Source organism: Pectinophora gossypiella, chromosome Z (genome assembly GCF_024362695.1).
Source record: "Pectinophora gossypiella chromosome Z, ilPecGoss1.1, whole genome shotgun sequence".
NCBI lineage: Eukaryota > Metazoa > Arthropoda > Insecta > Lepidoptera > Gelechiidae > Pectinophora > Pectinophora gossypiella.
Window position 1 is genome coordinate 23,772,795 of NC_065433.1, and position 58,422 is coordinate 23,831,216.

Here is a 58,422-nt window from a genome sequence, read left to right on the forward strand (position 1 = left end):
TCCACTCTCTTTTAAGTAGGTAAGTGATTTAATTATCATGTTGTATTTCTACAAAAAAGTACTTCATTTTCCTGCCGACTGCCGAGTTATTCAGTATACTTTTTCAGCTTCCCTTTTCAATAATTATAATTAATTTTAATCATTATAAGTAATATTCCTGTCCAAAGGCTTCACAATTGCGAAGGCTTTTACATGATTTTGACGGTTTTTATTATTAATAAATATTATTGGCTTTCATAAAATTAATATAGTCACTGTAATAATCGTTGTCGCAATTTTTTTTTAGTCATTGTGGTGTTGTGGTACGCCGGTTGTTCATCAACCCCAATACCGGATTTGCACAAATGAGTTATTGATTTATCTTTTAAGTGCAGTTTTCACTAACACAGTTGGCTCGACCATTATTCTCCTAATTTTGATTTTCATTTCTCCTATCTAATTTAATATTGATTTTGTTTTTCTTTTTTGATTATGATTTTAATTTTAATTTTGATTGTGACGTTAATTTTAATCTTGAATTTTAATTTCTAGTTTATAATTTTTATGTATTTGTACTTTTTATTTTTTATCAATTTTTGTACTTATTTATTGTTTATTATTATTTATTTTTTTCAATGGACGTTATTATGGTCTGAAAATATATTATTTGAATTTGAATTATTATGTTACTTTCATTTTTTTTAAGAACGTCTGTGCCGGTTTAACTTGCAGCTTCTTTTCCACGGCTATTAAAATTGTGAGACGCTGCAGTAGTTTTAGGCGGATGAAACGATCGTTATAATAAAAACTGACGATTCAAAGTGTAACTATGTTACCTACTAATAAAGGTATTTTTTAAATTTGAAATTGAATTGATGACGATATGGCTTAACACTTATCACGTTGGTATAACAGATAGCTTAGTGAAGTGTGGGTACTTATATTTTTTTTTTACCATGACTTATTGTAGATTTACCGCAAATGGCATTATCACTACTTGGCCGGAAGTGGGTAGGTACTTAGTTCATCTTGCAATCGACGTCTGACTACACCTCAATTGGGTATTTTCGTATGTCATGAAATTCTGATTATTAAATAAAGACAGATCTAAAGCTGACAAAAAACGTTATCTTTTTCTATTCAACTTATTTATTTTAATAACGAAAACTATAATATAAAGTGCGACATTTTGTCACCTTGCTTTTTTCGTACAAATTCCATAGTAATTTCGTGTTTTGACGTTTAGTAAAAAGTAACTGATTTGACTAGTAGGAACCCTAGTCAAGCTTGTGTTATTTGGTATGTTGTTACGTTATGAAATTAATTCAAAGATAAATTTTACCTTCATTATACTCGTAAAGGCAAAGGAAACTATCTTTCTATAAAACTAGTGAAGATACTGCGAAGATCGGTAATGTGAAACTGCTACTTAAGGTGGAATGCTTTTCATACAAATTTTGTTTTCGCTTTTTTAAATAAAACACATAAACTTAACATCACGCCTGTAACCTCCAAGGGATAGACAGAGGTGTGTTAGCGCCGAACGCTAGCAACACTGCTTCCTTCCTTTGTATAAAATAAATATCATCATCATCATCAGCCCATTATCGTCCCCACTGCTGGGGCGCGGGCCTTCCCTATGGATGGATAGGGAGATCGGGCCATTAACAGTCACGCGGCGCGGCCCCAGTGCGGAATGATGGTTATTAACGACTGCTAATGCAGCTGGGACCAACGGCTTAACGTGCCTTCCGAAGCACGGAGAAGCTTGAGATGAAAACTTTTTTTTTGTGGTCACCCATCCTATGACCGGCCTTTGTGAAAGTTGCTTAACTTCAACAATCGCAGACCGAGCGCGTTAACCACTGCACCACCGCACCGAGCTCCTCGTAAATAAATATACGTAACAAGTAATAGTCATTAAATACATTAGTCAGTAATTTACTTAATATTCTATAATAAAATTTACGTCATGTTGGAGATATCAATTTAATGGTAACACAGTGGTAACACTTACGTCATCAAAGGGTTGAGCATACCTGGTTTTCTTATACCATGGTTGTTACTATAATTAATTACAATCTATGCTTTACGTAGTTCACGAAAATATTAGACCTATAATCTATTTTTAAATAAAATTCCTCTTTAAGTTTTAATTGAAAATAAATTTAAAAAGAAATTGAAAATGTGCATAAAAAAATTGTATAAAAAGCGATTCGCCTTAATAATGTGAAAATTAGCGCATTTTTGCGGAGTAGTGTGGCCATACGAGGGTGCGGCGAGTAGTTTGGCGGAAGAAAAGAGCATTTTCCTGTACCGCGACAGTAAAGAGAGATTTTTACGGTTTCAGAGGGGTCTGCGGGGCGGGGGGAGGGGGCGATCGTATATCCTTATTTGTGTTGGTACGTGACCGCGCTTTGCATCTGCTAAAAGGATTCGCAGCGTGAAATTACTCTAAATTAATAGTGCCACTGATATTTAAATGAGGTAGCGTTTACAATACAATACAAATACACTTTATTGCATCAAAATAAAAATACAAAAAGAAAACAAAATTACAAAAAGACTCTTAACTAAGTACATGGCAAATGGCGGCCTTATCGCTTAGAGCGATTTCTCCCAGACAACCATAAGGTGAGGAATAATGTAAAAATAAAACATTCCGCGTTTAGTGACAGACTCATTAATTTATTACTGTGTTTACCAGCGTATTGGAACCGTTGTGGTAGACCTGTTGTTACACCTCGAGTGCAGTGTTTGATGCTCAGTGTGATAAAAAAAAACTAATATTTTATTAAAAGGTAGATTGCATTATTTGAAAAGTAAAAGCTCGCTAATATGAATAAATCACTACAATTAGTTAGATTATCAAATTCCAATTACTAAATAAAACAGATCTAAAGGTGACAAAAAAAATCTTTTTTGTATTTAAATTAATTATGATTTTTTATTAATGAAAAATGTAATAATAGATGCGACATTTTGTCACGTGTTTCTATGACGTCACAGGTTGCTTTTTCATACAAATTCCATAGTAATTTGTGTTTGGACGTTTAGTAAAATGTAACTGATCTGACTAGCTGGAAACTAATGGAGGGTAGCCTCAAGGTGACGTATACGTACAGAGTGTTAATTACACATATTATTATTATGGAAGTTTCCATCCCAAAAGTATGAAATTCAAAATAACACAAAAAATCACTTGCTATTCAGAATCATGAGTAGAGTCGTCCCCCTCAGTATTCGGTACGGTGTCACAACCAAACATTCTGTATACAGTGCGTGTGTGTGTGTGTATTGTACGTCGATGTCGGGAAATCCTATAACCTCACCTGCAGAAGCTGGAATCGTACACTCTACTGCACTGAGAAATCAAATTACGATTTACGCCAATTAGCTGCGACTTCATAGTGATAAAGTATCACATCCCAGTGTTATACGCTTTCATTCGACCAGGGCTTTTTGGCGGGAAACGGGAACGGGACAGTTGCTTTCTTCATTGAATAATCTAAATAATTAATACGAAGTGGTGTTTTGTGGTTAATGATCGCATTAAGTTAGTCGGAAGACATTCGCGAGTGTTATTATATAGGAGTATTCAATAAACAAATTGTATCTGCCTATTTTCGCTTCGTGCCAGGAAGCCGCTTCATAACTCGAAAGTTTATGCGGACTTTTGAGTTAATTCGTTTGGGGTTCGGAGTAGGAGTCTACTCCGAGGGTGGGGGCTTAGGTTTCATCATCATCATCATTTCATCAATCATCAAGAAAAAAAATATGTAAGACATGGCTGTATGGGCATAGTTCCCTTTGCCTTACCCTTCGGGGAAAACCAAAACAAAAAAAAAATCATTCGACCAGATGATTACGACGTATATACACACGTTTTGACGTGTCTCTTTCAATACAAATCTGCTTATTTATTATCAAACAAGTTTCTAATTTCGGTACAGTGATTGTGATATATCAAGAAAGTGCTTTTTTTGAAGTGATTTATTGTAGATTATAACTACTGGCTCTCACTCGGTACAACATTTAAGACAACAGGCCTGAGGGTGTCCAGATGGGTGCGAACCTCGGCTCAGGGCGTCGTGTGAGAGGATAATCTTTGAAAGAATTAATCGACACTAGTGGGTCGAGATAGTGCGACGGTAACCGATAATGGGTAACCACTCCAAAAGCAGCAATAACTACTCCAAAGAATAGGATCTACAAAATCTCGTTGAGTTCTTCTTCTATCTGAGCTGAGTTGAGCAACCGTGTCATTGCCCGCAAATCTCCGTACTCAATCATCTGAAGGCCAAATTCAGTTTCACAAAATTTTCGTATACCTTTAATAGTGTTAAACCTGACAGACATGACGGGAGGTGCTGACGTTAGCGATTTCGGCAACAAGGATCCTTGTGTTACCTGCAAGATAACTCTACCACGAAACATTGAAAAAGCTGAATTGAAATGTACTTCCTGTAAACTGAGTTACCATTTATTCTGTTTAAAAAATATGACGGTTTTCGCAATTGCGGGATGCAGATTACATTGGGAGTGCACATCATGCTTAAGAAACTGTGGCCACCGCAAAGAACCACACAAGATGCCCCTCGAAATAAAAGCAGTACAGAACAGCCCGGCACCTGCACCAAGTACATCTATTGCAGGGCAACCACTAAATTCCCGTACCCTTGCTAAACATGTCACCGTGTCTTCATGAAACGACTCCAAAAGCATGAAATCTTTCGTGAAAACCGGCATTCAGCACGTCGAAAAAAAAATCCAGAGACCGAACTCATACAAAATAAATTAGCTGAAACTGAAAGACGAGTCACATTACTCCAACACCACAATGTGGTGTTGCAAAGAAAACTTAGTTTACTACGAGGTATTATCGGCAGCATCGACACTACGCAGAACTGGCAGATAACGGCTGAGATCCTGGGAGTTCCGGAAAGAAGCGATGAAAATCTCACCTCAATTATAAGAAGCTTGTATGCTACCGTAGGCGTGCCTATTACGGATGCAGAAATCAAAGTGTGCACCAGGCTATGTAAGGGCATGGGTACCTCGAAGGATGTACCAAGAGTCATCATGATATCTTTTCCCACGATGGAGCACCTTAATTGCCTGCTAACATCCGTTCAGCAGTACAACAAGACTTATTCGGATGAGCCCCTGAACTCTGAAAATTTGGGAGTTCCTGGCAGCAAAGTGAGAGTGAACGTGATACAGCACACTTGCGCGCGTATCGAAGATCTTCTCGCCGCTACGTGCATTGCCGCTCGAGACAAAAATTACAAATACGTATGGGCTACGGGATATTAGGGATTACGGGCGTGAGTTTATGTTTATGTATGTATGTATGTACGTATGGGCTAACACCTGCAACGTATATGTGAAAAAAAAATAAGAAATCACCCCCGATTCATATTAAAAGCAAAGCCTGTCTAGCTAAGATAACTTAAATACTTAGCACCTACTTTATTGTTCTCGACTGTCAAGTAATATTTTAAAAACATGTTTTATTGATTGTTTTATATTAGCATCAAAAGTACGGGACCAAACATAAACTGGTGGTCCCGCCATTACGACGATTTGGTCATTAGCAAAAATTGCGTCGACTGATGTAATTATTCCCAATTCACCTAATGTTGTCGTAATGAATCACAAATGTTTGCTTTACATTTGTAGCAATAAAAAAACTCGCTTTAAAAGTATGAAACAAGAAAATAGGTAATTCTTTGAAATTCTTCCGAATAGTGAACCACCGGACCTTCAAGACAGTTCTAGTTACACCTCATGTATAAATTCTGATAGGTGGTTTAGAAGTTAGTTTGGAACAAACGTGCGTACACCCATACATAACCTTCCTTTTTGCTTCGCCGCAGTCAGATGAAATATATGTCGGATATGGTAGTTTACCATTTAACAATAATTATGCAATAGCGTTTTTATTAAGATCATTTTTAAATATTTTATTTTACAGAATAAGAATGCAAGTTGATGAATGACGTCTAAGAGGTATAAAATAGGCGTATTTTTTTTTATCCGAAAATTGTCAAGAGCCAATTATTTCATATCGAAATTTTTAATACACTATTTACTACTACTTTGTACTTTTTATTCACATTTGTTGCTGTGGTTTTTTATAATAAGTACTTAATATGTATTCTCTTTCTTTTTTTAATAATCATTATTTTATTGCACTTGCACGGTTTTTTCAAAGGCTTTAGATAAGGTTTCCTACTAATGCTGTTATTTTAGTATACTTACTTACAAAGTTCAAGAATGTTTCTGAAATAGCTAAAATCTCTCCTGACTAATGAATGACTAATCAAATCATATAATGTATCTACGTGTTTCCCAAGGCCCCATTTTAGATCACTGTACTTTTCTCATTAAACAATTTTTTTAGCGTAAGACTCAAAATGTGACGTAAATGTAATACTATAACGTACATTGTTATCTAACTGGCACGATAGGATTTTTGTTCTACCCCGATCACGCATGGTCACATTGTGACCAGATAATGCATATGTAGATATACATTTTAATTACTTACAGATTATTCTGCAGAAATAAACATGTGGTTTGAAAATAAAACTGAAGCGCAATTTTATGGTTTTATTAAATAAAACTCAACAATTATTTCACAAATAACATAGAGGAAACAAAATAATGTTATAAGTAATGCAAATACGGACGATGTTTTCATAGACAAGGAACTTTAAACACACTAGACTTGACTTCAATATTAAATAGCAATAAGGTTGCGACTTGCTCACATGTCGCTGTAGTTTATCTCCTATAATAAATATTATAAGCAACAATAGTGTAAAACGAATTAACATAAACAAGTAATAAGTACACACTATCTACATTATGGCACATCGGCAAATATATGTCAAAATAATAATAGAAAAGTTAATCGTATCAATACCAAATTAGTTTGAGATTGAAGCAGAAATGCATTGGTTTAAAGATAGATTATAATTAAAGACACTACGACTAGCGACAGTAAAGTCTCCAATGACTAGGTTAGACACATTCAGATTATAAATATCACATAGCGTAACAGTGCTGTTTGAAATTTAAAACATTATAGATGAAGTGACACGATTGCACAATCCCTTAACAGACTACTTTAGTACGTATAGCAAGGACCGCAATGGCTAAATAAATATTATTGAAAACAGAAAATTAATTAGATTTGAAGATAAAGGTAAAAACTAACAGAGGCTAACTTAATCTAAATTTACATTATTATGTTCAATCGATCTCTTCGTTTAATTTAATCTCGAATTACACAACCTTATAAATAAATTCATGCAGCAATATTCTAGTAGATGTTACTCGTAATGCTTTATCTCTTTGAATTCGGTTTAAGAATTCTAGGATTATTTATTACGATGCGTGGTGACCGGTTATACTTGTTCTCACAAGTTCACCCCGGTGCGCTACAAGTGCCGAATCCATTTCGCGTGTAAATTGACACTGTAAATAAATTAAATTAAACGTAGCTACTAGGGATGTAAAGCATTTCGCTTTCGCATATTTTGCGGAAGCGAGTCAGTAATTGCATCGCAAGAATATTTTTATATTAACTTGGAATCGACTGTATCGACGATACATGAAATACACATCACCAATTTTATCGACATTTGAAAATTTCAAACATGGAATAATATTCGCTTTCGCACAAAATTTCGCAATGGCATAGTATGTCGCAGAAGTGTTTGTTAACTTGCAATTTTATCAACTTATGCTTTATAACCCTAGTATTCACATGAAAATGGACTCGGCTCTTCATCTACCGATGCTGCTCTCACTAATTTCTATGTTACATAAATTAAGCCTTAAATGTAAGTTTACGCGTGATGCCGCTTATTCTTCAGTACCGGTGATCCACTGGAGGTACTTGAAGGATCTCGACTGGATCGGAGTGGTGCGGGAATCCCCCCAATTACGCGCCGTTGGTATTGGCACGTGCTCTCTGCAAAAGTTTAAATATTAACACTAATTAAATCAGTTTACAAGCCAAGTTTACGTATGTGCCACGAGATTTTAAAATCTACAAAGAAATGTAATTAAGGGTAAGCGCGCAGTAAATGCGTGGACATTTATTTCCTTACCTAGGTTCAGCTGAGGCACGAGCGTGGTAACCAGGGACGTTCGGGTTGTGATAACCCCTATGGGGAGTCGGATCCAGAGTATGCGACTGCACAGGGCCGTGCTCAGAGTCGTACGGGATCGTCACGGGCGACTGGTATTTGTTGGGGTTGTATCTATCAACGGAGACTCCCCTCGGCCGTTCAGGAGTAGTCGCTTCCACGTTGGTATTACCATAAGTACTTAACGGGCGACTACGGCCTAATGTGTTCGTCTTTGACCACTCGTTTGATCCCACATATTCCGATTCAAAACTCCTTTCACGCCACGACTGCGGTCGTAGCGTCTGACTCCAAGACGGAGTTGGCGTGTACGTCGCAGACGGAACCTTCGCATATTTAGGATCCTCCTCCCATGGAGGATTTACCGACGCCTGTTCCGGTTGGTACTGCGGTTGATAATGCTGAGGTTGTTGATATTGAGGTTGAATTTGTGGTTGTGTCACGGTCTGGGTCTGCGTCTGAGTTTGTGTCTTCTCAGTAAACTCTCTAAGCTCCTTACGCCATTGGTGTTCAACTGCCTCGGAAGGCTCGTTGTTGTCATAGTAATATTGTGGCGATGGGTCAGGCTGAGGCTGGAACTTTGCGTCCGTTGGAATATATGTAGACTCAGGCACGGTGATGTAGCGGCGCTCATACTCGCTGTAGTAGGTCTTGCTGCCCGCGCGCCTCGATTGTTCGGATCCAGTGACGGGTTTTACAAATGACTGATTCGGCGCAGGCGGGATGTATGATTTTGGAGCAGGCTTGGTGAACTTGCCGGCTGGAGGCGTAGGTTTCCAACCAGTCTGACTCGGCGCAGAACTAGGACTGAAAGTATTAGTCGAAGGAGGTGCCTGATAGTAATGCTGAGGCGGAAGTTCAGGCGCAACATAGTTGGGGTCTTGTTCCCACGGAGGTGGTACATATGACGAAGAATAATTCTGCGATGTATTTTGATAGTTTTCTGAAGATTTGTTTAAGAAAGAATATTGATTAGATTGTGTGTTCACGTTAGGCAAGGTAGTACCAACGTTATTGCTTCCCCAGTTGCTGGGTGCTGGAGTATAGCTGGGAGCAGGGGTATAGCTAGGGTAACTTGTCTGTTGATAAGTGTTTGTAGTTATCTTAGAACTGTCATGCAAAGTATTTTCAGAATAAGATGGTTGATATTGTGGCTGAATTTGTGGTTGTGGCTGCGGCTGGCTCCACTGCTGACTGGGAACTGCGGGAGTAGAAGGCGCAGTATTATTATAAATAACATTTTCCTTCCTGCTCTGCTGATACCATTGCTGGTTTGTTATGGAACTAGGCTTGATATTGCTATCATTAACCACTTCTGATTGTGGTTCTTGTGACCACTGTCTTTGTTGTTCATAACTTTGATTGCTATGTTGTTGTTGGTAGCTCTTTTGGTATATATCAGAGGGCATCTGCCTCTCCGTGCTCAATCTTTCTAAAAGCAAACTATGGCGTCTCTCTTGCTGGGGTTGTGGTGGCGTATATATTGGAGTGTAGGGTTTTGAAGTCTGTGGAGATGTAGAAACCCTTTCCCTACCCGGTGGAAAGTACGTTTTAACAGTAGGTATACCTTGCTGAGTAATTTGTTCGTAAGAATGATCTAATGTCTTTGTAGTCCGATTGACCGTGACAATGTTCTCGATCCGGTTGAACTCGGTTTGCGTGCTAAGTGTACCTGAGGGCTTATCACCACTGCTAATAATTTCAGTCCTCTCTGTATGAGTTTTAGAAAATGTTTCACCGATGGGCTTAATTTCCACATCTTCCACTTTCTCAAGTGGAATTGACGGTTCCCTTAAAGGAATTTTTGGCTCAACTTGAGGTTGTTCTTTAGGTTCTTCTTTCTTTTCTTCTTGTGGAGGTTCTGTATTACCTTCTGGTTCCGCTTTAGGCGTTTCTGGCTCTGGTTTAGAAGCAGGGGTCTTTGGTGCGGGAGTCTCTTCTTTTTCAGATTCTATTTCTTCCTCAGTATATTCTGATTCTTCATCTTCTTCTTTCTCATTTTTAGTTTCTTTTGCGGGCTCAGCCGGTTTCGGTTCTGGTTTTGGTACCGTTTTTTCTTCAGATTCCACAGCTTCTTCATATTCCTCCTCCTCTTCTACTTCTTCCTCCTCCTCCTCTGGTTCCGGTTCTGCTTTCTTAGGAGGTTCTGCCTTAACTTCAGTCTTTTCTACCTTGACTTCCTCTTCTTCTTCCTCTTCTTCTTCTTCCTCTTCCTCGTCCACTTCCTCCTGTTTAACCTCTGCTTTTTGCTCCACTTTCTCTATTTGTTTCTTTTCTTCGACTTCTACCTTTTCTTGTTTAGGCTCTATTTTCTGAATCTGTGGCTCAGGATTTTTAATTACAACTGTCGCTGTTTCTGCCTCAGTTTCCTCTTCTTCCTCTACTTCCTCTTCTTCTTCTTCTGGTTCCTCATTCTGTACAACTACAACTTTCTTTGTAGTAGTAGTTTCAGTTCTTTCTTCTTTCTTCACAACAGATTCCTTTGCTACCGGAGCTTCTTGTGTTTTTTTCACAACGACAGTAGTAGTTGGTGCTTCTACCTGTTTCTCTCCATTTTCTTCAACTTCTTGAACCACAGCTTCAGTAGATTCTTCTTCTTCTTCCTCCTCTTCTTCTTCTACTTCCTCTTCATCATTTTTCGGTATTATTTTTGTCTCAGTTTTAGTTCTGATTTCAGTTTTACCATCAATTGTAGTTTTGGTTATTGTTTTTTTTATTTCCTCTACCGATCCATCAGGTAATTGTTTACTAGTTACCTCTACTTTAGTCTCAGTTTTTGCCGCCGATTTCTTACTCGGCAGTTTCACAGTCATTTCTGCTTCAGCATCTCCATTATGATCTCCATTTTGATTGTGAATTTCACTCTCAACTTTCTGTTCCTTTTTAACTTGTTTCTTTACCACTTTGACTTGACTCTGAAAAATAAAGAAAAAAGATATTTAATACAAGCTCTAAGCTGGACTCGCGTATGTATTTCATAAATATATTAATAATATATGAATAATGTATAAAAATTAAATTCAAAAATGGATAAATATTATAATATATAAACTCACAATAGTCTAGGTTTCGTTATAAATCTTTAATGTTGTATAGTAAATACGTGTAACATATAATGTAAACAAACATATAAATGTAAATATAATAAGTATACAGTAATTTTAGATCCACCTGATCATCTTCATCATTAGTCCCCTCTAGGTCTTCTACAGGTTTAATTACAGTTGCTGGGACAGACATTGTTTCTGATATTGGTTTTACTACAAAATCTGAAGTATTGGACATTGTGTTCCCTTTCTCTAATAGGTTTATATTGTTCGGTGGAATATCAAGTCGCGTACTTTCTGTACTATTACTAAGTCTAGGAACTACTTGGCAATACTCAGCATCATAACAGATCTCTGGCATTATTGGCGCCGTATATGCATCACTTCCGTAATTGGTTCTAGCTACACTAGTCGTACTGGGTGGTGAATTGTATTCGTACATTGAAGTCGGCCTGTTATTATTATATTCGTAAGCCGGTAGTGGCCTAGAAATATTATTGTAGTTGTTATTATTGACTGGCGCAAACGACGGAGTATTGTTGGTAATAGTTTCACGCAACTGGTCCATGCCACTCGGTTTAAAACTGTTTGTGTTTTGTGTCGGCGGCGGCGCTTTAGGCGTCAGGGGCTCCCTGGGTTTGTCAGGTGTACTTCGAGTTCTGAGCAAAGATTTAGGATTCGCTGGCAGATTGAGAGTAGGGAACACTTGCACTGGCAGACAATTGAAATTGGGCACAGCTATCGGCGTGGTGGGCGTGGTGGGCGACTGCACGGGCTGCGGTAGCTCGGGCACGCCCTGGTTCATGGCGTTCCTCATCAACCGCTTGGCCATGCGCTCCGACTTGATCTCCGAGAGGTCCAGCCCGCCCGGCGTGTACGTGAATGGCTTGCGCTCCCGCCCCATCGCCCCCTGTATCGCTGACGGAGGATTCATTCTCCTGAAATAAGTCCAAGCGCATTATTTTATCAAACGATCTCGTTACGCCGCATAGTTTATGGGGAAACATAAAAATATTTTTTATGGAACGCCAGAAGCATTGAACGCGTTTTGGCAATTTGACAAAAGAGTAGAAAATAGATATGAGATACTCACGAGGGTCGATGTTAACCGCAAATTATATTTACTTCCTGTGTAGCAATGAATTAAATATATTATCCAGTGTTTATTTATCCCGTCGTTTAACTGACACTGAGGAGAACGGCACTCGTGGTCCAGTTTTCACATCACTCGTCGACTGCGGAGACGGATCACTTATTTTTGTGACGGAACATGCAGATATTAATCTGGTCGCAGCGGTTAAATATAGCGCGGTAGTAAATGAGCCGGTAGGTTTGAATCCGGGAGTGGTGCGCAAGCGGCGTGCGCCCGCGCCGCCTGCCGCCTACTGCCGGCCGCGCCGCCCCGCCGCCCCGCCGCCCTGCGCCCGCCGCCCGACGCCATGTATTTTGGTCGCGACCTCAATATCGGCGCCTCGTCTACAATTTGTCTTGGGCGAATCGTCAAAACAACACCAATCACACTTCCGACAGATCCGCGATTATTATTATTTATAGCAATATCGCGTCACCATTCATCCGCGCATCCTGTTCGGCTCGCCACTACATAACCAGCTCAAACCCGAAAATATTGCACTGTTTTAAAAAAATATTTTTAAATACAAATAAGTGTTTTACCAATCAGATTTATAACAATTTCGCTCAGCATGTTTACTAAATTTTGAAAATAAAATACAAAATAATAACAATTTTATTTCCAAATTAACAAAGCACAAATTTCAAAATAAAATGTCAGATTTCGCAAAAGCAAACAAAATCGCTAATTGCATAAAATCTGTTATTGTTCGCATTATTTATTGTTTCAACAAAAATAAGTAAAACATTGTATTGTTATAAATCAAATTGTTTTCATTTCGAAATATGATATCATGCAGCGTTCCATCGCATTACTGACGTAAAAGTCGAAAAACAATCAAATAATGACATGGGAAATATTCTGTATTTAAAAATTAATAACTGAAAAGCATTCACAAACTGTTTAAATGAATTAAGTAATATACCTTCTAGACTTCTGGGCAGTTCAAAAGGCCACATTGAAGCAATTTATCTAAAAAGCAATATTGTTATTTGACATTTTTTAACATTGCTCACTTTCCGTATATATGCACAGACGTCAATTGCAAATATTGCAATATCGTTTTCTAAATGAATTACTTCGATGAGGCCTTTTTAGCCTCTCTGGTACTGCTTAATTTCAAATTCCGAACCCGATTTATGCCGGGTGAGCTAAATTAAAGTTAGAAAGAGACAAAAACTAGTAAGATTTTTAAGTGGAGATAGTTAACATTGTCGAAATCACTTTATGTGGCTGTCCTGTAGCCTTGTCCTTGGCAAGAACATTGCAGGCTTGAATCACTTGAATGTCCGAAAAAGTAAGACGAGAAGCTGTTGGTCAAACACCGCAGTGGAGCAGCGTGGTGGAGTATGCTCTATGCCACTTCCGGCTGATTAAGGGGTTCCTATGCCCAGCAGTGGGACATCTATTATAGGCTGTTTACGTTATGTTATGGTAAAGAAATAGTCTGAAAGCCAGTGAAGACCATAGGGTAGTTACTTCTTTTCTTTCCTTCTTTCTAGTTTTAATCCAAGAAGGTTAGCGCGAAACAAACACTGTAAACTAAAGGTAAAAGCTGGATTTTGTATCAAACCGCAAAACCCGCTTTTCACTCTCCCGGCTCTGTATGCATAGAGCTTGAACTTCCACCCCCATTTTAGGGAAGGGGTGGGGGGGGGGTTAGAAAGAGACAAAAACTAGTAAGATTTTTAAGTGGAGATAGTTAAATGTCGCTCTCCGTCCCTTAAACTATCTCCACTTAAAAATCACTTCAATTCGGACTGGGACCAACAGCTTAACGTGCCTTCCGAGGCATGGATCATTTTACTTTCTGACAATCAGGTGATCAGCCTGTAATGTCCTAACTAAACTAAGGACCACAGTCCTTAAGCTGTTGGTCCCAGTCCGAATTGAAGTGATTTTTAAGTGGAGATAGTTTAAGGCTGACTGTGGTCCTTAGTTTAGTTAGGACATTACAGGCTGATCACCTGATTGTCAGAAAGTAAAATGATCCATGCCTCGGAAGGCACGTTAAGCTGTTGGTCCCAGTCCGAATTGAAGTGATTTTTAAGTGATATGTCCCCACCGGGATTCGAACCCGGGGCCTCCGGATCGCGAGCCCAACGCTCAACCACTGGACCACTAAGGTCGTTACTTCATAGTGTGACGGCCATTTAATGCCGAGGCAAAGTTGTCAAGGTTTTGCGATATTGCTCAGATTGCATCGCGCTGGTGGAACATAACTATGCTATTTGAATATTCTATAGGTTCAATATCGCACGAGTCGCGTCGCGTCGCGCTTGAAGAGTACTTACAGCAGATGTTTTATTAATCTAGGAGGTTTAATTAGGTATTTAAAACGAGCTTTAAACACAGATTTACTCTGCAGAATTATTAATGTTGGCGGCGCACCAACACTCGGATCGCTTTCACTATCAACACCACGTGATACGAATCGCATAATACTTTTTCATACTTGCCGAATCGCAGTTCGTTGCCCTGCCAAAGTAATTTCGGTTTCGATTTTCGTAAACAAATTCCTTTTTTTTAATGTGACTTATTGTAAATTTGCCCCACTACTTGGCGCGCGAACATCTTTCTAAAAGTGATAACCTTCATTTGAAATCTAATGTCTCTAATCACACAAGCATTGCTGCGTTACCAAATATATATTATGACAACCGAAAGTTACTTAACACGTACCGGGGCAGTAGCAGTTATGAACTTCAAAAAATACAGTACGGCATATTACACCGCATTCAACTATTTCAGTTTGCACTGCTGTTACAACTACGGAAGCTAAACAGGCCACATTGAAGCAATGAAGAAAAGCAATATTGCTATTTGACATCTATTGACATAGCGCACTTGGTTTTATACGGGCTGGGGGGATAAAGGGCCACATCGAAGCAATTCATCTAAAAAAGCAATATTGCAATTTTATATTGGCAGATATAAAAGTAACTGCGCAATGCAAACAAATGTCAAATAGCAATATTGCATTTTTAGATGAATTGCTTCGATGTGGCCTTTTTAACCCCGCTGATGTCAAATTTCAGTGTTGCTTTTTAGATGAATTGCTTCATATTCTATTTTATAAGTATAAATAACCTACAATACACAAATTGCCTTGAAACGATAATTTCGAAATGACATTTACTGTTATCTAAGCAGACATATTACATTCGCAACTAATATAATAACATCATTATTTTATTTACGATTGTTTTGAATTAGTAAACAAAGCCACTTATAACAGCAGATGGTGCCAATAAAGATAGTGTTGACAATGGCCCCGATTCCTGTAAACACCCCCTAAATTTATTTTAAGTTATACCCGTTAACTTCTTATCCGCCGAAAACGAAAGTGACGGATGATTGTCAACACGTTAATTTTAAAACGAATAATTAACCCGGGCGAATAAAATAGGCATCTCGCTGGTAAGCAATCCGTTTGAAGTGCTGTCTACTTAAATCTGTCGGGTTATTGGCCGATATAAAATTTTTAGACGGTTGTTTTAGATTTCTGCTTAAAATTGACGTGTGTTCCGTAACTTTTATGCCTGTCGATTTCCCGTCATTTGTCTTTTGAATTAGCACCATTATACATTATAAATATAATTATGTAGGTACCGAATGAATGTAACTAAGAAACGCGTTTTAAAATCCAAAAGACATTCTTTAACTATTGTGTGTGGAAACCCAGGCCTTGTAAGGTAGGTCAAATATAGAATAATAAAGAATAATACGGTAACTCCCCGCCACTCAGCAATTCGTATCGGGCGCCGGGTTAGATTTACTTCACCCCCTCTGGGTCTGACTTTGGCGCACCAATCCACCATTAGTAACTACCATTTAAGGCTTAAGATCCAGAGGGGGGTAAGGTCGGCGCCCGATACAAATTAGTGGGGGCGGAGAGTTACCGTTCTATAAGTAGTATTCTTTACAGCCGACATTACTTGTCCGGAGTACTAACTGTATCAAAATTACGCGAATGTCAAAGAGAGGAAACGACACATGTTTGGCAGCGGTCGAAATGTCACATTACTTGTCAGTTTGACATGCATTTGGCTAGGTCACCTAGGTTAGCCTGGTCATCGAAAAATGTCGTCGCTATAAAGTAAAACGCCTGTTGAATACGCCAAACATCGTAATTTATAAGAGTCCAAATAGAAAACGGTCTTTATGTTTTCAGCACCTTTACATCTTTGACATCTAAAATAATGGCATGGCACTTACTACGTAAATGCGAAAGTATAATAATATATTTGTGTGTCAGTTAGTTCAGCCGTATGACGCCCACTGCTGGGCATAGGCCTCCCCCAAGGATCTCGACGACGATCGTTCATGCGCTGCCCGCATCCAGTTAGTTACATTTTCACGCTTTAACTCCGGCCAAGTAGTTAATGCCATCTGCGGCAAATCTACAATAAGTCACGTCAAAAAAAAAAAAAAAAAAAAAAAACACGCTTTAACAGCCGAACCGTTTTAGGTGAAATATGGAATAAAAATAAACCTCTGCGGCCTAGTGGTTTGAGCGTTGGGCTCACGATCTGAAGGCTCAGCGTCGATTCCCGATGAGGACATTGTCGAAATCACTTTATGGGGCTGTCCTGTGGCCTTGTCCTGTGGCCTTGTCCTTGGCAAGAACATTGCAGGCTTGAATCACTTGAATGTCCGAAAAAGTAAGACGAGAAGCTGTTGGTCAAACACCGCAGTGGAGCAGCGTGGTGGAGTATGCTCTATGCCACTTCCGGCTGATTAAGGGGTTCCTATGCCCAGCAGTGGGACATCTATTATAGGCTGTTTACGTTATGTTATGGTAAAGAAATAGTCTGAAAGCCAGTGAAGACCATAGGGTAGTTACTTCTTTTCTTTCCTTCTTTCTAGTTTTAATCCAAGAAGGTTAGCGCGAAACAAACACTGTAAACTAAAGGTAAAAGCTGGATTTTGTATCAAATCGCAAAACCCGCTTTTCACTCTCCCGGCTCTGTATGCATAGAGCTTTAAAGCAATATAACGTCATGAATAACACAGTTACATCGTAACGAATACTGAGGGATGATTCAGACTAAGATTCTGTACCGATAGCAAGTCAAATTTTCCGTCGCAAAAGTATAATAAATAATAAAGATCTTTTTATTTGTTCTCCACAATTGGTTACATAAAATAAAGAGCTGAAAAAATAAATAAAAACAAAGACATGAATTTTGCGACAGGAAATTCGACTTGATAACAACTCAGAATCATAGTCTCAGAATCATTAAAACCCATACGTACTTATCTGTATGGCTACCTGTACGTACTTGTATGGGGTGCAAGTGACTTCGTAACAAATATGGGATAATTCAACTCATGATTCTGAATTAATATCATGTGGAATATTTCATCGCAAAAGTATAAAATTGAAAATACTTAACTAAAAAAAGACAAAAAAAATATCATGAATTTTATGAACTTAGGTACTTACTTTTACTTATTACTTATTATTTTCACGAACTTACTACAAATACTATGTAAAATATACTCACTTTGACTTCCGTCGTAGCGGATTCTGTTTTGGTCGCCATTCTGAAAGAAGAGAAATTGATATTAATATTAACATCTAACCCAATAGCTAATTCACAATAGGTACTAATTTCGACTCGAAAACTAATAATGTACTACAATTACCCTGAATCAAATCGGTTTAGAAGTAAATCAATTCAATCTTTTTTGAGCGCGGTTTTTCCGTACTCGCGTTTTAGCTTTCAAACTTATCATTTTTTGTTAGCATTTAATTACCAGAATGACGCACTTTTAAATTAAATATAGCTTGAAGACGAACTAACATGAAATCTACTATGAATGACGAACTTTTCAGGCTATGTTGCCCAAAAAAATATGTACAGTCATGAGCAATATAATGTACCCACTTTAGGACTCTGTCACACTAACATATTTGACATTTAGTGAGACTTACAGTTCTATTTGACAAAAAAGTTAATGTGACATGGTACCAAAGTGTATACATATTAATGCTCGTGACCGTAGATGGCCCTGTAAAAAAATCTTTCGTTTAACTATCTTTTATCTTTGTTTATATTACACCCAGGCACTATCTTCCACCCATCATTATTCTGATCGAAATAAATTGAAGCAATACAGGTAGCAACATAATTATTATACATAATGTGATCCAAATATCAAGCAACAATTATACATATGCTTCTGGCATTATGTTGGTACCCGAGTAATGAGGAAATAGGTAATTATTACGTTTTTCGACAGCACCATCTATATAATTTTTGGGGAACGCAGCCAGGAAAGTCTCTCATTGTTGTGTAATTATTATTGCGATTCAGTGAATCAGTTCGTGTTTTGTCGTATTGCTTGAGCAGAGCGCTTCAAACGTCTGAGTACTCGAGAAATACTTTCTTTTCAATTCCACGGAGTCTCTATGCGAGATCAAAATAAATTTGAATCAAATTAAATGGGCTGCTCTCGCCAATAATGTTTAAAAACGAATCGCATATTTCATGAACATTAGGCGGGCATCCAACTGGCCTGCATTAACCCCATTTAGGAGATATCGTGCTTGAAACGGTATCCGAACGGAAGATTCGTGTGTTCGTAAACCACTTTCGAGCGCTGCACGTAAATATAATACTCGTATGCTAATAACCTGTTGTAACTAACATACATGCAGGATAATAATGCTGATCACCGTCTAGGCGTGTACGGCCACGAGCATAAATGCGCATACATTTTGGTACCATGTCACATGAGTTTTTTTTGACAATATGTACTGCAAGTCTCACTAAATGTCAAATATGTTTGTGCGACAAAGTCCTAAAGTGGGTACATTATATTGCTCATGACTGTACAGAAAGGAAGGAATAATTTTCATCTACTCATCCGGAATAATTTGGGTACCTAATTATCAACCCGAATGCAGAATTTTTAGCTTTATGTCTATAGAACAATAATCACTATTACAGAGCAGACAATGTCGATTTTTACTTTTTCTGAATGCAAAAGCGTAGGTAAGCGTGGCCAATTAGGTACTGGTCAGCTAAAATTTAATATCGATCGCCATCGATTCGCAAAGAAGAAGTATGCAAAACAAAATGATGAAAGCGCGTGCGATGCGGAAGAATCTGTAACATCTCCTTCAGCATCATACGGCGTCTACTTTTTTTTTAAGACGTCGATGACACAGATAACGTTTTACGATTATATTTCAAAGCGACTTATTGTCGATTCGCCTGTGATGACATACATTACTTGACACTTACAATCGAAAGCGGAATACTTTTTTCTTACAAGCAGCGTACAGTGTCAAAACATGCGAATAGGTACGAAAAACATTTCAAAATATAAGAAAGGCAAAGTATGCAAATGGTAAAGTAGCCGATGTTTGCACGAAGAACCCGATGTAAGCACGGTCGTATCTTGTATGAAATAATGTTCACCTTGTGGAAACCTCCCCTATAAGAGGCGAATGTTCCAGATAAAATGAGATTCCCAACAGTGACGTTGTTTGCATGGAACAGGGACCCTCGTAAACTAGTAGCAACCGGAATCTGGTTACAATATCGATAGGGAAATACTTCCCACGTTTGAGATTTGAAGAACGGCGTACGATACTTTTACTATACCCACAGTCTGCACCACCCCCGACGGTTGCCTGCGGGCTACGTGTATGACGTGATAAACTCGACGCGCGATTGGCTGAGCATCGTTGTAGATAATGTGTCATGTCATCAGAAGTCAAATACAAATGCCAATAAGTACATCAATGGAAGACATTGACTTTCAGAAAACAAAAAATCATGGGAGTAAGCGCCTTGGAATTAATATTAGCCAGCCAAATTACTGAATTAAGTATTCTAATTCTCTTTTGTTTTGTATTTAGTTTTTTCCTGTTTGTGCAATAAACTATTTGTTATGTTATGTTATTTTTAATAAGTATATTTTTATTTTTCATTTTATAAAGGATTTTCTCGCAGCTACTTTTCCTTGGCTATACTTACAAGCTGTGAGAGAGAAGCTACAGTATTTTACGCGGATAAGATTTTCGATAAAAAAAATGTATTTCTGTAAAAATTGACGATTCAATTGCACCTAATTGTGTTACTCGAGGAGCTCGGTGGCGCAGCGGTAAACGCGCTCGGTCTGCGATTGTTAAAGGTAAGCAACTTTCGCAAAGCCCGGTCATAACTGATTGGTGACCGCAAAAAAAAAGTTTTCATCTCGAGCTCCTCCATGCTTCGGAAGGCACGTTAAGCCGTTGGTCCCGGCTGCATTAACACTCGTTAATAACCACCGCACTGGGCCTGCGTGGTGGTTCAAGGCCCGATCTCCCTATCCATCCATAGGGAAGGATGTGCCCCAGCAGTGGGGACGTTAATGGGCTTGTGATGATGATGATGATGATGTTACTCAATGAATAAATATATTTTTTGAGTTTGAGTTTAACAGAACCACCAAGAGCCACATCTGTCAATTCTGTCATTGAAACCTAAATTAAAGCGAGTTTGACACAGTTTTGGGAACCCACATCCGAGTAACAGTTTGGTAGGAACAAGCACAAGGTTACTTTACGACCGCCAAAAAATCTTTTTAAGATCCCGATACTTTTAATGACTTTTCAGCGGGATTTCATAGACGCAACATTCTCCTTGAGACAAAATTCGTGCTCGCTTCAGCTGGCAAGTGTAGTGGAAACATTAAAGACTGTTTACCGGAGCATCTCGCAATCTCAAGGGTAAATTTCATGTCATGAATGCGACTGTTAAAGCCGTGGATATTGGCTCCGATGAAAGATTCTCGCGTATTACGAGATAAAAATACCAAGTCGATGAAAAACTGGCCAGTATCTAAAATTAGCATCATGTCTGCCTCATGGACTTTGCCACATATCAGCGTTTTCGAGAGTTTCAAATGTGACTACGGAGAAATAAAATGCACTCAAAGATTCATAAACCTCGTACGGTACAAATATTTACACATTATTATTTGACACACATCCAAAATTCCATTAAATTGCACACAAAGTAGCCAACATGGGTAATTTTAGATACATGGATGATTTAATACTGATCTGCAAACGTACCTATATAATCATCAAAATATTAACATCTTTAAGAAAAACACCTCGCAAATATATTTTTCGTAACGATTAATGGAAAATAAATGATATTTTACAGTGCGCAATATTAGTGTTTTGTTGTACAAATATTTACTTGGAATTTAAAAATAAGTTACTGTAATTTCTCAGTAAGTTTAAAGTGTTTTGAATTAGTGAAATGACTTTGGGGGATTATAAAACGACCCGTACAGTACAATAAGTGATTATATTTCAATAAGATAACACTTTACAATAGTCTCAATGCGCGGTAAGAATCAGATCTGTTAAAGTGCGTAAGCTATTGTTGTGCCGTCTACCTATTAGTGGTCGACGTAAGGTCGATCGATTTTTTTCTATCTAAAACTATATCATCATCATCAGCCCATTAACGTCCCCACTGCTGGGGCACGGGCCTTCCCTATGGATGGATAGGGAGATCGGGCCTTAAACCATCACGCGGGCCCAGTGCGGATTGATGGTTATTAACGACTGCTAATGCAGCCGGGACCAACGGCTTAACGTGCCTTCCGAAGCACGGAGGAGCTCGAGATGAAAACTTTTTTTTTGTGGTCACCCATCCTATAACCGGCCTTTGCGAAAGTTGCTTAACTTCAACAATCGCAGACTGAGCGCGTTAACCGCTGCGCCACCGAGCTCCTCTAAAACTATATACTTATATACAAATTCACAAAATCTATTTTATTATGACTTTGTAAGGGAAAAATTTGTGACCTTCGTTTTCTACTCGTGTATCGGCTTTTCCGCGTGTATTTATTTACGTAATTGGAGACTGCTGGAGAATTTATTCGAGTATTAATTTAGAATGCAATGTGTTCATTGGAAGCTATCCCGCTATGCTGTGCCAGGTACCTACGCGAACTGCCAGATGTCGGACTTATCCATGGACGTAGATTTATGCATCAATTAGCTCTTGCTGTTTACCGCACATGCATAACACTGCTCAGTAATCCCACTAAACAAGCGCGCTAAAATGGACTCAAAACGAAATTGTAGTAGCTAAATTATCTACGTGGCCAATGAAAATATGAAGAGACAATGACACTTATAACATTTATTTGGTCTACAGACACACATGCATACAAAAACGTAGACGATTAGATACAGACACTTAATCAACAGAGACGTAGCTCTGTATTGAACACGCTAGGTATGTATGTGTGCTGCAGCAGCGCATAACGGTCATAGCTCAGCGCAAGTTTTTGCTCTCACGAACAAGACGCCATACAGTTAACGCCATTTGCTGTCTACAATAAGTCACGTCGATTAAAGAAGCTGGGAACCCATGAGAGGGATGATTCAGTTCATTATTCTGAGTTAATATCAAGTGGAATTTTCCATCGCAAATATATAGAATTGAAAATAATTTAAATTACTAAAAAATATCATGAATTTTGTGTCCGAGGACACATAGCGAGGAGAACCGATGGCCGCTGGGGCGGAAAGGTTCTAGAATGGCGACCACGTGTCGGATGACGCTCAGTGGGTAGGCCCGCTACAAGGTGGACCGACGATTAGGTGAAGGTCGCGGGAAGCCGCTGGATGCGGGCAGCGCAGGACCGATCGTCGTGGAGATCCTTGGGGGAGGCCTATGCCCAGCAGTGGGCGTCGTACGGCTGATGATGATGATCATGAATTTTGCAACGAAATATTTCATTCTGAATCATCCCCCTCAATATTCGTTACGATGTCACTAACACCCTGTATAATGTTTGTGTGTGTTATTGTTGAATAAACTCTTTGTAATACTCTTTATTCCCTATTTTTCCCTAAAAAAGTAGTATGGTGAAATGCTACACCGACAAGAGCGTGGCTCTTAAATTGATGATGATGATGAATACTCTTTATAGAGTTGTAGAAGTATTAAAATAGAATTCAAGGAAGTATCTATAGTTTTTTCAAGAGATACGAGTATATTTTTTTTATTAGTGATGAATGGGTTCCCGCTTTTTCTCCGCCAATTGGCAATGGAACAGCGTGATGGAGTATGCTCCGTATCCCCTGGGGAGGTTGGCTCCAGCGATGGAAAGTATAAGTTTTTTTTAACAAGAAATACTGAATCTATGCGGAACTGGAAGCGAATAAAAAACATAGAGTGCGTTCAGCTTCCTCGGCGTGTTGTAAAAGACGACAAAGCTACGGTGTCTTTTCTAACTTCCCACACGATTTGGCTATGGCCACTTCCGGCCAATCTACAATAAGCCACGTCAAAAAAATAGGCCATAGGGCTGCTTCTTCTTCTATCGTGTGGGTTGTGAAGTGGATTCATTTCATTTCTAAGCTGACGGCCAACGTCCAGTAATGGACAGGCACTGGAAGAAGAAGAAGTCGAACAACACATTTAACCATGACGGTGCAAGGGTGTAACTTTTAAGATATAAATAAATTTCGTTTTGACTTTTCATAAAAGTATCTGATTTCACAGTTGTTAAGTAGACTATTGACAGTCGCTAGAATGCCTCGAGAAATGCAAGCATAAGGCGGTTACCACACGACGCGATCGATGGCGATGCGAGTCGAACCTCGTGTGTTAAGAATCGACGGTTTACATTCATGTGGTCCAGTGGTTGAGCGTTGAGCTCACTATCTGGAAGTCACAGGTGCAAACCCCAGTATCACAAAAGTCACTTTTTGAGCCCTGGTTTGGTTAGGACATCGGAGGCTGATCACCCGATTTTCCGAAAATAAGATGTTTAAGTGAGCCAGGAGTCTTTGACGGTTCAATAATAGCCCTGACACCAGGCAGAAGACCTTAACTACTTGGCCAGATAACTAATCCACATCACAACCCACACGATAGAAGAAGAATACCACCTTGCTTGCTTCACCGCCAACCGCTACCGCGACCGCGTCGTGTAATATTTTATTTTTATTTTATTTCAGTTTATTTTTGTTGTATTTTAAGTGTCTTTTCATTGTATATGAGGCTATGTTGCTTGAAATAAATGTATTTTATTTTTTATTATTTATTTATTTAATAACCGCCTAAGTCAATACAAATGAGCTCCATACGTAGCGTGATCTACGTTTCAGGCACTCTGCCAAATCTTTTTCACCATCATCTGATTTCTGTACTGCGTTATTGTTTAAACTATCAAATGGCTGCGGATAATGCTAACAAAGGGGGACTTTCCAATCGATGTTCCCCAAACACACGTTAGATGGCGTTGTTCACTTTTAACGTGATAATTACCTGTTCTCTCATTGCTGGGGTACTTACATAATTATTCGAAAATGTAATAGCAGAAGCACATATAAAACTAATTGTTGCCTGATATTTGGATCACTCTAGAATGGTGTTACTAACAATATTGTTTCTCTTTATTTTGATCAGAATAATAATGGGTGGGTAAATAAAGCGAAAGTTGATGGTAGGGCTGGCAGAGGAAGACCGAGAAGGACTTACGATGATCAAATTGGAGATGTCCTTAGAAAAGTTTCAATACGATCTACTCTGAACCGGCGTGCGTGTATGAAGCGATTGATGAGTGTGGAGGAGGCAAGAGAAGTGTGTCAGGATCGAAGCAAATGGAATTCTATAGTGTCTGCTTACCCCGGTGGGAAATAGGCGTGAGTTTATGTATGTATGTAATAATGGGTGGAAGTTGTAATTGTACCTTGGTGTAATAAAAACGGCCATCTTACCCAAAAACAAAGATAAAAGATGCACATGTCTGTTATCCACGAAATTAGAAGTTTAAACGAAGAAAAAACTTAAAAACGCCATCTATCGTGTTTTTGGGGAACGCCGATTAGAAAATCCCTCACTAATGAGGGACTAAACTAAAAAATAAAAATAAAGATTAAAAAATAAAAATATAATAAAAATATTCTTAAATATTTTATGTAGGCAATTAGTTATTCATCGGGGTGTGGTAATAGCAAAGTATACCTACAAATACTGAAACAGTGAGTTCACAGCAGAGCTCGGTTACTAAAAGCGTTTTAAATAGCCTTTTCAGTAAAAACCCAACATTTATGAAATTTGCAGCATTTAAAAGGGTCCACGATGCGATGCTTCAAAAATAAAAGCTTTTGAAAATATAAATTTAGCTCATGACTATTTGTTTGAAGTGTTGTAATGTTTGGACATAACGAGATAAAACGTTCATTGCAATGTAAAACGTATGGCTAAAGCTGTAAAGTAATTAACTTAAAATGATTTAAAAGTACTTATCAGAAACAAATTCGTTACGTTCGAAACCCGCGTTTCTTGATGGAGATGGAAAGGTCTAGAAAAATAACTTTTTAACCGGCCACAAAAAAAAGAAGCGTTATGTTGCATGTGTGATAATCGACAGAGAAATTATCCTTCCTAAGGGCCTCATTAGTCCAGAGGTTGAGCGTTAGGCCGGAGGTCCCAGGTTCGAAACCCGATGAGGACATGCTATAAAAATCATTTTGTGACCCTAGTTTGGAAAGGAATCGCTCAATCGTTCAAATAAGATCCCTCTGTGCTTCGAAAGGCACTATTTACTTAAGCAAGTCTGTAGTCGTTACATGAGGCATGTTAAGGATCTCTGGCGGCTCAATAGTAACCCTACCAGGGTTGTTAGATCGGACACCGACCTCACTCACACGAATGCATAAGAAGCTTAATTAATTCATCATCAGCAGCTCATTAACGTCCCCACTGCTGGGGCACGGGCTTTCCCTATGGATGGATAGGGAGATCGGGCCTTAAACCATAACGCGGGCTCAGTGTGGATTGATGGTTATTAACGACTGCTAATGCAGCCGGGACCAACGGCTTAACGTGCCTTCCGAAGCACGGAGGAGCTCGAGATGAAAACTTTTTTTTTGTGGTCACCCATCCTATGACCGGCCATTGCGAAAGTTGCTTAACTTCAACAATCGCAGACTAATTAATTAAAAAATATAATAAAAGAAAAAAATACGTATCGAAAAGTCCCATCCTCCCACTTAATCTTCCAATATGCGACTATTAACAGCATTCTGCGCTGTAAATGTGCGCTGGTTGTAATATATGTTCCATTATTAACTTGTACTCTGAAGTTGCTGTTTTATTTATGACTAGCTCAATTTAATGGTGTATGGAAGGCCGGACTAGTGCAGTCTGAAATTAGCCTCCACTATACGATACTAAATACACAATAATGTTTCACTACAAACAGAACAATACTTGTCATGATTTACTTTGTAAAAGCGCTGTGACCACAGAGTTCTTATTAGAGAGAGATGCCGCGGGAGCATAGCCGGTGGGACGACAATATGCACAAAACGATCATACTATATGAGGCAACGGTCATTGCTTCTTGGGTATCGTCGAACCACAACTAGCGCTTGTGTTACTAAGTAATGAACTGTGGGTAAATCGTGTCCAGTGAAATCGCCGGTCATTCATATTTGTCGGTGTTTTTTTTAGTTGAAATGGTGCTTGATTTAGCTGTCCAGCTAGTAACGTCGCTTCCTCTTCTCTCGTATGGGTTAAGAGGTGGATTACCAACCTCATCAACCCTGGTGTCACTACTATTGAGCCGCCAAAGGCCCCTGATATGGCTCATGTAACGATTAATTACATCAGTAAGTAGTAACCGGGACCAACGGCTTAACGTGCCTTCCGAAGCTAGGATCATCTTACTTTCGGACAATCGGGATTTTTGTGACATTTCCCCACCGGGATTCGAACCCGGGATCGGGAGCCTAACGCTCAACCAATGGACCACAGAGGCCGCTTTATACACTAACGTGAGTTAAAAGGCGATATGTGAACTAGTATAATTTAGTACTGAGGGCATATCTCCCTTGCTTCTGTGATCTGTGGCTATAACAATAAAATATTTCTTTGATCTTCCAAACAACTGTTATAGCCGCGTAGAACGGGCGACTTGCATCCTGAAGTCCCAGATTCATACCCTTGTGGACATTAACATTAACCTGCATTCATGGAGCACACTCTCTTTTTATTTTTTTCTTGACTTATTGTATGTTGTATCAAATGGCAACTACTTGGTCGGACAAAATGAGAGCGCCGAGGCCTACCGCACCAGTACAAAAAATTAAGACCATCTAGCAAAGGAGATACTTTCCCAAACGTCCCACTGGTCGGGAAAGACCCCATTTAAAAAAATCGTTCTACCTAAATTAACACCACCATAAATCGGACCCAAGACCTTTAAAACCACCGCGAACATGAAATTTGTCTTTCTATTCCAGCAATAACAGTCTTTATACCGGAAAAATCAAACACAAATTAAAATGTGTTTGGAAAAAGCAAAACAGGAAGTGAAATTTAAGTTAAAAGAAATTTCTTCAAAATTGAAAAGGGAGTAATATTGATTTTTTTTTAATAACCCGGCCACCCATTTGTAATTTAGAGGATTATGAAGGGTTACTGCTGTTTTATCTTTCACGTTTCTCTTCCATTAAGAGATTAATGTCTATGGTAAACATGATATTTTATTTTATTTTTATTTGATTTAAGTACTAGGTATAGATTTGTCTCATTTGAAATGGGGAACGCTGAAGGCTTTCACCTGTTACAAAATTTAAGACAACAGGCCTTGAGGTGTCTAGTTTAGAGCGAACCTTGGCTCAAGGCGTAGTCTGAGAGGAAAAATATTGGAAAGAATTAATCGACCCCAAAAAAAAAGTAAATGGAGGGAGGCCTTGCCCAGCAGTGTGACACTTTAGGCTAGATAAGATAAGAATCGACCCTAGTGGGTCGATAGCGATAAGCGCTGAATGAGGGAAATCGTCGACCGTGCATCTACCAAATGTAAGATCGAAGCCTTCAGCTGTCCAGAACCGCGTCGTATTTTTACACATTGCTGGGCGGCGCACCTGCGTGCGTTGACCTTTCATTCACATCACACGTGGCTCCGGAATCCAGCGGGGTATACGTACTATAAGTTCATTAACACTTGGCAAAGTTTATAGACAGGAATCACCTGGATTGCCTCACCTTGTGTGACGCAGAACTGGCATGAAGCCAAACACCTATAGATTCATTCTAGTACGTGGAATCTCCAATATGAAATGCCGAGGGCGTATCATAACGGATGATGAATGGGACGCTCACGCTATAGGGTTACGAGCTATCGAGCCGCCTGTGTTGTGAAAAAAAAAATGGCTCTATCAGAGCAGGTTGTTATCTGTGTTGCCCAATGGCTCTGAGGGACTCGTAATACAGACAACGTTCCTAAAAAAAAAGAAATAGAAGGCGCTGTCAATAAATCCTTCGTTTAACGTTCTAATTTCAGGTAGGTACGGTCACGAGCATTAATATGTATACACTTTGGTACCATGTCACATTAACTTTTTTGACAAATTGAACTGCAAGTCTCACTAAATGTCAAATATGTTAGTGCGACAGTCCTAAAGTGTGTACATTATATTGCTCATGACTGTACGACAGTCATATGCGTCTTTTATCTTTGATTTTAGGCATAAATGATGACCCTTTTTATTACACCCAGACACAATTACATCTTCAACTATTATACTGATCAAAATAAAGAGAAGCAATATAGGTAGAAACATAATACTGTACGTAATGTGATCCAAATATCAAGCAACAATTAGTTTTATACATGCTTCTGCCATTACATTGTATTTTTGAATAATTACGTACTTACCCGAGTAATGAAAAAATAAGTAATTAGCACGTTAAATCTCGACAGGGCCATCTATATTATTTTTGGAGATCGTAGCCTGGAAAGCCCTTTAATAGCTTTTAAACGTTTTTTCGATTCTGCTCCGCACCATGGCACCCAAATTCCCTAGATTTGACGTGTCTTATTGTAAATTTGCCGCAAATGGCATTAACTACTTGACCGAACAAGTGAGGAACGCTGGCTTCCATTCGGAACGGGATTGCCTTACCCGGAGGAACACAAGCGTGAAATTTACGAACATGATTTCAACTTACAGCTAGAACTGAAATGTGTGCAGTAACGCCATCTACCGACGAATTGCACAAATGAGAACTAACGCGAAAAAAATAGGATGAATTCAAAAGACAGTAAAATACTTAGTTCTGAATTCAAATTCTCACATAAGCTCACGACTATATCCCAATTGGGGTAGTCAGAGGTGCATCCGAAAGATGAATTAAGTATTCACACCTCACCGAGGAATCTGTCAGACCAACGTGATACGAGTCGCGGTCCATAAGTGCAAACTGCGATAAATTAATAACTCATTGGCCCCGATTCCCGCAGACACCTCCTAATTTTACTTAAAGTTATACCTGTCATTTTCTTATCCAGCGAAAAGGAAAGGGACGGATGAATTTTAGGAAGAATGAGTAAATGAATGAATAACCGGGGTGAATCAAAAAGGTATCTCGCTGGTATGCAAACCGTTTGCCGTGTGCTGTCATCTTAATTCTGTCGGGTTATTGGCTAATTAAATTTTTTAGACGGTTGTTTTAGATTTGTGCTTAAAATTGCGGTGTGTTCCATAAATTTTAAGCTTGTCGATTACCCGTCCCTTTCCTTTTCGGCGGATAAGAAAATGACAGATATAACTTAAAGTAAAATTAGATGGTGTTTACAGGAATTAGCACCATTGTCTGATACCGGGGTGCGAACTGACGCTCCCCGTTTGAGAAGCAAGTCGGTGTACCACGGGACGATACTGATTATACAATCGCATTACGAAAATAGGTAAGCCATTGATGTATAATAATATTTGTTAGTAAATTAACACCTATAAGTAATGGTCAGGTTTGATTTGAAATTGGCAGCTGAAGTGTGGCAGTCGCTTCGGTTCGATATACTTAGGTTAGGTAAGAGGATCCCATAAAAATGTGACAGCTAAGATTATGATGAATATAGTAAAAAAATAATGTGTGTAAGCCCACCCAGCAGTAAGATTTACTTCTTCTCTCGTGTGAGTTGTGAGACCAATGACCGACGTTAACAATCCTGGAGTCAGGGTCACCATTGAGCCACTAAAGGCCCCTGACATGGCTCATGTAACGAACTACTACTTATTACTTAGGTAAATAGTAGCTGGGATCGATTGTTTAAGGTGCATCTTACTTTCAGACAATCGGGAGATCAACCTTCAATGTCCTATACAAACTAGAGATTTTTGTGATTATGTCCCCAGCGGGTTTCGAACCTGAGACCTCTGGATCCTGAGTCCAACGCTCAACCGCTCGACCACGGTAGTCGTTAGCAGTGTGATGATGCAGCCTGATTGGATTCTAAACTCTACGACACTCAGGCATTTGAAAACAATTCCATGCGCTATGTTTTCCACAATGCCGTAGTAAACATGCAAAGCTTGTTTACAACCAGGTGGGCAAATGTTGTAAAGTAATGACCACACTAAACTACGTACCTACATTACCAACACTTCAACCACACACCGAATTACGAATCCTAAAGCATACCGCTTTTAAGATTATATTTAAACCAACATTTGCAAGGTCAGAAATAAACACAAACATTATAAATTCACACTTGCTTCCTCGTGGAAGAAAACATTGTAAGTCAACCGACACAATGTCGGTAAACGTACCTATTTTGTAAATACAGGGTATTAGTGACGTCGTAACGATACTCGGGGGATGATTCAGCTCATAATTCTGAGTTGATATCAATTTGGAATTTGCCGTCCCAAAAATTTGTTTTTAAAATTATTTTGAATTCTATACTTTTGGGATGGAAAATTCCACTTGATATTAAGTAACTCAGAATAATGAGCTAAATCATCCACTTCAGTATTCATTACGATGTCACTTACACCCCGTACAAGTACGTAGTAGCCATACAAGTACGTATGGGTACAGCATAGGTCGGTCCTAACGCACCGTATTTTACTGTACTTATTATATCTGTTTAAGCCTGTTAAACAATATGTAAAGCAATTGTTAAATGTTTCTTTTGTAAATTTATACTTATACGTTTTCTTTACAAGTATGAAGAATTATTAACAAGCTTATTTGCCTTCGAGTCAAAGAATTATATTAGAAGTTTGTTTTTTTACGCTGTCTTTAAGCCGGTTACAAACTATACGGATCCATGCGAAGAAGAGGTTTTGTTTTCCTTAAAATATACTGTGGAAAATTCGATAGCTGTAATGGTAAATATACTTAGTGACTAAGTATCAGGTATTTGGGCAGTCGGTTCTGACAAACTGCTATATATCAATTTATAATCCTCTGTCAGCTGTCGAAATTAATTTTAATACACAAACATTTCTTAAACGTCGAACGTCGTCTTTAAGCCGCTTCAGCTTGACTGATATTTATCAAGTGCGCGCATATTTTTAGCTGCATTAGCAGCAAAGCGCTTTTTTAGAAGAATCGCTCCAATATGGCATTTTTTGACCTTCTCAGATCTTAACACAATTCAAACTGTTTAGGAACTACGTTTAGGTACTTGAATCTCTCCCCGGTCGCGTCTAAAAGTCGGGCAGTCTGTGTTTACCCTAATCTCGAGTTTATATTCCGAACCCACACCACGTATTGTTACATACGAAACTCGAAAATATCCTAACGAAGGCTTCCCTTGTTTTAATAACAAAGAAAACAATTTAACTGAAACAATCGATTTCGGGAACATACGGAACTTTGCGTTATACGCGTTGTTAAAGGAGATGTCAAGATTTTAAAAGTTCTTTTAAGAAAAGGTTCTGATAATACCTAAAATAATGTTACGAAATCAACTGGAGGACAGCAGAAAACAGAAGTTATTACTTATTCAACAAAAACTCGTACTAACTGATTGAGGGGAAGCCCGTGCCCAGCATAGGCAGATATATAGGTTGTTTACGTTATCTGACCACTGCCAATTATTGATTAACGAATTTTACAAAACGGAACATAAGCTCACGACTATGTCCCAATTGGGGTAGTCAGAGGTACGTCTAATGCAAGATGAAATGAGGCTCCTATCACGTTGGTCTAACAGAAACCTCGGTAAGGTGTAGATAACAACGGCTGCAGAAACGAAAATATTTATGACCCAAAACACAGGACATTGTAGTTGAGATTTATAAAAAACACAATTATACAAGCAATATACAAGTGTCAGAATAGAACAGCGTTTCAGTGGGCAGATAGCGATATTGTTTATGCCAGAGCATCAGTTAGCTGGATGGGGGGAACCGTCAGACTGTCTCCATTAGGTCGTCGGCAGAAATAGATTTTAATTCAATATTACGCGAACGCCGCGGATTGAGAACTTACGGACGCCCACGGTCCAAATATAACGACTGAATAAATCCAGAACATCAGACTTGAAAATATACTATCCTACAAAATATTATTTGTTGGACATCTTTCGTAATTGCGTCTTTGTGAAAGTGTTATATTTATAGCCAATAAGTTGGTAATTTGCAAAACAGTTTGGTTTAAACGCAACTAGCAAGCAAGCAAGCGGTACTGTAATAAAATGTTACGCAGAGCTGTAAAACGATTGATTTATAAAAACACTTGTAATTTATATGATGTAATTTATATTTTAGAATTGTAATGGCAGTTATTTGAACATTTGAATGTGTGTCGGTGCGGCGGGCTAGCGCCGGAGCCCGAGTTTCGCCGGGCTAATTCCTGCGGCGCAGCACCCGCGCGCGCCCCGACAACTCGTTAGCATATTTTCTTATACTTAATTACTTCCCGAAACATGTCCACATTTACTTACACCACTTTAATTTAAAAAATAACTCTGTCACATTATTCTGAGAGGGTAAACAGCGCGTGCGCGGCGGGAGGCAAGCATTGTTATCTATGGGGAGAGTTACATTATAATAATAGTGATAATGACATTGCGTGAGGTGAGACAGGTGAATACGAACCTGTAGCAGTCGTGAGTAGCTGCGCGCGCGCACCGCACGCCTCCAGACCTCCAGACTGGCACTACGCAGTTTCCGACGGATCGCTAGCGCTGTCCGTATCTATTTTTAATCGCTTATAATTTTATTGTTTGAGCGAAAATCTCGAAGGCGACAAGTGCGCGCGCCGGTCGCACCACTTCTAATGCCAAATCACAAGTTCTGTAGCGTCCTTAGCCCCCGGTCCCTTGGTACCACGTACCACGTATGACAGACTCCACGTAACCACTGCCATGCTCACAGTCCTCTCTGGAATCCACTAGGTAGACACGCAAATCAGAATAATGTAAGTTGGCATCTGATGCGAGCGAAATATGCGATAGATACGCGAATGCGCTGAAGCGAGTTGGATTGCAAAAGCGATAATTTTAAATAAATTCCATCAAAATACTTATCAATCTTTAACATACAGCAATAAGGCTTTACCACATTGAAAGCTTTTAAACCAATTAATAATTAAATTGTTGCAATTATTTTGTCTAAAATTTCATAATTCATTAATTTGATGTACATTATAATCCTATTTAAATGGCGTCACACCAATAATCCCTAATTCATGGGATAAATTATACAATTGTAAAATATTAAGGGATTGTGTCGTGCCTAGCATGAAGGATTAAAAGTATTATTTGCGATGGGCTCTGATAACATGTCATTAATTACATCATTACGGGCCACCATGGTATCATAATTAGGGAATTCAATCCCGACTCGACATTGCAAATTCGAGATCCCATGTGGAAATATCAATGATCTTGTCTAGTTCATAAAAAAAATCTAAAGTTACGATGACTTGTTTGTGATAGTGAGGTTAATTAAAACAAAATATTTTTGAAAGAAGACAAATATTTAAGTTTTCTTTGGAATCAGCGTAATTAAAACAAAAAGTATAACTCAAGGACCCCATCCCGTCAACCTGGAATGGGATCTCGTCATAAAAAATTAGACGAGTTCTCGCGAGATCGGGATCCCGCAAGATTTTGATAGTGTTTTGATTGTTTGTGATAGTGCTGCAATTAAAACAAAATATTTTTGAAAGAAAACAAAAGCCTAAGTTTTCTTTGGAAATCAGCATAATCAAAACAAAAAGTATTCCCTAATCATAATGGCGCAAAAAAAACACATCCCTGCTGAACAGAATGTGAGTCAGTAGCAATGGAATCCTGGCTGCAATTGCTAATAGTGTGACAGCCCTCTCATATTAGACCTTATACGTATAAAGCGTGTCAAATCCCCTCTAGTTATAAGGGACTAACATAAGTTAAGTGAATTGTACTAACAAAATAAATGGATCTGTGTTGTCTTTAATAAATAAATAAATTATTATATATTATTATTATTGAGGAGCTCGGTGGCGCAGTGGTAAACGCGCTCGGTCTGCGATTGTTGAAGTAAAGCAACTTTCGCAAAGGCCGGTCATTGGATGGGTGACCACAAAAAAAAAGTTTTCATCTCGAGCTCCTCCGTGCTTCGGAAGGCACGTTGAGCCGTTGGTCCCGGCTGCATTAGCAGTCGTTAATAACCATCAATCCGCACTGGGCCCGCGTGATGGTTTAAGGCCCGATATCCCTACCCATCCATTGGGAAGGCCCGGCTATTAGCCGTAAAAACACCTCCACCAACCCGCAGTGGAGCAGCGTGGTGGAGTATAGGTTGTGAGGTGAATTACCAACCTTATCAACCCTGGTGTCAAGGTTATTATTGAGCCGCCAAAGGCCCCTGACATGGCTCATGTAATGATTACTCACATTTTTTCTTTTCACTTACTTCATTAAGTAGTAACCGGGACCGCCAACTTAAGGTCCCTTCCGAATCTCGGACCATCTTACTTCCAGACAGTCAGGTGATCAGCCTGTAATGTCCTAACCAAACTAGGGATCACGAAGTGATTTTTGTGATATGTCCTCACCGGGATTCGAACCCGGGACCTCCGGATCGTGAGCTCAACGCTCAACCACTGGATCACAGAGGCCGTTACGACCCACACGATAGAAGAAGAAATGAGTTAAGTACACGAGTCATGTAACATGAATTGCACGGTTAAAACAAAGGCTATTCTGCTGAATATGCACCGAATATTGTTGTACTCAGTAATATCCAATCAACATGTGCAAATTAGAACCATAACGTTGACAAAGATACCATCATGCTCCCATTACCCGCGATGTTTCAATTACAAACTAACATTCATTTGATTAGGGTAATCAACTCTATTTCCATTCTAATGTGTTCGCTATTGTTGCCCACCAAACGTCCTTTTCAAAATATCTAAAGGTCTCCTAGGTTCTCTATTTTTACTCGTAAAATTTTATGTAATAATTTACCATGGCATACTGTTACTTGTCCTATTATTAGTTTCGCATAGTATTAATTTGTCATAACTTTTTAAGCATAATTTTGAAAGTCATAACTACTATAAGCATAATAACTAATGGCAATAATGATATATAAGCATAATTATTATAAGCATAAAAACTATACTCCGAATAAGAAAAGTTTTGACGCAACTTTGAACATTTTCGAAATTTACTTTTTCCTTGGCTGCATTTGATTCATGATTGTGACTTTTTATATTTTTTGCCACTATTTCATGCTGCCCAAGGGCCACCCCCGCCGCACCCTAACCTAATGTTATGCCTTGTAAAAATTATGACAAACCACTATTTGTTATTCTAAAAAAGAATTATGGATACCTATTTATATGCGAATCAAATTTATACCAACAAATATTAGTCCAAAAATAAGTTATACCTAACAAAACAGTATTCCTAGATGTTATTATGGGAAAGTACTATTATGCTAAAAAACGTTATGCAAAAAGGATTATGATAATTAAAATTATGACAAAACATTTATGCATTTTAAGAGAATCCCGGTCTCCTAACTAGTTCACCATGGTGGCGCCATCAGTTAGCCGATATAATACGGATGATATAAGTAATTATTACAATTACCCGTCTGCAGCGAAGCACAAAGGAGGGTTATGTGTTCCAACCTAATTTGTAACCGTGATGCGTCTTGATAGTCCGGTGGTTCTAGGCTATGTGACGTCATTCTAAATTCAAATGGCGCCATCTAGAGGACATAAAATGAAGACGACTTTTTTGTTGCGGATGGTGTTGTTTTTGGTTTCGGCTTTTCGGCGGGAAACGGGAACGGGACAGTTGCTTTCTTCATTGAGTAATCTAAATAATTAATACGAAGTGGTGTTTTGTGGTTAATGATCGCATTAAGTTAGTCGGAAGACTTTCGCGAGTGTTATTATATTGGAGTATTCAATAAACAAAGTGTATCTGCCTATTTTCGCTTCGTGCCGGGAAGCCGCTTCATAACTCAAAAGTTTATGCGGACTTTTGAGTTAATTCGTTTGGGGTTCGGAGTAGGAGTCTACTCCGAGGGTGGGGGCTTAGGTTTTATCATCATCACCTTTCATCATTTCATTAATCATCAAGAAAAAAAATACGTCAGACATGGCTGTATGGGCATAGTTCCCTTTGCCTTACCCTTCGGGGAAAACCAAAACAAAAAAAAATGTTTTTGGTTTCAATTATGTACCTATTTCTAGTTTCTACTTGCGAGTTTGCTTGTATTTACACGATAATTGCGTTGAATTGATAATATAGCTACCCAGACATGTCCTGGAAAGGTGTTATCTCCAAATCTTGCAAAAAAAAACTCGTATAGGAAACACGTTATCGCAATAAATAAGATCCCAAAATAATATAAATATAAAAACTAAATAAAAAATCACGATCTGAAAAGTATGAAACAAGAAAATTGGTATAAATATTCCTTTGAAATTCTTCCGAATAGGTTATTCTTCCGTTATGTTTAGGAGGCAACTGTGGTCGAATGCCAATTTGTCCTATACCAAAAGTTAATTAGTTATGTACTTACACACTTTGGTACCATGTCACATTAACTTTTTTGACAAACTGAACTGTTACTCTTGCTTGCTTTTATTACATAATTTGCATAAAGCTTCATCAATAACTTTCTCAAATAGATCATAAGATGAAGCGGGGGGTCTGCATACACTCAATACAATAAGCCGGCTGAGTTCAATACAGGCTAGCTCAACAGTTCGCTCAACTGAGAGACTCACAATATCCGTTCGTTCCTTAAGAGTTAAGAGAATGTGTGTAAGAATGTGGAAGTACTATGAAATAAATAAATAGTTTGTATTTGTTCTAACAGAAAGTTCGGTGAGGTGTGGGTACTTGGTTCATCTTGCGATGGACGCACCACTTTTTATCGTGTGGGTTGTGAGGTGGAATACCAACCTCATCAACCCTGGTGTCAGGGTTATTACTGAGCCGCCAAAGGCCCCTGACATGTCTCATGTAACGACTACATACTGATCAGCAAGTAGTAACCAGGCCCAACAACTTAACGTGCCTTCCGAAGTACGGATCATCTTACTTTCAGACAACCCGGTGATCAGCCTGTAATGTCCTAACCAAACTAGGGATCACAAAGTGATTTTTGTGATATGTCCCCACCGGGATTCAAACTCGTGGCCTCTGGATTGTGAGATTTGTGAGCCCAACGCTCAACCACTGGTCAACGGAGGACACACCTCTGGCTACCCCATTTAAAATATAGTCGTGAACTTATGTATTCGGAAATACGATGATTGCAGCACTACATTTATGTGTTAGTGTCCATGCGCATACGTCATTGTATATGGACTAAAGGCCATTATATTCTTAGAATAATGCGCGGAACGCACCATGAGCCGCCGTTAGTGTAATAAAAAACGTGATAAATTATGTTTAAAAGACATAAGGTCATGCGCCTGACCTCGATTTCCCGAGAAAATGCAACTGTTACACGAAATAAAAGTATTTTTCAGTTCTTTTTGCTCTCGGCCACTGAGAGAAAAAATAGAAGACGCAACATAACACGCCTATATTACCAAAAGGATAGACAGAGATGTAAGTTCACCTAATCCTCGCCAGCTATGTTTAATTACCATGTATGGTCATAAAAAAAAGATGAAAGATGAATGATAGATAAAGTAAAAATGCATTATTTTTCTTATTGTAGATTTGCCGCAGATAGCATTGAGAATGATTGAGCACCATTTCAACTTGAACTGTATAGTCCAATGCTGTAGATTCCAAGATGCATGTAGTATCTAATTAAAATATTTAATAGGAGACAAATTGCTTCTCCATTAATTTCTTTATACTTACAACACCTACAGCTTAAAATGCTTAAGCACGATTTTAACTTTAAAAACGCTGTGTGACCGGCCATTCTGACGCTCACGAATAAACACTTAATAGGAAGAGAAAATATGAAATGTTATTTAATAAGCTTAGTACGTGAGCGAAATGAATATTTATCACAAACTGTAAACTATGATTTATTTCAAAGCTAAGCACACTAACAGTAATTGTGTGTTGCCTAACTGCAAATAATGCGGTAGAGGACAAATATTTGTGCGCAGTCGGTTAGTGTGGAAAACGAATTAACAATAGTTTGAATAACGTGTTCTTTTTTGTCGTGACTTATTGTCGATTTGCCGCAGATGGCATTAACTACTTAAATTGGCGGGACAAATGGGGAGCGCTGAAGGCTCTCACCTGGTACAATGTTTAAGACAACAGGCCTGAGGGTGCCCAGATGGGCGCGAACCTCGGCTCAGGGCGTCGTCTGAGAGGAAAAATATTTGAAAGAATTAATCGACCTAGTGGTTCGATAACGATAAGCGCTGATTGAGGGAAATCGTCGACCACACCGGCGGGGTCGGTGTCGGGGTCCTGAAGTGTTTGGTGTCGCGAGCTGATTGGCTGCCTCTCTGGATATGGTAATCGGGTCGTCGGGAAAGTTTTTGGCAAGTTACCTACTTGTTTAAAAATAAGTTGCAGGTTAAAAAAGTCACATGGAGAAAATTAAATAGTAATTTTTGTTTTCTCCAAATTAAATCGAAAACAAAATTCTCTATCGGGTGGGACTTGAACCCGCAGCTCTTGTCAAAAAATCAGGTAAAAAGTCCTTATAAAGACACCTAAAGGATTTAATCGATATATAAATAATACTTTATTTGAAAGTAATCATCACCAGCCCATTAACGTCCCCACTGCTGGGGCAGGGGCCTTCCCTATGGATGGATAGAGAGATCGGGCCTTAAACCACCACGCGGGCATAGTGCGGATTGGTATTATTAACGACTGCTTATACAGCCGGGACCAACGGCTTAACATGCCTTCCGAAGCAAGGAAAAACTCGAGATGAAAATTTTTTTTTTTTGGTCACCTATCGAACAATCGCAGACCGAGCGCGTTTACCGCTGCGCCACCGAGCTCCTCATTTGAAAGTAAGTAAGTCACCAATCCGATTTTGTAAGTCGTGCAATTCGTGGTAAGTTAAACTTCGTAACGCTATCGCGTCGCGTAGCAGGAAGCGTAGACGCGTTACGTCGTAGAACCTTAACATCAACTTAGTTAAGTACAATACAATACAAAATCCTCTTTATTGAGAGGTACAATATACAGCTTTATGCTCAGGCAACAGTTTCATCCTAGCATTATAAAGTTTAGGAAGTAATATTTTAAGAAATAAATATTACCCAGAAAAACTTATTAAATACCATAGACATTTGGCGGATGAACCAGATGATAAAAACAAATCTTTCCACCAAAAATATTATATCAAAAAAACCCAATCCCAAAAAACCTAAACCTAACCCTAACCCCCCACCTACGCCCACCTACCTACCCTAACCTTTTTGTGAATCCCAGTTCACAAAAATGTTTCAATCAAAATAATAATACTTTTCAAAGGTTTTCATAACCAGGAACAATTTTATTAACACAATACTAAAAATGTAATAATATTTAATATTATTTTGTGACCAATAGCTTTTCTCGTAGAAAGATGAAATATTCCTTTTTTGCTTTATGTATTGAAACGTATTTTTTTCGACTGTATAGGTAATATGGTAAACCCAACCTTTGTATGGCCGTCATAGCTGTCTATCTGTCATTGCTTTAATGTTCATTTACATCTTCACAGGCATAAATTGTATGTATTTTCCCGTTACGTTGTATTATATTATAATGTTTATATCCCAAATCCGCTTCACAAATGACAGACGGCCTCTTTTGTGGTCAGATGTTGAGCATTGGGCTCACGATCCCGAGGTCCTGGGTTCAAATCCCGGTGGAGACATATCACAAAAATCACTTTGTGATCCTTAGTTTGATTAGGACATTACAGGCTGATCACCTGATTTTCCGAAAGTAAGACGACCCATGCTTCGGAAGGCACGTTAAGCCGTTGGTCCCGCTTACCACTTACTGATGTTAGTACGTAATCGTTACATGAGTTATATCAGGGACCTTTGGCGGCTCAATAGTAGCCCTGACACCAGGGTTATTCTTCAAAATTGGCTTACATAGTCAGCGGTTTTTGAACGTCAAAAATTAAATTACATATTATGTCACTGGCTGTAAAACTACTACCACGTCGGAAGCTGTATCGCTGAGGGAAAGACGTGTCCAGAAAATCTACCAGCACAGGGCCCTACTCCTAGTTCCTACCTCTACACATTCCTAAAAAAATGGGCCTTGACAGACAGACGGTCGGAAAACAGAATATTGTAATAGTCCGGTTTGGAGAACGCTTCACTTGCATTGTAGTGGCCCTGGTGCGAATCCCGGCTCCGATTGTAAACCACTGCATTCGAATTTATGAATTTGAATACATGTTCGGAGCCATGGTAGAACGCTTGGTCACTTTGAGGTCGCAGGTTCGAATCCAGCAATGTCTAATGATTGTCGAATTTGTTTTCAAATTCATGTTTGGATCATGAATGGTTGGAACGGTGAAGGAAGAAGAAACAACATCGTGAGAAAACCCACATTCCCGAGAAATACATTTTCGGAGGTATGTGACCTAACCTGTAATGGGCTAGTATTCCCTTCGCGGGTTGGAAGGTCAAACAGGCAGTCGCTTCTGTAAAAAATCGGACCTGTCAAATCTTCAGTTAAGGTAAGCGGACCCTGTGAGAAACGGGATAATACTAGGAGGATGATGAATACCTACACGTTCAGATCATCGATAATTGATATCACGTGGTTTATATGATTTGTGCGTGGTTAATGGCAATGGAGTCGCCCCCTATTATATCCGTCGTGCGGATGCAGTTCTGCAGGAACGCGACCAATTTGAAGTAATTAATTAAAAAAAATAATTGTTTGCTTTCAAACTATCTGTTTCTATTTCTATTACATGTTAATTGATAGCTTCGTATAGCGAAAAACAACATAAAAATCTCATTTAGATCATCCTGCGCAGACACGATGTTTGTATCTTGCATTACGCTGAAATCTGAAATATATGTATTTTTAGTAAAATTTCACACGAGATTAGTAAACGTCACGAGATTATCCTATCGTCTTTGGCCCAGAATACATCACTTTATATTTTCGTTTTATTATTATTAAAAGACTGGTCTATTAGCAGAGGTCAATGGAAATGGGAAGGTGGCGTAGGTGGGCAAGTGGTGCCAACCGTGCCACCGAAAATACCCGCACTGACACCGAAACGTCCACTTGGATATACGAATTTACCGAAAAAGTGTTAAACAAAACACATATTTTCTTGTGTCAGCGGCACAGAGGCGCGCGCGATCTATCAGCGTCGTCATCAAGGTCGGCGCGGGAGCAGGGGACGCGGGCGCAAGTATTTCTGGCGCCATTGCGTAACGCGCCGCAAGCGTACATTTCTTCATTTTTCAAAATCCGAACTGACGCGGAACTCTACTGACGCAGTCATCACTACAGATACGGATGACACTCGAAAATAGAAATCCCACGTCAGAACAATAATATATCCAATATATACACTCAAAACAGTAAGCTCGCTGTACATAGCTTTTACGGATCGGGATTTCCATGTAAAGCCTCGTCCCCACTAGGCAACATAGCGCCCCGGAGACAACGGACAACGTCGTCACACTTCGCCTGATCTTGGAAAAATGTTGTCCCCAAAAACGATTGGGTTTGTAAAGATGAGTTCGCAGCGAGTTTCTCTAGTAACAATTTAGTTATGCGTCGTTTTTGAAAGCTGTTAATTAGCGTCGATACTTCCTTTTTCCTGCCATCAACAAAATTAGAAGAGTAAAAGGGAGAGAACAATGGCTACAAACGTTCCTCATCTTCTCAGTTATAGGGACTATTCGACAAAACGATGTAAAAATAACATAATGGTTGTAGCCAGATGAATTCTGTTAGAACGGTTTTCGTTAGTGTGTAAACAACATTTATCACCGACAGCATTGTACCAATCTGTTATAAAATTCCGCTAAACACAATTTTAGAGTCAAATGACGAGTATTTCTGTAACGTGCACTTGGAGCGTTTGTTATAGACGATGTTAACGAAAAATTTCACTCACTAATTTAAAAGCCACTCTCTTGTTGATGTAGATTTTTTTTCTTTTTTTTTTTTGACTTATTGTAGATTTGCCGCAGATGGCATTAACTACTTGGCCGGACAAATGGGGAGCGCTGAAGGCTCTCACCCGGTACAACGTTTAAGACAACAGGCCTGAGGGTGCCCAGTTGGGCGCGAACCTCAGCTCAGGGCGTCGTCTGAGAGGAAAAATATTTGAAAGAATTAATCGATCCTAGTGGGTCGATAGCGATAAGCGCTGAATGAGGGAAATCGTCGACCACGCCGGCGGGGTCGGTATCGGGGACCGTTGATGTAGCGTTATCCATGCTATTTTTTAGGGAATAATCCTTTTGCCTTCTGCCCCGCAGTACTCTGTTTGGCGCGAGTGGGATGGCGCCCAGTGTAGCCTATTTCAAAGCCGCACTAGGACTCCTGTCCTCGCGTACTGACAGTTACTGCTGCCCTCTATCAGGTTCCAGGTTAGGTTAGGTTAGGGTAATGAATAATCCGCCCTGTAGTTCCGGGCGCAAGAATAGGGCTACGGTACCCCCTGCCTGTCGTAAAAGGCGACTGAAAGGGGACACTGGAGACCGTGAGTGGTAAGGGCGGGGGCCCGAGCCGCTCCTCATACGGTCTCCGGGAGGGACGGCAATGTGACATGGCCTCGCATTGCCGTAAAACTGGGATGGCGTAGGGGTGGGGACCTACCCCGGGACGCGCTTTTTTATAGCAGGCGCGAGGGAAGCACCGGTGCGTTCGTTAGAGATCCCGGAGCTTCCCGACATGCGCAGCAGAGGGCCATCGGAGGGGTTTTAGTCGGTAAGAGTCGCGAGGGTGGCGAGGTATCCATGAGGATTTCCCCTTCGTTACCAAAAAAAAAAAGGGTAATGAATAATAAATTAATTAAATTGAATGTAATATTATACATTAATCGTTGTGTCATCTTTGGAAGGTACCTAATGACTCCACAGGCGCTCAAACATCATAAACAAATACTACACTATCTACGTATATAAGTAGTGTAGACGTGAGATGCATAGGATAGGGCTTAGAGGTGAACTGTAGCATAAGACGGCGATTACAAACATCTTACAGGTCACAATTATACAGGGCGTGGAATTAATGCTATAAAAACATATTTACAAAAACAAAAATATGTTTTTTTATAGCCGAAAGAAAACACATTACCTACTTGATTTTAACTCCATATTTTTTACTATAACGTCTGCGGTACAATATTCGACTAATTGAACGCCTTTATAGACACATACATGCACAATATCATTACTTTTTCCCGTTAAGATAGGCAGAAACCACAGAATTCCACTTGTTTACTACAATCCTGATACACCAATTTCGCTCGAGGGTTCCCAGTAGTCTTGACACGGCCTTTCTTCAAAACATCCTGGATTTGATCGCGTTATGTTCGCCTAATATGAATCCTTCCTCTCATAATGAATAATCTATTGACAAATGTACATAGACTTAAGCTCACGATTATATATATCCAACGCAATAAGAACTAAGTAACAAGTAACAAGTAACACGCCGGCGGGGTCGGTATCGGGGCTCAGCCACTGTCGAAATTACTTTGTGAGACTGTCATTTGTTTGGTAAGGACTTTTCAGGCTTGAATCACCTGATTGTCCGAAAAAGTAAGATGATTCCGTGCTTCGGAGGGCACGTTAAGCCGTTGGTCCCCGTAAAAACACTTCCACCAACCCGCATTGGAGCAGCGTGATGGAGTATGCTCCATACCCCCTCCGGTTGATTGAAGGGAGGCCTGTGCCCAGCAGTGGGACGTACCTATATAGGCTGTTTATGTAAAGAGTTGTCCTGGAAAATATACGAAAAAACGTAGTTTTATTATCAATGATAAACTTATTGCTGGCATCTTGGTCAAAATCATTGAGCAGAGCTCAAATCGTGGCTACGCGTGTATCGGCCATTTTTATTACCGGTTTCATCTGGTATTCACGTAGGATCTCGTGCGAATATTCCGATCTGGTGACCTTCGAGACACCCACACCCGCACTACTGGAAACATAACAGGCGATAGATCATGTAAATATGCATGCATTATACTGTTTAAAAATCTCTCTCTCTATTTAAGAGCTGCGCTCTTGTCAGTGGAGTAACCGCCATTCCTCTCTTCTTCCCGCCAAAACCTTCACCTCCCGATACGACACGACCTGCACCTTCTCTTTTATTTGTTTCATAAATGTTATCCTAGGTCTACCCCTTCCTCTCTTCCCTTCAATTTTTCCTTCTATAATGTTTGTTATAAATGAATCGTGTCGTATCAGGTGGCCAATCATATTTCCTCTCCGGTTCTCTATAGTCTTCAATATGGTTCTCTTTTCCTCAACTCTTTCCAGCACTTTTTCATTTGACACCATTTCAGTCCAGCTTATACCCTCCATCCTTCGCCAACACCACAAAAAATACAATACAAAAAACTAAAAACACATCATCATCTTCATAGCACATAGTATAGTTCTTCATGTTTCCACCTGGAGATTTGACAGGTCCAGTTTTTACAAAGCGACTGCCTGTGTGACCTTCCAACCCGCGAAGGAAAAACCAGCCCTATATAGGTTAAGTCACATACTAACCCCTGAAACGCATTTGTCGGGAATATGGGTTTTCTTTCACCGCTGAGTAGGTACGTGATAATCGTTGAAAACTAAAAACTCATTTTTTTTTAAAGATAGACTCGGTTTTGTCCGTCTAGTTTCCGGGTCAGGACATTGCAGACTGAAATCACGTGACTGAAAAATAAGATGATTTCGTGCTTCGGAGGGCACGCTCTGGCCATGGCCCTTAGGCCAGGACCGACAGCACACCGAGTAAGTACGTAATCATTACATGAGCCATGTCGAGGGCCTTTGGCGGTAACCTCAGGGTTACCCCAGCCCTGTTTTCAGCATCAGGGCTGATAAGAACGGTCATTGATCTCACAATCCATACGTCAGAAGAAGATTGTGTATAATATATCAGTTTATAGGAGAATACTATTTGTGTGTTTTATTCGAAGTTTTATTACTTTCATTCCTCTGGTGAAATTCTGATAAATTGATGCATCTTTACGACTTGAAAACTTGATAGTCAACTCAATTATTGCTTTGTGGCTTCGTGTTATGGTTGGAGATGGAACCAAGCAATGTTTTATGCTTATAAAACTATATTATCGTAAATAAATAAAGAAGATACTGGTTTATACACACTAGCTGTTACCCGCGTGGAAACCCTTTCATCCTTAGAGATTGAGTTTTCAAAAACATAATTTAGTGCTTATTTACATTAAAAACGTAATTGAATTATAACGCTCAACAGGGGGGTTAAAATGGCCATATCAAAGCAATTCATCTAAGAAAGCAATATTGCGCATTAAAAGTAAGTGCGCAATGCAAGCAACTGTCAAATATAATATTGCTATCAGGTTACCAACTACAAATTAGTTTGTAATCGCAAAAACAAATCTTTTTTTGGATTGTGTTGATTTAAGTACTTACTAGCCTGATTTTTACAGCTTCAAGAGTATTAGATGTTTTAATGTTAGTTAAACCCAAAACTGGTAAATTGCATAAAAAAAACGTAATATGTATGCTATAAATCAGCTAGAGCTAATAAACGGTTATAACGTAAACTTTAGGAAGCCCTGACACTGAAACGGAAACTCCCAAACTTAGTTTGAAGTGTGTACAGAGACGCAGTTAGGGGGTTATGAATTAAATGATTATTCACAGCATAGTTGGAAAGACACTTGACTGTCACTATGAGGTCGCACGTTCGAATTACAGCACTCACCTAAACCAATGATTTCTCACTCACCTAAATCATTGACTCACCTAAACTTTACCAGTGTGCAGGACGAATAATTCTCAAACATTCCTCTCTGCCCCTCTGACCACAGCGCTTCGAATCCTTAATGGAGTTTCCAAACATATTGACCTATTGCATTGTCCGTTGTCGAAATTCACAGCCACAACATTAAGATATCTAGATTCATTGACATAATATTTGACATCCTTTATTGTTAATTTATTGTTATTGTTGTTAATAATTCTTAGTTGTAAGTTTTGTTATTTAATAGTAATGGGATGGCCTAACACTTGATATGTAGTCATATGCATATAATTAAAATGGTGGAATTACTGCTGTTATTAAGATTTTAGACCGTACCACTTTGATTTATCTTAATTCTACTTTAAATAATTTTTAATAATAGTTAATGGTATATGTTTTTTTATTAATATTGTTTGTAAAGTTGTTATTTTCTGTCATATAGTTTTTATTCATTTTTGTTAATTTTGTATGAATGTTTATTTGGTTTCTTAAAGGTACCTTGTTTTTCCATCATCGCATTGGGCTTGCCTGTAATGTTGATGTGTTTGTACTATTAGATATAAGTATAAATAAATAAATAAATGATTATCGAAACTGTTTTTCTAATATATAAATGATTATCACGTGCTCAGCGGCTCAGGAAAACATCGTGGGGAAGATTCCCGAGAAATGCGTCTCGCAGGTATGTGACCTAATCTGTTTCGGGCTGGTTATCCATTCGGGGATTGGAAGATCAGACAGGCAGACACTTCTGTAAAATACCGGACCTGTCAAATCTTCAGGTTAAAGAAGCGGACTCTGTGTAAAAACAGGATAACGCTAGGGAGATCATGATTATTCATAATCGTATTGTAGATTAATTTCTTTGGTAGACTATTCTTCAGATTTAAAGCAAATAATAATTAATGTGAGTGACTTTGTATACTTATTGCAAACTCATAGTATCTTTATAATTAAATAATAATGAAATATGATATAAAATACCTGGCTATAAAATAAAAAAATAATATGATTTTCAAAAATCACCAATGGTAAGTACTTACCTACTTTTTTGTACCTACCTGTTTATTGCACCAAAATTCATAAGATCTCGCACAGCCGCGTATATCTACATAAATATGCAAAATAAGGTTTAAGTAATTTCTAATTTTAAAATATCAACAAAAAGAAAAAATAAAGAAAAATGAGCAAACCGGTTTTCAGAAAACTCGATGAGGACTGGGTACTGATCAGTTCATCTTGCGATGGATGCCCCTCTGACTAGCTCTGACTGAGAATACAGTCGTGAACTTATGTTCATGTTACGATAAAATAGTTTTAAATAATATATCTGCAGCTGACGATAACAATATGTTTGTTTACGGTTTCCAACATTAACTTGTCATCAAAATCGATTTACACCAACTGAAAATATGAAAAGACTCGTTAAAATTAAAAATAGTCACTTAACCTAGAATGTGCGATTCAAAATAGGACATATTACAAATATATTTTTTCTCAGAATTTCCATATTTTTAAACCTGTACAATATGAGTACTTATTTCTTTTTTTTGTGACGTGACTTATTGTAGATTTGCCGCACATGGCATTAACTACTTGGCCGGATAAATGGGGAGCGCTGAAAACTCTCACCCGGTACAAAATTTAAGACTACAGGCCTGAGGGTGCCCATTTGGGCGCGAACCTCGACTAAGGGCGTCGTCTGAGAGGAAAAATATTTCAAAGAATTAATCGACCCTAGTAGGGCGATAGGGATGAAAGCGCTGAATGAGGGAAATCGTCGACCACGCCGGCGGGGTCGGTATCGGGGTTCTGAAGTGTTTGGTGTCTGGTGTGGCTAGAGTAATCGGGTCGTCGGGAAGACATGAGTAACGGACCTACCTAACGTTAGAAGTTTCAGCCTACGCGTATACAGAGTATTAGTAACATCGTAACGAAAACTTGGAAAGTTATTCAGACCATCATTCTGAGTTGATCTCAATTTTTAACCGGAATCAAATGAATTGAATGAAATCGAGGTTCTATTAAAGAAAATCACATAAGAAAGTATCAAAAAGGCGCTTGTATAAGGTTTTCACTCTTCTTCTATCGAGTGGGTTGTGAGGTGAATGACCAACCTCATCAACCTGATGTCAGGGTTATTGTGCCGCCAAAGCCCCCTGACATGGCTCAAGTAACGAGTACGTACTTTCATAGATATATTAACGGGGACCAACGGGTTAACGAACCTTCTGAAGCACTTTTTCACAAAAAAATGTGCTTGTAACATCAACTGTAAGGAGAATCATGACACAGCGTCACTTTAAAATCTATAGTTGGTTCCAAACTGTTTGCACTTACATTAAACTTTAGTATTTTTCTGTGTACTTATATAAATTTATGTTTCTATATAGATATTTAATTAATTTTACTGTAACGTTTTTTTTCCTAGCGTAAGCACTATCTAATTTTATTATTATTTACAACTTAATATGTCATTCTAGCTGTGGAGATTTTTGTTAGCACATAGTTATGCAATAAGTTTTATTCATCATCATCAGCCCATTAACGTCCCCACTGCTGGGGCACGGGCCTTCGCTATGGATGGATAGGGAGATCGGGCCTTAAACCATAACGCGGGCCCAGTGCGGATTGATGGTTATTAACGACTGCTAATGCAGCCGGGACCAACGGCTTAACGTGCCTTCCGAAGCACGGAGGAGCTCGAGATGAATTTTTTTTTTTTGTGGTCACCCATCCTATGACCGGCCTTTGCGAAAGTTGCTTAACTTCAACAATCGCAGACCGAGCGCGTTTACCGCTGCGCCACCGAGCTCCTCTAGTTTTATTCACATAATGATATTGACCTGTAAATCTCCTTAAAATAAAAAAAATTAAGAACGGCAAATTGTCAACATTTAACGTCACAACAGATAACGTATAGTGTGAGTTCACTCTAAGTAAGGTCCGCAGACACAATAGTAAAACATTGGAATTTGGATTTTAAAATGCATTTGGGCCTTGAGAAAATAAAGAGAAAGATTACGCTGGTGGGTTTAAAAGAGGTTTGCTGCATATTAATCCGACCCTGTTTCCAACCGTTGTACCACATAATAGTAGGCAACTTGCATCCTTTTATGCCTCAGGCGCAAGATAAGGCGAGGCTTACCAAAATCAGAGCAACTTCTGAACTCTGAACAGTATTATCCCTCAAATGCTATTGGGGAAGTCATTTCAAATGAAACTGCCCAAGTTCTGGGTAAGTTTTTCATTTTGATTTAAAGGCGGTGGGACCTGTCCTTTATTATGGTATAGGGTAGGAAGTTTTGAGCTTATAATTAAGTATAATTAATATAATCAAGTCTGCTAATACACAGAGAAAACATGGGATGCGGTAAGAATAGAGTCGATTAATTTGCTTTCCAAGGATTTCTTTGTTTAGTAATATTTACCATCACATTTTAAGAAGGCATTTTTAATTTCAATAGATCCACTGATTCTCCGCGATTTTAAAATTAAAATCTAAAATATCAATTACAAAAACAAAATGGCGCCTCGCAATAAAAAATGTTGTAAACAAAAACATAACGTTTTGTTGCAAGGTCGTTTGTTTTACGGTTCTAGAAATAAGATCAACTGTTCTGATAGTGCCAGGGATTCCTCGCACAGCTGTTGGGAACAGATGACGAAAGATCAGCGAGCTGCGCGTGCGACGGCATACGGACGTGCATACATTCGTACACACGATATAATCTTCCGTTAACGGGTGGGCAGAGCCACAAGTAGTACAATCAGGCGGCTTGCAGCCGCTTTTGATACGAAGTTCTAAGATTACCTGTATTATAGTGAGACAGAGTTAGTAGTCCAGTACTTATGTTACATAGGATTACTATAATTACTATAATATTACGGTCGCTTGGCTAAATGCCGCACACTTTATAATAATATGTACATACATAAACTCACGCCCATTTCCTACCGGGGTAAGCAGAGACTATTGAATTCCATTTGCTTCGATCCTGACACACTTCTCTTGTTTCCTCCACATTCATCAACCGCTTCATACACGCACGCCGGTTCAGAGTAGATCGTACTAAACCTTTTCTAAGAACATCTCCAATTTGGTCAATTTAAGTCCTTCTAGGTCTTCCTCTGTCAGCGCTACCATCAACTACAATTTTCACACACTACAAGTTATAAAATCCATTGACAATTTAAGTTTGGTGGCGGCTACACGGGGTGCTAGTGACATTGTAACGAAAACTTAAAGGGATGATTGAGCCTATGATTCTTTCAAACTAGAAGAGCTGTATCTTGAGAAACATAATTCAGTTTGTTACAGTTTTTAAAGTAGCATTGAATAAAATACAATCATCACTAATTTAAGAGCCACGCTCTTGTCGGTGTAGCATTCTCCATTCTTGTCTCTCAAAGGCCAATACTTTCACTTCCTTATAAGACACGACGTTCGCCATCTCTTTAACTTATTCCGTGCTCTTCTTGGTCATCCTTTTCCTCTCTTTCCTTGTAGCTTACCTTCTAGAAGGTGTTTTAATAAATACACAACATACTGTTACACAGTATACTTTTGAAAATAATTATCTGTGCCAATGATCATTAGTATATAAAAACAATATTGTTTGTAGTTCGTTTGATACAACAGAACAGCTGCTCGTACAGGAAGTACGTGGGAGTAGCTGATCATGAATACTTTTATATTTCCAGTAATAGTGCATGCTATCTACACTATATTCTTCTTCTCTGGTGTGGATTGTGAGACCAATGACCGACTCCATCAACCCTGGTGCCAGGGTTACTATAGAGCCGCTAAAGACCTTAACATGGCTTATGAAACGACATACTTACTTACTGTGCCCTTCAAAGCGCGGCCATCTTACTTTCGGACAATCGGGTGATCAGCCTGCAATATCCTAAGCATACTAGGAAACGTAAAGTGATTTTTGTGATATGTCCCCGCCGGGATTGCTGAATGGGCCGCATCACAAGCAAGTATAAGGCTAAGTATAAGGCTCTTGAGGGGCCATACATCTTCATTCCCCTCGCGGCGGAGGTGAGTGGGGTAGGTTCTCTATTTTAACGCATAAAAGTTTATGTAATAATGTTACTTGTCCTATTATTAGTTACGCATAGTATTAATTTGTCATAACTTTTTAAGCATAAATTTGAAACTCATAACTACTATAAGCATAATAATTAATGGCAATAATGATATATAAGCATAATTATTATAAGCATAAAAACTATACTCCGAATGAGAAAAGCTTTGGCACAACTTTGAACATTTCCGAAACTTATTTTTTCCTAGGCTGCATTTGGTTCATGATTGTGACTTTTTATATTTTTTGACTCTATTTCATGCTGTTGGTCATCATTCATTATTATACTTTTTGTGTGTAAGATAAACATGCTGGCGGCGTAGGGGTGGCCCAAGGGCCACCCCCGCCGCACCCTAACCTACTGTTATGCCTTGTAAAAATTATGACAAAACACTATTATTCTAAAAAAGAATTATGGATACCTATTTATATGCGAATCAAATTTATACCAACAAATATTAGTCCAAAAATAAGTTATACCTAACAAACCAGTATTCTTAGATGTTATTATGGGAAAGTACTATTATGCTTAAAAACCTTATGCAAAAAGAATTATGATAATTAAAATTATCACAAAACCATTTATGCATTTTAAGAGAATCCCAGTGGGGTATGGTGCGCTGAAGCCAAGAGCTTTGTGAGTGGGGGCGCCTCAGGAATCGTACCTAGTGCAATGCATATCGCTGGCTATTCAACGTGGAAACGCAGCCAGCTTTACGGGTACATTTGCTCCAGGTACGATTGGAGGCGGGCTTTTTAAGTAAGGTTTAGTTTAAGTGTACATTGGTGCTAATTCCTCTAAACACCATCTAATTTCATTTTAAGTTATATCTGTCATTTTCTTATCCGCCGAAAAGGAAAAGGACGAGTAATCGACAAGCATAAAACACGTCAATTTTAAGCACAAATCTAAAACAACCGTCTAAAAATTTTATATTGGCCAATAACCCGACAGAATTATGTTCACAGCACACGTCAAACGGTTTGCATACCAGCGAGATACCTTTTTGATTCGCCTGGGTTATTCATTCATTTACTCATTCTTCCTAAAATTAAGAGCTGTCAAATTAAGACATGTCTGCAGGAATCGGGGCCATTGTATATAATTTGTTTTATTTTGATTTTTGTTTATTTGTTTTAGTTTTTTTTAATTCAATTTTTGTTTTGTTTAATAAGTCTATTTTTGTTCTGTAAGTAACTGTTTTGTTTTTGGTGAAAATAAAGATTTTATTATCTTTAGTGTTAATTTAGAGCATTTATTTATCAAACTGATGAAGGTATAAAATGATATCTTGGAAGGATAGGTATTTATTATCATACTAGGGCGGTATTAACTCTACGAAATCAATCTTCTGCTATCGTGTGGGTTGTGAGGTGGAGTACCAACCTCGTCAACCCTTACTATTGGACCTCCGGATGGTGACCCCAATGCTCAGCCACTGGACCACCGAGGTCGAAAAAAAATCAATGCACACGAAGGTAAGTCCGGAAACCTCCAGACGTGCCGAGAAGCGGGTGTTCTGATCTGTGTATTAAGCTTTTATATCGTATAATAGGAAAATCCACAGAACACAGGAGGGGAAAAAGGGAGTTGAGTATTGATATGTAATAAGTTAGTAAGTATTAGCAATGACTACGGCGAAGCGATATCGGCAACAATCGATATCGATAACGGCGCTCAAAGATACCTAATCCTTTTCTTGGCAACTCATCTCGTTAGACACTATCCCGAATCGTACGTAGTTAACGATACTCTTCGTGATATCGTAGCCTCAGCAAATAAAGCCTTAACGCTCATTTTATAGCGATCTATTTGCTATAAACTGTAATAGCGAACCCAAAACCAGGGCCGCATCTACGAACAGGAAAGGCCCCTTTTTAAGGTTCGAAACATTTTCACTGAAATGAAAAGAGATTCATTTCTCTAGCGTAGGGTTGCCAGGAGTCCGGTTTTAGCCGGACATGTCTAGCTTTTTGCGGTCGTGTATGACTGTTAGGGCTGTCCGGTTTTTGTTAGATTGGCAACACCTACGACGAAGGGCCGGCGAACGCCCGGGCGGGCACAGGCGAGCAGAGAGCGAAATACGCGCGACTACACAAGTTTTTTTGTATCCATCAAAATGGCGGGTGACCTCCAAATAGATCCAAAATTAATTATACAAATGTTCGGGAAATGTATGCTTTTGTACTAAAATATGTACAAATGTACCTTCCTCTTTGCTTAGAATACATTGTTTCAAAGTGATCCGCCAACCTGACGTCAGAAATGCAGCTCACTTTTACATTGATGGCTTTTTACAAAATGGGACATTAGGGATGAATGTACGTCAATTGCACTTATTGAAACACTTTTGACTACTGTTCCTATAAGTATAATTGACGTTATTATACGTTTTTTTCATCAGCTCAGATGTAAAACAGTATGTTTGGCTATTAAAAAAACATGTCCGCCTTTTAGGGCAAAATGTCCGGCCTCATATAGCGCCGAGTCCGGCCTTTGTATTTTAGGACCTGGCAACCCGTATTCACAGAGTCCGCTTAACTAACCTGAAAATTTAACTGGTCTGTTTTTTTTTACAGAAGCGACTGCTTGTCTGACCTACTAACCCGCGAAAGAATAACAAGTCCAATACTGGTTATTAGGTCACACACCTCCGCAATTCATGTCTCGGGAATGTGGGTTTCCTCACGATGTTTTCCTTCACCGTTGAACACGTGGTAATCATTTAAAGTCGCCTTTTTTGAAAAATCACATTCAGATGTGATTTTCGTTGACTAAATCTCGCAATAGACACGCGCGTTAGTTTGAAAGAAATCGGGATTTTGAAAAAAAAACACACTAAAATTAAGTACGTTGTTTTACTATGGCTATATAACGGTCCAAAAATGAATTCGAAAACATTTTTGTGTTTGGAAAGCATTGTCACCCGTGCTGACATTCGAAACAGCGACTTCACAGCGACAGTCAGGCGTTTTTTGTTTGTTTTTTTTTCTAATTGGCAGCCACGGCTCACAAATATGCGTAGATTATTGTGCGTGTGTGTGTAAGGTACTTACATGGGATCTAATTGTCACTCATTGTCGTATATGTTACTATAGTTATACCATGCTATAAGAAGACCAGGTATGCTCAATCCTATCACAAGCCGCCATTGCTAGTCCTTTGATGACTTATTACACTGTGTTACCATTAAATTAGTAGTATCTCCAACATTCCAAGGACGTAAATTTTATGATTGAAAATTAAGTGAATTACTGACTAATGTATTTAATTACTATTACTTGTCACATATATAAAAGTCATTAAAACTGTAACTATTTTACTAAATGTAATTTTCTTGCTAAATACTTAAATATAAAAACAATGGTCGTGGGTAATTTAGTTTTTACAAAATGGCACGTTATTTTAGGGATGACGTCAGCTGGGCGAACCTTGAAATGTCAGCTGTCACTTTGAGCATGCCTCTTCATCTAAGAAAGCAATATTGCTATTTGACATTTGTTTGCATTGCGCACTTACTTTTATATGCGCACATGTCAAATTGCATTATTGCTTTCTTAGATGAATTGCTTCGATGTGGCCATTTTAACTCCCGGCTTAGCACCGTACGCGCGCGACTCTTTCTCGCCTCGACATACGTCACCTGTCTCTCTCTCACAGTACTGCACAGAAAGAGACAGACGATTTCTGTCGCGGCGACAAAGAGTCATGTGCTTACGGTGCTAGGCTCGCTGGTCTTCTTATACCATGAGTTATACGATCTGCGCAATTACTATGTCGTTTAGGAAGGAATGTATGTACTGAGTCCCTTTCTATCCCAAACCACGGGGACACCGTGCACGGCCTGGTCCGCCCCTGCTCCGGGTGAGCGGAGCCGGGACATGAAATTGTTAATTAACAGAGAGGGACCGAGGTCCGCAGGTGTCACCGTTTTTATTGAAACTATTCGGATTTAACTTTATTGGAAGCGATTTTACTGCCAACGGGTTAAAGACAATGATTGCGTTTTGATAGGGTTAACTGTATTCGGCTTAACCTGAATTGGTTTTGTGAATAACACATTCGGATTATTTCGACATAGATAGGTAGGTACATACATAAACTCATAGGCGTGGTCGCTGGGATGGGAAGAAGCAATGACTAAACATGCAGAGACTATAGAATTCCACTTGCTTTGATCCTGAAACACTTCTCTTGCTTCCTCCACATTCATCATACCCGCACACCGGTTCAGAGTAGATCGTACTAAACCTTTTCTAAGGACATCTCAAATTTGGTCAATGTAAGTCCTTCTAGGTCTTCCTGTGCCAGCCGTACCACCAACTTCTTTTTTTTCTTGTACTCTGGTTTTATCTGCTTAAAGTAAGTTTTCAGCCATATATATTTTTTAAAAGAACGTCGTCCTCTGCCGTGGTTTTTCTTGTAGCTTCTTTTCCCCGGCTATACAGGTTGTGAGAAGCTGCAGTAGTTTAAAGCGGATGAGACGTTCATTATGTAAAAATTGACGATTCAAAGTGTAACTATGTTACCTACTGAATAATAATGTTTTTGAATTTTGAATTTGTATTACTGGCAGGAACGTGCCCAAAGTGGGAACCAGTAGACCTATAGGAATTTGACAGGTTCCATCTTTGAACGGTGGAGTAGTGAAGTCGTGAAAATTACCAATAAAACTTCTCGTTTGATGTAAAGGTGTTGCCCAAGCGTTCAGCAGGCGTATTCTGTAACTCGGCAGACAACTGAGATGCAAGCACGCTATTTTAGTAGTAATTGCTTTTTTTAATGGCAAAATATTATTTCTTTTTTCGGAGTCTTTTGGCCTGGCTTGGTTACAGCGTATGGCCTAAAGGTCTTTAAATCAATTCAGGCAAAAGAAAAACAGAAAACGATATTTAGCTGCAAATAAAAAAGCATTCGTGAGTTCTCTGACTACGATGTTTTTTTTTATATTAAATTAGTGGCAGTGGGCAGGACACATAGCGAGGAGAACCGATGGCCGCTAGGGCGCGGAAAAATGGCTTTCATAGACATAGGGATTTAAAATTTTAAGTGGCGGTTTTTTTGCTGGATATAGCTTCTATTACCTATTACTATATAGGAAAATGATACCCGAGTTGATTCTGTGCAAAAGCGGATGAATTATATTTTTTTTACGAAAAATTTGTATGGAGCTACTATGAAAAATCCGATTATCTCGAAAACGGCAAAAAAAACCGTAATATCCTGACAGATGGTTATCGTACTAATTATTTATGATTTTTTGACATAACTCATATAACGGTTTGAGATGCCGTTTTTTTTTTAAAAATCGTCAAAATAAAAATATTTATTTTTTGTTTAGAAACGGTTTCTTTCAAGTAAGACAGGTATTTAACAACATTATAAGACATAATGGCATCACGCCTGTATTCCTGATGGAGTAGGCAGGTTAAGTATACCCAAGTAAGTATAAAAATGGCTTTCATAGATATAGGGATTTCAAATTTTAAGTGGCGGTTTTTTTTTGCTGGATATAGCTTCTATTACCTATTACTATATAGGAAAATGATACCCGAGTTGATTCTGTGCAAAAGCGGATGAAGCGGATGAAGCTTGGGTATACTTAACCTCTGCCTACTCCATCAGGAATACAGGCGTGATGCCATTATGTCTTATAATATTGTTAAATACCTGTGTTACTTGAAAGAAACCGTTTTTAATCAAAAAAAATAATATTTTTTATGTTGACGATTTAAAAAAAAAATGGCATCTCAAATCGTTTTATGAGTTATGTCAAAAAATCATAAATAATTAGTACGATAACTAGCTGTCAGGATATTACGGTTTCTTTTGCCGTTTTCGAGATAATCGGATTTTTCATAGTAGCTCCATACAAATTTTTCGTAAAAAAATTATAATTCATTCGCTTTTGCACAGAATCAACTCGGGTATCATTTTCCTATATAGTAATAGGTAATAGAAGCTATATCCAGCAACAAAAACCGCCACTTAAAATTTGAAATCCCCATGTCTATGAAAGCCATTTTTATACTTACTTGGGTATACTTAACCCCTGCCTACTCCATCAGGAATACAGGCGTGATGCCATTATGTCTTATAATGTTGTTAAATACCTGTGTTACTTGAAAGAAACCGTTTCTAAACAAAAAATAAATATTTTTTATTTTGACGATTTTTAAAAAAAAAACGGCATCTCAAACCGTTATATGAGTTATGTCAAAAAATCATAAATAATTAGTACAATAACCATCTGTCAGGATATTACGGTTTTTTTTGCCGTTTTCGAGATAATCGGATTTTTCATAGTAGCTCCATACAAATTTTTCGTAAAAAAATTATAATTCATCCGCTTTTGCACAGAATCAACTCGGGTATCATTTTCCTATATAGTAATAGGCAATAGAAGCTATATCCAGCAAAAAAACCACCACTTAAAATTTTAAATCCCTATGTCTATGAAAGCCATTTTTCGATCCATAGTGGGGCGGTAAGGTTCTCGAAGGGCGTCCACGTGTCGGACGACCACGGGTTGGCCCGCTACAAGGTGGACCGACGATCTGGTGAAGGTCGCGGGAAGCCGTTGGATGCGGGCAGCGCAGGACCGATCGTCGTGGAGATCCTTGGGGGAGGCCTATGCCCAGCAGTGGGCGTCGTACGGCTGGTAATGATGAATACATAAGTTGATGTCTTTAGTACTTATATATGCAGCTACATAGATATAGAGCTGGCGTTTAGAATAGAATAATAGGGTGTACGCTATTGTGGAACGCCTGCGGTTTCCGTAGTATATATCAGGTAGGAGGAGAAACAATGCGAATTTGCGTCACACACG

The 58,422-nt window shown here is 38.9% G+C and overlaps 1 protein-coding gene across 3 annotated transcripts; it reads right to left on the minus strand.

Annotated features, from left to right (window-relative positions):
- Positions 1 to 6,581: 6,581 nt before the first annotated feature.
- On the minus strand, positions 6,582 to 33,443 carry LOC126380292 (cell surface glycoprotein 1-like). 3 transcript variants are annotated; one of them, XM_050029602.1, is made up of 5 exons: positions 12,282 to 12,577; positions 11,313 to 12,126; positions 10,012 to 11,056; positions 8,103 to 9,342; positions 6,582 to 7,963 (listed from the first exon to the last, which is right to left on the minus strand). In XM_050029602.1, the coding sequence occupies exons 2-5, from the start codon at positions 12,120 to 12,122 to the stop codon at positions 7,855 to 7,857; spliced, it is 3,204 nt and encodes a 1,067-aa protein (XP_049885559.1). In that variant the 5' UTR covers positions 12,123 to 12,126; positions 12,282 to 12,577; the 3' UTR covers positions 6,582 to 7,854. The 3 variants fall into 3 exon arrangements, with proteins under 3 accessions (XP_049885559.1, XP_049885560.1, XP_049885557.1); XM_050029603.1 differs by lacking the exons at positions 11,313 to 12,126; positions 12,282 to 12,577 and adding exons at positions 17,831 to 17,870; positions 33,202 to 33,443 and having other exon boundaries at positions 8,103 to 11,056; XM_050029600.1 differs by having other exon boundaries at positions 8,103 to 11,056; positions 12,282 to 12,576.
- Between the last annotated feature and the right edge of the window lie 24,979 nt (positions 33,444 to 58,422).

Bases quoted from the DNA above. Each gene is read 5' to 3' on its own strand.
- LOC126380292 (XM_050029600.1), bottom strand. From the start codon at position 12,122: ATGAATCCTCCGTCAGCGATACAGGGGGCGATGGGGCGGGAGCGCAAG. The intron at 11,057-11,312 runs GTGGATCTAAAA...TTTATTTTTCAG, and splicing joins CTAATGATGAAGATGATCAG to AGTCAAGTCAAAGTGGTAAA. The intron at 7,964-8,102 runs GTAAGGAAATAA...AAACTTTTGCAG, and splicing joins CGTGCCTCAGCTGAACCTAG to AGAGCACGTGCCAATACCAA.